The sequence below is a fragment of the Vicia villosa genome, linkage group LG3 (genome assembly GCF_029867415.1).
Source record: "Vicia villosa cultivar HV-30 ecotype Madison, WI linkage group LG3, Vvil1.0, whole genome shotgun sequence".
NCBI lineage: Eukaryota > Viridiplantae > Streptophyta > Magnoliopsida > Fabales > Fabaceae > Vicia > Vicia villosa.
In genome coordinates, this window is record NC_081182.1 from 46,372,328 (window position 1) to 46,444,416 (window position 72,089).

Here is a 72,089-nt window from a genome sequence, read left to right on the forward strand (position 1 = left end):
TTTACTTATTCATTTTGACATTTCCTTTTTAATTTTTGTGATATTCATGATTTTACTTTATTTAATATTTTTAAATTCATACAACAATGTAGGAGCAATGTATTTGGGATGTTAGAGATGAGGCCGCGATTAAAGAAAACTTTCACTCAAAATGTGCTGCTCGGTTTTCTGATACCATGAGGAATGTTAGACTCAAATGGGAAGCAAAAGGGACACGTCCACGTTGGATAGGAGAAGATATATTCCCAAAGCTTATTGATCATTGGAATTCTGATAAGTTTAAGGAAATATCTGAGCAGACAAAGAAAAATAGAGCATCTGAAGTTGGTGGCTGCAACTACGCAGCAGGAAGTATTAGTGTGGCTGAAGTTGCGCGAAGGATGGTACATAAATTTATTAATTTTTTATTAAATCTATTATTTAAATGTTGCATTATGTATAATTAATTTTTTTTTTACTTATTTAGCGTGAAGAATTAGGCAGAACTCCACTTCTTAATGAGCTCCACATGGAGACTCATCTCAAGAGAAATGGAGAGTTTATTGACGAGCGCGCAAAAATCACACAAGTAAGTTATTTATATCAGAGATATTTTATTTATTTCTTTTATATGTACATAGTTTATTTGAATCATGATAACATTTAATTTTTTTTATAGGAGAATTTTGATAGAGAACTTGCCCTAAAGTTGTCAGAGCATCCTGAAATACCGGAACCACCACCGGGGTATCCTGTTGACCCTAGTATTGGTTTTCAGACTTGGTATAAGGTTTCAGGTGGAAAGAAGAAAAATGGGAGAATGTATTGTACTGGAGGGTATTCCAAAAATATCAAGCGGCGTAGTAGAGATTTCAAAATGAGATATGCTGATAGAGAAGGATCATCCACTCCACCTATATTAACCGCCGAAATGCTTGAAACTGTGAGAAACTTGGCAAATACTGAGGCAGCACAACAAGTAGCAGCAAGAAATTTGGAAATTGAAGAGATGAAGAGAAAACAATTAGAGATGCAGAAGGAAATGCAAAGAAGAGAAAGAGAATTACGGGAAGAAATGAGGAGAGAATTTCAGGAAGAAATGAGGAGGCAGACACAAGAGTATCAAGAAGCAATGCGAATTGCAAATGAGCGGTCTCAAAGGTTTGATCAATTTTTTGCTTCACAAAATATGGGCGATGGATTTGGAGGAACTAGTGAAAATATGGTTGGTGGATTTGGAGGAACTAGTGGATATGGAGGAGTTGATGAAGAAGAGGAGGAACAAGATGGAGGGAATAATTAAATTTACATATTTAAGTTTATTTTAATTTGTATGGAACAATTTGTGTTAATTATTTTGAACTCATTATTAAATATTATTGTAATTTTGTATGGTGTTTCATTTTTATTATATTTGCTTAAATATTAATTATTATATGTATTATAATATTTTTGTTTTAATTTGAATTATTATATATATATATATATATATATATATATATATATATATTAATTTAAATTATATTATAATTATATATATATATTTTAATTGTTATAAATGATTTTGAAAATTATATATTTTTTCAATTACATGCTGCTTTTTGCGAGGGGCTTATCCCCAAGAAAAAAATTAAATGCTGCATTTTGCGAGGGGTTTATCCCCAAGCAAAATATCTGACGCAGTCTGCTCGTTGCAGACTGCTAGCTGCTGCCTACGACTATAACGTGCAGAGGAGATTATTGACTTTGCATTTAGCGAGGGGGAAGCCCCTGGCAATTTGGCGAAGTTGTAAGCCCCTCGCCCCTCGGTAATGGATTTGCGACCCCCTGTTTTGCTAGGGGAGTAGTCCCCTCGCAATTTGTGCATTTGTGAGGGGTTTTTGCCTTTAGTGAGGGGTTTAGCCCCTGGCAAATTGCAGTATTTCTTGTAGTGCTATCTCTTAAACCTCATAAATATTTGAAACTTACACAAATATTTTTCAGTCTTTAAAATTCAATAATCTTCAAATTTTAAAATCCAAATATGACGAAATCCACCCTACTACATATCAAACACCAATAATAAATTGCAAGTAATTAAATATCAATTAAATGCAAATAAAATTATAGATCCGACAAACTTGTTATTTTTTTCACTTGCTCAAACATGCATGTTACGATCCGATCTCACGAAATGACAGGATAAATTTGGATTGAGCAGATATCATCAACATATGTAATTAGGGTATTGCCTAGCTCGATAGTCCCCATGAAACAATAGTGTTTGTTCCGTTATGGAACCACAATTAGAATTATGTTGATGGTGAAGAATCTTGAATCGATAATGCTGATCTCGGATACACCGACACAGATATGGACCTGTAAGGTTAGCTCTCCAACGCATAAGTAAGTTCAAAATTCAAGATGAATGTAGTGAAAAGTGGATATCAAAAGTGTATCAGGGAAAATCTTTATTGGTCATGGTTGGCCTCTAAAGATGTTGTTCGCTTTTAATAGGAAAAACGAACTATATGTCTTCTCATCCTCGAAACAATTTGTTGATTCTTTATGACATGTAACTTAGGATGACTAGTTAGGGATGAAACTGCTTATAGTGCACTCGAATTTGTTTAGGTTTCCAAGGCAAAATCTATCTTTCATTTTATAACTTCTCACTTTCATTGCATATATGACACATCTGATAATTTTTTTATTATATACAGAGGAAGGATATATTTACTCCAAGAGTAAGTGTTGAAGACTTACTCTAAATCTTAACCATTGATTATCATTAATCTAACGGTTTTAATTGATGATTTAATCTAGTTATTTTTGACAATATTTTTTAATATAAAAAATTAATTAAAGTCGTTAGATTAATGATAATCAATGGTTAAGATTTGGGGTAAGTCTTCAACACTTACTTTTGGACTAAATACATCCATCTTCATATCATATTAAGTGAGAGTATTTTATAATGAGAAATGAAAGGAATAAATATCATCCATTGGATTTATCAAGAGAGAGAAATTAATAGTCACATTAATGTATTAACATTCTCTCTCTGAATGAATCCAATAGTTAATATTTGTTTCTCTCATCTCTCATTATAAAATATTCTCACTTGATATGCTCTCTCTCTCTCTCTCTCTCTCTCTCTCTCTCTCTCTCTCTCTCTCTCTCTCTCTCTCTCTCTCTCTCTCTCTCTCTCTCTCTATATATATATATATATATATATATATATATATATATATATATATATATATATATATATATATATATATATATATATATATATATATATATATATATATATATATATATATATATATATATATATATATATGGGATGACTCAAGTGAGAACAGTTGGTTATTATGAGAAATGAGAACAATGAATCACGACCATTAAATTTTGATTTGTTGATTTTAATGGACTGGATTGGTTTCTCTTTCTATGATCCTTAATATTTATTTTAAATCAACGTAGAAAGAGAAATCAATCAAGTTCATTAAAATAAACAAATCAAAATTTAATGGTCATGATTCATTGTTCTCATTTCTCATAATAACCAACTGTTCTCACTTGAGTCGTCTCATATATATATATATATATATATATATATATATATATATATATATATATATATATATATATATATATATAAGGAGAGTTATATTTACTCGAGGAGTAAGTTATTATAACTTACTCCAAATCTAGATCATTGATTCTTTTCAATCTAGTGGTTAAAAATAATAAGTAATTAAATGTGGAGAGAGAAAATTATTACTTATTATTTTTAATCATTAGATAGAGAAGAATCAATGGTTCCGATTTGGAGTAAATTATAATAACTTACTCCTCGAGTAAATATAACCCTCCTCATATATATATATATATATATATATATATATATATATATATATATATATATATATATATATATATATATATATATATATATATATATATATATATATATAATTCACTGTTAAATTGAAAACTATTATCATATAAATTATGTCTATAAAATTTAAATTCATAATTCATTTAAACTTTTTTTTAACTCATAATTATAACGTAGATAAGCTAATGTTGAATTAAAAAATATGTTTGCATAAACTTCAATTATAGCAACAAAAAAAGTTTGGCATAATTTCATTAACTTGCTCCGGATTATATTATTTGTAATCTTCTGAGAAATTAAAATTAAGTGGCCAATTAACGTACTTTGGAGTCTGGTTTTATATATTTTATTCTTATTCAGTGTGTTGGACTTTAAACTCCAAGATAATGCGAAACTCCGAGTTGGTCTTCGTCTCTCTACAGTCTACATACCATAACTATCTACTTAATTTTCATTTTGACCTTAAGATTCCAATAAGTATGACTAAAAACCTATAGTTGAATTTGAATTATGATTTACTTAAGTGATGATTATTTATAAGGATTTCGTTTGTTTGGTTGAAAGACACTACATTCAAAACAAAGCACTTCTACCAAGTTTAGTTACTTGACCACTAAAGCTCGTTTGACCCGACTTTTTTAAGTCTTAAAAGTTACTTTAAAGTTAAAGTTAAAAATAAAAACTTTTAAAATTAAGTTAAAGTTGTTTGGTTATGATTATTTTTTAAACTTTAAAGTTATTTTTAATTTTATTTTTTCATTAAAGTTATATATTAATATTATTATTATTGAAAATTATTATACAATAAAAAAAGATATAATATGCAAAACGAATAAAAAGTTGGACAAAACTAGTATCTACAAAAATGATAATGTAAACAGAAGGAGAAAAAAATAAAATAAAACATAACTCTAGATGTTATGAGCTGTAGAAAAAAATTGAAAAACTGTCGTTCTGCACTAGCACAATTTTTTTAAAGAAAATGCTTTCGTTGGGATTCGAACCGCGACCACATATTTTAAGCTCTGAAAAAGTTGGTTTCAACGTCTTTTTTACTAGCTCCTTTTATTTAATTTTTTGTCTTGAAAAAAAAAAACAACTTTTTTTTCATAAGAGCTTTATAAAAAATGTGTTTGGCCCTCCATCTCCTTATAAGGAGAAGAAAAGTAGATAAAAAGTTGGGCCAAACACTACCAAGTACAAAACAAGATTCTCTTGTAAAAAAGATTTGGGGTGAATTATTTTATTGATACACAAAGTCAGTGCATAGTTGAATTTAGATCAAGCACATCATATTATATAGATTTCAAAAAAATAAAAAATAAATAATCAAACTTAAATTGTATCAATCCAATGAGGAGCATGATAACAAGGAGAAACTGTGAGAATGGTGAGAAGCAAGCAAACAATTTACTCTTGCCATTGGTTGCATGGAAGAAGTATCAATTACTAACTTCTTTTTATTGCGATCTTAGTAAGTGGACTGCATTGTTGTTTAAAAAACAATTTATGTTATCGAAATTTAATTTCATGATACACTTAAATAAAATGGTCTAATTTAATTGATTGAATATCTATGCTAGAAATTAAGATTGATTGATTTAAATTTAATACAATAATGAGATGAGATTGATCTTGATTTTCCTTAGTATTTCAAATCAATTTTGCTACTTAAATTTATAATTTGGTATGACTACTGATCTCCGTATTATTTATCCATAATTCATTCATTAATAGATATTTAGTTTTAAATTAACCCAAGGCCATTAGTAAATTATAGATAAAATTAAGTTTTTTTTTATTAACATGAATAATACAGTTTTATGGTTTCATCTCAAGGCCGAGGTGATAAATAATAAAAATATTTTTATCAAAATATTATAAGTTAAAATTTCTTTTATATTTCGTTCTAGAATCAAGATGGTTTGTTCAGGTTTTAGATGTGGCGGTTGTTGGGTGAGAAAATGGAGTAATGAAACGGTTTAGAGATCGGTGAATAGACCCTTTAAAAAAATACAAAACTCTAATGATTCTCCAAATTGAATTATCATAAGTTTTTCAAAAGTGCGCGCGGAAGGTTTAAAGCGGAAATATGAAGACTAAACTTTTATTGGAACTGGATCACGTTAACACTTAATTAATTCACAGATACCAACGACGGTTTTATGGTGATTCGCAAAAGGTAATCAATTGATTCAGTTGTATATTTCACGAGGTGTGTTTATACAATGATTATGTATCAACGAATTCTAACCTCTACAGTTTCTCATAATTTAATTACCACTAAAGTTCGATTGAGAACCAATTCTAACAAAATTTAACCTTACGTAATAAATCGCTACCAATTGAATAAACGATAAACTACATTAAGAATTGAGAACCTAAGCATACAATATCCTACGAAAGATTAAATGCAAAAGTGAGAGAGAGAGAGAGAGAGAGAGAGAGAGAGAGAGAGAGAGAGAGAGAGAGAGAGAGAGAGAGGCCCTACGTTCGTCCTCACTTTTCATACTCCACTCTTCAATGGTTTTCTATTGGAACCCGTTTTGTCTCTTTTCATTTTGAAGAATATTGCAAGAGTTCATACAATCACTAATCCACAATAATGCTAAGAAAAATAAATCTCTTATCTGGATCTTGACTTGTACACAATGTAATGCCAAACTCTTTTGCGTAATATTTACTCGATTCACACTTCTTGAATCTTACAGGGTCACCAATCTGCTCACAGTCTTCGTATGTGGCAATCACCCCTTAATCCCACCGATTTCTTACGCGATAAATTGTCTGAAGATTTGAGAAGAACTCCGCCTTGTCCATAGTCTTCCACGCAATCACTACCAAGGACACCTGGAGAGAAGAACCTCCTTTTTTTCACCAGAATTTGTCAGCACCAATGAGAATAACCTCAATCTCGCAAACTTTTTGAAAACCTCAACCAAATCTTCAAGAACGATTAGTTTCAAGATGACGTCTCCCCCAATCAATTACAAATCTCTCATGATCAATATCTAAAATAAAAACTAGAAGTTGAAGAAGAAATAATTTCTTTGGCAAGGTTTTTTACGACCTTCTCCATCACAAGACCCGTCGGCAGATTATGTACTTGGACCCAAAAATCAACATGAAATAATGGAATGTTTTCTGTAACACCCTTCTAAAACCCCGCGGCAATTAATAAAATAATCAGAGTAACAGGAAACAAGGGTGTCACAATTGAAAACAATTTAAAACAATTATAAGTCATCGGTCATGCTTTATTAGGAACGATTTACCAATTAACAACTCATGTTCAACACAACGGAATTTATTCAAAACGGAGTAGCATAAACATCACCAATGCATAAACCAATGAAACATAATCTAAAAAACCAACAAAACAAAGTATAATAATTAAACTCTAAGCCTATCGTTCCCTAATGTTACAATCAGAGCATGACACCGACACGGCCCAAAATAAATGGATTAACTCTACGAGCTATCCTCACCAAAGCAATAAAGTCACCACTCCTCAATCTGAAAAATGGCAACATGTAAGGGTGAGTCTCATTCACAACTAACAAATATTATGCGTTCGTAAGCAATAAACCGTCATAAGTATATCATTCACCCAATCACAAAATGTTCATATTTTCAAACATTCATTCAACAACACAACAACAAGTAAATCACCAAGATATAACACTGGAAATCATCCAATCATGTTATAACAATAAATGCATATGAGATATACTGACTCTATGCATGTGGTACCAAATATGGGATCAATCCATCCAACCGATCTAAACATCACAGAGATACGACCCTACCAGCACAAATTCCACACAATGAGAATTATGCCCTCACTGATCCAAAACCTTACCGGGATTCAACCACCAAAATGTTTATGAATGCATGCAACATATAACATACTTACCATCACCAATCACGATGAACAATTTATCTCAACACCACATCATCGAATAAAGTATGTACATGTCATCAGCATCATTCAAATAATTCACTCATTCATCACACAATCATAATAATAATCACACTCAAGCCATCACCACATCAAATATATTATTACACCTAACATCATATGCACACAATTCTTAATTTCACCAAACTAATTAAATCGGGATTTTAAAATAAAGTCGGGTTAATGCTCCTCTCACCATTTCATCATATAAAAAATATTTAATTAGCTTCGCAACGTCCAAAACGGCATTCAAAACGGATACACGGTTCAAAAGATACGGATTTTAGAAAATAATTTATTTTTCAAAAACACACAGCGGTAACCGGTTACTGCATCTGGCAGAAACTATTTTTTCAAAAAGGTTCAGTGCTAACCGGTTACCTCAAATGGAGTAAGCAGTTGCTGCTTGACGGAGTGACCAAAAATCCTATTCGTAACAGCGGTAACCGGTTACCTCAATCCCAGTAACCGGTTACTGCCTCCCAGACAGCAACAACAACGCAAAACACAAACGAGGTAACCAGTTACCTCACCTCAAGTAACCGGTTACTGCGTATCAGTAACCCCAAAAAACACTTTTGACAACATCTATCCATTTTCCAATTCAATTGATTTCGTACCAAAACGATTACCACATAGAAACAACATCAATTCACACATAATAACACAGTTCTAACATGTTTTAGGATTTAATTAACATCACACATAATCATCAACATCCAATTCATCAATTCACCCTAAAACTATGAAAAATACTCAAAACCTAACATCTCCCAATTGAATCAATAACACCCTAATCAATTCTATTACCCATGAATACATAAGAGATGATAATTGGAAGAGTCCCCCTTACCTTAGAGTTTGAAATCCTTGCAAGCTTTCTTCCTCTTCTTCTCCTCTTTCACGTATTCAGCTATTCCTCTTCTCTGACTCTTTTTGGCTTTCTAATCCTCTTTTCACCAAATCCTTCTATTTTATGACAAATAGATTGATAGTTAGTAAGGCCTACTCAAATAGCACCCCTCTTTTACTAACCACAACGCCAAGCCCAATTATATTGTGTCTCAATTTTCGTCCATTAATTCATCAATAATTAATTAATTCCAAATAATTAATTTATACCTCAATTAAATTAAAATGGAAAAATATGGAGTGTTACATTTTCTATATTTGCACTCTAAGCTTCACCCTCTGCACTATCAGAAGATTACCGAAGTTCCACGGACCATTTTTCAATGCCGCTTCTAGATTTAACACGTGAGCAAAATGGAAGAGGAACAAACCTTTTTTTTGCTTGTTTAATGGTGACACCCTTCAACGACCTCCACAAGTCCGCTATTCGCACCTTCATAGACTTGACAAAGATAGGACGATCACAGAGAAATCTCCCCACCAAACACCATCACAGATCTCCTCCTTCATCTCATTTTTCATCAATGTTAAAACAAGCCTTCCTCCTATCTTTCCTCTTATAGTGACAAACCTTCCAGATTCACCGTTGTCGTGGAGCTTGGATATTGAAGTGAGTCGAATCACTTAACCATCAGAGATTTGAAACAGGAAACCACTCTTTTCAGGAGACCTTCATTTAAATCATAATATTTGTTAAATTAGACTAATAACTCCCATGTAAATAAAGTTGATCAATTATTTTGTTTGTAAGAGCGTTCAAGTCGAATTATGTTACATTCACATAAATTTAGTCTCTTGAAACAAATTTTCTAAACAAAACCATATAAACAACCCTTAATATTGATGATTTGATTGATAGCTCGTAAGTAAATATAACTAGCCAACATTTACTTTGCACTTGAATGTATTTATGTTATATTCACCTTAATTCTCAAAGACAATTTGTAAGAATCAACCGGCTTAAACTACTGGTTGTCGTTTTGGTTGAAGCAGATTTATGATGTTTATCATCTCATTCTCATGCAACGTATGCTATGTGAGTTCCACCTTTTAATTTCTATTTCAGTTCAATTTTGTCCCTATTTTTTTAAGAGATTTGGACTCTAACTTTTATTTGGAGAGCTTGCCATATTTGTAGCATGTGACAGAGTTACCTCCTTTATTGCCCGGCCTTTAACTTTTTTCTCTTCTACAATGCATAACAACGATAAACTACTTATTCTAAATTTTAAAATAATGTAATAATTCTAAATAAATCACAATTAAGCTATTTTTAATCTTCTTTTTTTCTTTTACAATGTATTCTAAACTTAAGTTCTATTGAGCCTTCCGTACTAATTTAGACAATTTCTCAACATATCTCATGCATCTCTCACGCACCACCGAATTGATAAAATTGTCCTTGCACTTCCATAGATACATCTCCGAAAGAACTTTTTTTTTGAAAAAAAAATTAGTTTTTTCCGTAGATGCATCTACGAACCTCCTTAAAACATAGTGAAACGTGAGATTTTTTCAATTAATTGGGAAAATCAGAATATTTTGTATATATATCTATGGAAGATTTCATGAACTTAATTAATTTGATATTTTCCCAATTAATTGAAAAATTAACTTGTGATTTTCCCAATTAATTTGTAGCTTAATTTGTGATTTTTTCAATTAATTGAGAAAATCTTAATTTTTACTATGTTTTAACCATTACGTAGATGTCATAAAACTTAATTAATTTACGATTTTTCCAATTAATTAAGAAAATCTCCAAATAAATCACAAATTAATTGAGAAAATCCCAAATTCTCAATTAATTGGGAAAAATCTTCCGTAGTTACATCTACGAAAAGGTTTCTCAATTAATTGGGAAAAATCTTTCGTAGTTAACATCTACGGAAAGGTTTGATGGGGTTTGATTAATTGGGAAAATCTCAAATTCTCAATTAATTGGGAAAAATCTTCTGTAGTTACATCTACGGAAAGGTTTTATGGGTTTTGCCAATAAAGTGTTCCATAGATGCATTTACGGAACTTTGAATTTTTTCAATTAATTCGGAAAATCTCAAATTCTCAATTAATTGCGAAAAATCTTCTGTAGTTACATCTACGGAAATGATTGATGGGTTTTGACAATAGAGTGTTCCGTAGATGCATTTACGGAACTTTGGATTTTTCCAATTAATTAGGAAAATCTCAAGTCTCACTATATTTTATACGCTTCCGTAGATGCATCTACGGAATGAAGCAAATTTTTTCAAAATATGGAGTGCTTTCGGATGTACATCTACGGAAGCAGAGGGCAAAATTGAAATATTGCGTGGTGTATGAGAGACATATGGGGTTGGATGAGAAACTTTCTTAATTTAAAAGTAAAAATCGAAATGTTCATACTTATTAAGAAATTTTATATTTTTCTTAAAATATATTTTATAAAAAGATGTAAAAATAATTTTAATTGATTGTTGTTAGTGAAAATAAATAAAAGAGAAAAGAAGTTAAATGCAATTTGCATATTTAGTTTTACTTTGAAAAATATGCACTATTAAAATAAATTCAGAAATGAGATAAAGTTAAAACAAGATTTGCATTTAAGCTTTGAGTTTTGATGATAACAATACATATATTTTTATGTAATAATTTTTTACTCTAATAGTTTTCTGAGTGTGTAAATTCACTATTTTGATTGATTAAGGACTGTTGTTCAGAAGATTATCAGAATCAAGCTTTAACACACGTCAGAAGAACTATTCATCTCTTTCTGAAGTGACATCAGCAGTTCTGAAGAATGTTGAATGACTCATCAAATAAAGGATTTACAAATGTTTCTTAAGTTAAGCTACTTCATCAGATCAGAAATCAAGATTTCAAGGCTATGATAAGTGTTTGCTTCAAAGCTCAGAAATCAAGATGCGTCATTCAAATAAATTGTTGCTACAACTTTGAAGACTTCATTCTAACTTTAGAGACTCAACTCTCTTGGAACGTCTAAGTTACCTGATTTCTTTTGTGCTTTCTCTACTTCAGAACAGAAGCACATCTCAAAAGAAGAATGATCAGAAACTTGCAATATAAGTAATATGGTACAACAGTACATCATCTTTTCCACTACTGCAAAACGTATTGTACGAATTCGACTTTGGTGTGCTCTTTGTCCCCCAAGACCTTTTGGAGTCGTTACATTAAGCTGCAAGGAAAATTTCAACTTGTCCTTCACAACGGTCATTTTTATGGGACTATATATATGCTGTCGAATTACAATGTTACTCAAGCTATATTTTCAAACTCAGCAAATAAACTTCAAAGAGAAAAAGAGAAAGAAATATCTTAGAGAAATTGTTCTAAACACTCCATAATTTCTAAGAATCTCTAGAACACAAAAGTTGTTGCTCATTAGATTGTGATATCATTTGTGCTTAAGGTTTTTGTTTAAACATGCTTATTTAGAAGCAATGTCTTGTAAACAAATTCATTTGTAAATTTGTTGAGATTTGTATTCCTCAAGTGACTAGGTTGTTAGTCGGTATACTTAAGAGGGCTAAGGTGTCTTTCTAGACTCTTAGAGGTTGTTTGTAATCTTTCAAGATTAGTGAATTAAGTCCTTTTCTAAGGCAAAATCACATTGGCGGTGGACAAAATTAACCTTTTCTATAGTGAACTTGTATAAATCGAACGTGTCAATCTCTCTTCATTTGTTATCTATCTCATTGATTATGGTGAATAATGTTTCCAAACGATTTTTTTTTATAAAACCCAATTCACCCCCCCCCCCCCCCCCCCCACCCCCCCCCCCCCCCCCCCCCCCTTTCTTGTGTTTTTCTCTACCTTCCAATGCAACATTGGCAATTTTTTCATAATATAGGGGGTTAAACTTATGAGTCATACCATGAATTTATTGAAAAGAGTAATTGAATAAAGACAACGAAAAGAGATCCAAATCATTATGAATCAATTTAATTTTATGCTTGGGAGATCGACCATGAAAGCGGTCTATATAATTTGATGTGTGGTTGAACAATATCGAAGGAACCCGTAAGACTTGCACTTAATTTTTATTGATTTAAAGAAGACATGTGATAGAGTGTTCAGACAGATTTTTATGGGAATCTCTAAAGAAGAAAGAGGTTAGGATGGCATATATTCAAGTTATCCAAGTTAAAAACGATTTCTCTATTACAATAAGCTTGCATCAAGGTTCAACCATAAATCATACTTTACTTTAATTTTGGATGTAATCACATAACACATCCAAGAGCTTGCACCAAGATGCATGTTTTTTACAGATGATATAGTCCTACTTAGATAGTTGGAAGAAGATTTAAATGATATGTTTAAGACTTGGAGACGAGCTTTATAAACACATGGTTTTTCGCATAACCTAAAGTAAGATAAAGTATAAGGAATGTAAGTTCAACAAAAGGATAAGTGTTTCTAATTTATAGGTGAAAATTAAAGATCATATCATCCCACAAGTCATGGGTTTGATGTGACACAAAGGTATCACACAAGTTGAAGCAAAAAATTTATCGAATTGTGGTCAAACCTATGATGTTGTATGAGACAGAATGTAGGATGACTAAGAATCAACACAAAAATAAAGTAAGTGTAGCTGAAACGAGGATGTTGTGTTGGTTGTGTGTAAGATCACACGTGATAAGATTAGAAATGACAAAATTGAAGAGAATGTTAGGGTGTCATCTATAGTAGAAAAGATCATGGAAAATATGTGATTTGAACTTATAGAGAGAAGACATGTAAATTATATAGTAAGGGCAATAAATTGAGAGATTTCAAACAACTAAAGGTGGTCAAAGACCTAGAAAAACTATCAAAAATATTATTAAAAAAATCTCAAAATTAATAATTTTGATATAAACATGGTGTTAGATAAAATATTATGACAAAAAATTATTTCATATGACTGCTTCACCTAATATAATAAGACTTGTTTGTTGTTAGTGTTGTATACTCTCTACTATTTATTAGTACTTTTTTTCTATTTTCAATTTTCCTTTCATATATTATTTAATGAATGATGGTATGTAAGATCATACATAATTTATGTGAAATGTAAATATTGACTTATAATTAAGATTAAAAAAGTTTTCTTTTAAAATTAAATAAATGTGTTATCCTATTAACACTTATAAATTGAATTATATTTTGATACATGTAAATATTGTAAGAAAATTTCTTTACCCATCTCCCTATGGGGGTCACCCCCAGCGAAATTCCCAAACTACCCCTGCTTCGGAAATGAACTTCCGAAGCGCTTTTTTTTTTAAAAAAATTTCCTTGATTCGGAAGTTCATCTCCGAAAACACCTCATGGGGGGTGCGTTCGGAGATGAACATCCGAAAACACCTCATGGGGGGTGCGTTCGGAGATGAACATCCGAAAACACCTGGGGGGTGAATTCGGAAGTTCATTTCTGAATTATGCAGAAACTGTGTTTTTTTTTTATGTTTTTTCTTAAACGCAACCGCATTTTAATTAAACGTTACCGGCAAATAAAATAAACAATAGATAGACTGAAAACACTAATATGATAAATAAAAAAAAAAAAAAATACTAATATGAAAATATTATATACAAACCGAAATAAATAAAAATAGTGTGCTAAATATACAATCCAAAATCAAAAAATGAATAAACCCCACCACTACTGGGTGTGCCTAACCCGCTCACCCTGGGCCCTCCTCTGCCGCCTGTACCCCGCCGCACGGCCCGCATCAGTGACGATCATCTCCATCACGGCGACTGCCTCTGGTCCGCCCTGATGAATGACACCTCGATGCAACGCGTCCCGCCCAAGCATCTCTATCCGCTGGCAGATCGGAAGGAGATCGATGGCGTGGTCATCCTCCGCCTGCCGGTTCTCCAGGATCTCCTCGTGTGCTGGCCTAGGAGCGCCGGGAACGTCGGGTCTCAAGAGAGGATGGGACACCCGGTAGAACCATGTGACGTACCCCTCCACACTGTGCCAGTCCTGGGTGACCCGCATGCGACGGTACTCCTCCGGTACCACATGATGCTGCCACTCCTCCCATATGGCAGTGAGCTGCACTCTGGTCACTGTGTCAGGAGCAGCCTCGAAGGGTGACCTGGGTATGATCTGCACGAACCCAAACTGCCGCATGCACCGCTCCGGGAGATACCGGACCATGATGCCGGTCCCGCATGCCAACCATCCTGAATATAGAGCAACCCCGTCGAAGGGGACAACCTGAGCATAGTCGGCGAACGGCCTCCAGGTGACGTCGTCGTGCATCGTGCGGTCCAGGTACAGGCGGTATGGTCCCACCGCATCGTTCCCCCTCTGGAGGTCGTATCTGGCGGCCCTGGGCATGGCGTCAACGTACGCAGGATCGATGTGGAAGCCGTGGATGCGGGAGAAGTAGGAGATGATCCAGCTCTGAAACACAAATACGATAATGTATTAAAAATAAATACGAAACGTAAATAAAAAAATAAATACGAGAATATGTTAAAATCAAACGTACCGTAAGCAGAGTGCAGGATCCGACCAGCTGCCTCGTCCTCCAGTTGGAGGCCTCATTCAGCTTCTGGTAGAGATATGCCAGAGTAGCTGCCCCCCAGTTCCACTGGTGAACGGTATCCAGGTCCATGAAATAGCGGAGGACGTGATCCTGGTAGTGAATCAGCAGGGAAGTGTCAAAAGGCCCTCCCGGAAAGCTATCCACCTCCTGCTCCTCCTGCTCCTCCTCCTCCCCGACTGGAGGGTCAACATCCGGTATGACCTCCTCCTCCTCCTCATCCTCATCCTCCTCCTCTCGCTGGTGGGAAGAAGATACCCGAGCCAGCCTACTCCTAGAGCCTGAAGCAGATGAACTCTCCACCAAGTCCTGTGGAACGCGGACACGGCGTCCCCGTCCCTGCCCCCGTCCCTGGGTCGACGCCAGCTGCGCCGCCGCCCGCTCGCGTCTAGCCGACGCAGTCTGGGACTCTCTCCCCTGTCTGATGCGTGTTGGCTGGTCTGACATGATCCTGTAAACAATCGAAATCGATTAATATGCGAGACAAATGAAAAAACAAAAAAAAAATTAACTTCTGGTACAGTTCGGAAGTTCATTTCCGAAAACTGGGATGGAGGTGTTTTCGGAAATGAACTTCCGAAACACCCCCACGTAGAGCTTCTCTGCAACCTCCAATGGCAGACCCAAAAACCTAAACCAAATCCATTTTTTTGCCTACTAAACATCCTAATATCAGTACTAAGCTATCTTAATGTCATTTTTTCAGATTCTAAACACCCTAATATAGTTTAATCAAATAGATCTAAAACTTGAAAAAACAATGATAAACTTACCAATTAGTGTTTAATGATGAGTTTGGTTGAGTTTGGAAGAAGAGTTTGGCTACTTCACACTTGCTTCTGCAGAAATTTTGCCTATGGAAGTGTTTGATGATGATTAGGGTAAATGATTTGGGGGAGGGGGAGAGTTCTGCTTAATCTGCAGAACGCGTTTTATTTCGGAAGTTCATTTCCGAAATTGTAGTTTCGGAAATGAACTTCCGAAATAAGACATTTTTTTCAAAAAAAAAGGCGCTTTCGGAGATGAACTTCCGAAAACACCTTTTTCATGCATTTCGGAAGTTCATTTCCGAAGTCAGGGGTATAATGGGGTTTTCACTGGAGGTGGACTAGAAGATAGGGAGGTGGCCAAAGAATTTCTCATATTGTAATTGAAATATATTTTATAAGAATGAGAAAGGGGTAGTAAAAAAGATACAAGGAAAAAGATATATTTTTCTTTAAAAAAAAAAAACATGTTAATATATCTTCAAACAAAGTTTTGGAAAAAAATAAAAAGTTGATAAAGATTATAGAGATTACAGAGTTATTATCCAAAATAAAAGAAATAAAATGTTTGAGGTAAGTTATTAAAGAAACTCTAAATGCACATTCAAGTGTCGTGAAAGTCAAAATAGATGCAATTTTGGGAAAGGGAAGGTAGGTGGGGTCCACTGCACAATACTTTATCATCCATTTATGCTTTTGCAGAATACTAGATCCGAGACCACGCCGCATGGTGTGTTTCTCTGCCGCGTCACAGCCAATAACCACCGACACTATCAACCTCTTCAATTAAATATTTATCGGACGCTTCACATAACGCCAAGTGTCATTTAATCTCAGTTAACGGATGTTATTAATATGGCAACAGTAAACCGCGTCGTTGTACACCTTATTAACAGTCACGCGTCTTAGCATTTTATTTGCACATTCGTCCAAAACAACAAAATGGATAGAAAAGTACAGTGTTTTTATAATTTATTTATGTATGAAGGTCATTTTAGTGTCTCACATAAACTGTAGAGGTTAGATTAGTCCTTGAGAAAAACAAAATTTTAATTAAATTTTTTATAAAATTTAATCGAGTCATGTTAGTCCCTCTACTAATATTTTTTCAAACCAGTTTTTTTCTTACTTTTGAACCGTGATTGGACTTCCAGTGAAGACCCATTTTAGTCCCTCACAAAAAAGGGAGAGTCCAAATTAGTTCCTGAGAAAAAAATCTGTATTTAATCTCTTACAAAATTTAACTAAGTCATGTTAATCCCTCTTTTAATATTTTTTCAAACGATTTTTTCCTATTTTTAAACCGTGACTAGACTCATATTTTACGACTGTTGATTTGAAATTATTTTTGAAGGGGTTGTAGATAAATCATTGTGATACCACGATGTTCTTTTTTTGTTGTGTTTATTATCAGGCTTATGGGTGGGTGACTACGGTTTTTCTTGTTATGTATTCTTGTGTATTAGGTGTTGTTATTGTTTCAATTGTTAATGATCTTTTAGGAAGGTTTAATTCTGCTGCTGGGGTGATTTAGGCTAATTTCTTACTTATGTAAATAATATTTGTGGCGAAAGTAATACACATGATATATGTTGGAAGAAATTTGGTTTATACCATATTCCTTAAGTTTTGATAATAACAAAGTATTTAATGAAGGTATACTAGGTAACCTAACTTCTGGTATAAACTCAGACTCTGAAGACCATGTGCAAACGAATTTAACCTCTTACCCGTACTCAATTTCTAAAAGCAGATCTATCTTGTCAAGTCCAGTCACGGTTTAAAAATAGGAAAAAAATCGTTTGAACAAAATATTAAAAGAGGGATGGACATGGCTCAGTTAAATTTTGTAAGAGATTAAATAAAGACTTTTTTTATTAGGGACTAATTTGGACTCTCTTTTTTGTGAGGGACTAAAATGAGACTTTATTGACAGTCCAGTCACGGTTCAAAAATAAGAGAAAAAAACAGTTTGAGAAAAAATTAGTAGAGAGACAAATATGGCTCGGTTAAAATTTGTAAGCGATTTAATAGAGACTTTTTCTCAGGGACTAATCTGACCTCTGCAATTTTTGTGAGGGACTAAAATGGACCTTCACTCTTTATTTATTTTTTGAAAATTATCTCCAAAAAGCACATTTTAATATTACACAAATAATATTCATGTTTTAAAAAAACCACCTTTAACCGTAAAGAAAATGTACAATTTTTAATATATTTTTAAATGTTATAAAGATAACATATTTTTTTTCTCAATAACAAGGTCGATTTCAAAAAAGCTTATGATAAGATTAGTTGAAAACTTCTTAGATTTATGATGAATAAGATGGGTTTCGACGAAGTGTGGATGAAATGGATGAGGTTGTTGTTTACTCAAGCCACATGCCGATCTTGGTTAATGGTAGCCCAACTAAAAAATCCAACTTGGAAATAGTTTTGAGACAAGGCGACCCACTATTGCCTTTTCTCTTCGTTTTGGTAGTTGAAGGTTTGTCCGGCTTGGTCAGGAGATCGGTGGAGTTAGGAGACTTTTTTGGTTTCAACATTAACGGGAAGTGCTTGGTTGATATTCTTCGATTCGCAGACGACAAATTATTGATTGGAGAAGGGAGTTGGAATCATGTTTGGGCTCTTAAAACAGTCCTAAGAGGGTTTGAAGTGGTCTCTAGGTTGAGGGTTAATTACCATAAGAGCAAGCTGGTTGGAATTAACCTTAGTCCTCACTTTCTTAATGACGCGGCTAATTTTCTTTCTTGCAAGATTGAAGACAAAGTTTTCTCCTTTTTAGGAATTACTATTGGTTCGAATCCTAAGAGAATTTCTTCTTGGCAGCCTCTTATCCACAAGCTGAAGACCCGGTTATCGAGTTGGCAAGGAAGAATGCTCAATTTTGGCGGAAGAATCACACTTCTAAAATATGTCTTGAGTAGCCTGTCCATTTTCACTCTCTCTTTTTACAGTGCTCCAATAAAAATATGCAAAGAAATAATTAAACTACAGAGTAACTTTCTATAGGGAGGGACAACTGACAAGAGAAGAATTCATTGGGTTAGTTGGGAGCAAGTCTCTAAACCGTTCGATAAAGGCAGATTAGGGATGAACGACATCGAAGTCTTTAATAATGCTTTGTTATCGAAATTGGAATGGAAAATCTTAGAAGGGAAGGATTGTTTGTGGATGGAAATTCTTAGGGCGCGTTACAAAAATCTACAGTATCGTATGTTGGCTGAGGAAGGTATGTCGCATAAAGGGTCTAAATCTTCTTGGTGAAAGGACATCACGTCCATGGGGTAGAAAAAGGAACGGTGTTTTGTTCAATAGAAATTGCAAGTTCAATGTGGACAATGGCAGCACCATACTGTTGTGGCATGCTATTTGGAACAGAAATGTAGCATTAAAATGTTGTTTCCTGGTCTTTACCATTGGAATATTAAAGCTATTCTTTTTGTCTCTCTCCTCCATCTTTTATATATATATATATATATATATATATATATATATATATATATATATATATATATATATATATATATATATATATATAGAGAGAGAGAGAGAGAGAGAGAGAGAGAGAAAGGGGAGAGATACATTTACTCCAAGAGTAAGTGTTGAAGACTTACTCCAAATCTCAACCATTGATTATATATATATATATATATATATATATATATATATATATATATATATATATATATATATATATATATATATATATATATATATATATATATATATATATATATATATATATATATATATATATTGAAAATGCATTTAATATGTAAGAATGGTAAGAATACTTATCAACCTTTTGATCAAGAATAGATGATTGTGATTAAAAAGGCTCATATGTGATTTAATCTACTCAATCATTTCTCATAAATGTGATTCAATCTACTCAATCATTTCTCATTAAATGAGAAATAATTGAGTAGATTGAATCACATATGCGCCTTTTTAATCATAAGCATTTATTCTTGATCAAAAGATTGATAAGTATTCTTATCATTCTCACATATAAAATGAATTCTCATAGGATAAGTATTTTTATTACACACACGCGTGCGCGCACACACATATAAAAGTAAGGTTCAACTTATTCCAAGAGTAAATTTTTTTAACTTACTCCAAATCATAACTTTTAAATTGAATCTAATCTAATGATTAAATTAGCATTTTACTTACTTAATCATTCAGTTAAATCTAATTTAATAACTATAATTTGGAGTAAGCTAAAAAAACTTATATATATATATATATATATATATATATATATATATATATATATATATATATATATATATATATATATATATATATATATATATATATATATATATATATATATAGGGGACGACTCAAGTGAGAACACTTGGTTATTATGAGAAATGAGAACAATGAATCATGACCATTAAATTTTGATTTTGTTGATTTTAATGGACTGGATTGGTTTCTCTTTCTATGTTGATTTAAAGTAAATACTAAGGATCATAGAAAGAGAAACCAATCCAGTCCATTAAAATCAACAAAATCAAAATGTAATGGTCGTGATTCATTGTTCTCATTTCTCATAATAACCAAGTGTTCTCACTTGAGTCGTCCCCATATATATATATATATATATATATATATATATATATATATGATCTCAACAACTAACGATCTAATAACATAAATCTAACAGAAAAGCTAATTCTTAGACTTTTAATACTCCTCCATAAATTTGAATGTATATGGTATGTACTCTAAAGCTAATAGTTATTAGCATGGCGGCAAGCTTGCATCCAAGCATACTTGTGTTGGAAAGAAGATCCAAGACATATTTGCTTTGATATATGTGGATTCCCTTGCTTGATTTGTATACCTAAATACCTAGAAAGTATTGGAAAGTACCTGGGTCTTTAATGTTACAATAATGGTGTATAGTATTCATTATGCTTTGTATGGTGTCCATGCTATTTCCAGTAGTTATGAAATCATAAATATAAATTAGTAAGGAGTTATAAAATTAATCAATGAAAAAGAAATGGTTTGCATAGTATTGTTTAAAGTTATTGAACAATAACACATTAAATAATTTTGCAAACCATTGCCTACTTGGCTCATTAAGACCATATAATGATTTTAACATCTTGCAAACTTGATTTGGATGAGAGAGACTAATGCATTGGGATATCATCTATACCTTATGTTCTATGTTGGCCAAAGGCCCAATAAAATAAGACTCATTTATTCTACCCGCTCCATTAAACCTAAGGTATAAATATGTTTACAAAAGGTTTTACGGTAAATAATATCTAATATCCACTTTCACTATGATTATCTTGAACCCTAAACTAACTTGAGCGTTGGAGTGATAACCATGCAGATACCCCCCCTTAATTTGTTGCATCAGAGATTAGCAATGTTAGTTCAAGATCAATACGAATTGAACACGTCGATTCAAGATCAACGTATCTGATTCAAGAGGTGCCGCAATCACAACTTCTTATCAACAGTGTTGCATCACTAAATTATTTATGAAGCTTCGGTCCACTGCAGTATCCACAATCCCCTTTGTTCTTGGTTCCGCAATGGAACACCTTCTTATCCAAATTACCATTGAGAAATGCATCATACATATTTAGTTGGTGTAAATGCATATTTATTGGAAAAGGAAGGACAAGAAGTAGTCTTACAATGATATGTTTAAAAACAAGAGAAAAAGTGTCAAAAAAATAAATACCTTCTATTTGAACGAACCACTTAGCTGTTAACCTTGCATTGTGTCTTTCAATGGTGTCATCAAACTTAAACTTGTTTTTGTCGATCTACTTACGACCAATAACCTTTTTACTTGAGGGAATAATGGTAAAAGTGTACATTCTGTGATGGATTACTTTTATGAAGTATGTTCACAGTTTGAAGTATTAGCAAATATAAAACCATAAAATTTTGAAATATCATATAAAGCGGATGAATGAGATGCACTCCAAATGAATTCGTTGAAGTATGCAGGTTTGTTTTTATGTCTTGTGGATTTTCTAAGGGGAAAATTAAGATGAGGACTATCAGAAATATTAGTCGGAGGTGGTCAAGGTGAAGTGGATTTAGTGGTTTAAGTTGTGGAAGTAACAATTTCAGGTTTTGTAAGAAAGTTAAAGAGAAAATTATTATTGTGACTCTCATTATCTAAGGAGGTACGATTGTTGTTTGATGGGGGGTTGTTTGTAAGAGATTGTTAAGGGGGATTATGTACACAGAAGGTGAAATTTTTAGATATGAAAGTGGATATGGTGTGGATGTTATAGAGGAGGGAGCCTTTAGTTCCATTAGGATATCCTAGAAAAATGCATTTGTAGACTCTTGGGTCAAGTTTGTTTCTATGTCTAGTTAAAGTGGAAGTATCAGTGAGACATCCAAAGGATTTGATCATGTGATGGAAGTTGGGTGCTTTTTTAGAAAGAAGCTCAGAGGTTGTTTTGTGATGGATGGTAGGACTATAAAGTTTATTGATTAGGTAAGTAGCATGGAAAATGTCAAATTAACAAAAATATTTAGACAAGTTGGCATGAAAAATGAGAGACCTGGTAACATTCAAAAGGTACATGTGTTTCCTCTATACTATAGAGTTATGTTTTGGTATTTTAACATGAGTCCTGTGATGAATAATGCCTAAATATGCATCATAGGATGGAATGACAAATTTAGTTTCATTGTCACTACAAATTGTTTTGATTTTAAAAGTAAATTGAGTGAGAGAGTTGTTAAAGAAAATTTTAATATGAGATCTAGTTTGAGATTTATCATGTATAAAAATGTCCAAGTATAACGAGTGAAATTATCCACAATAGTTAAAAAAATATTCAAATTCATCTAAAGAGTGGGCTCCTATTGGTCCCCAGATATCCATACACACAAATTCAAAAGAATGAGATGCAATATAAGAGTTGTTAGAAAAAGACATTATGCATTGTTTATAAAGGTGACATGTGTAACACCCTGAAACCCAAAAATATTTTTATAAAAGATAAGCAATTATTTATCCAAAATAGGTGTTCCACATACTCAACAAACACACTCTTTCAAAATAAAACATAAAACACCAACAACACTCAATTTCAAACATACTTTAAAATTGTCTCGATGAAATAAAATATTTGATTAAATAAATAATCCAAAACAACGACACCATAACAACAAATAAAACGTCATAATCTCAATGTTATATATTAGAGCACCATCAACAACTAAATAACACAGAAAAACAGTAAATAAATGAAGAGGCCCCAACGTCCTCCTCCAGCTGAACAACATATATTTCTCTACCTGATTATTTGTACTTCAGGAGAGTAGAGATGACAACGGGGCGGGTCGGGTGAGGGTTTCACACTACCCAAATCCGCACCCGAAATCGGAACCCAAACCGAAACCCAAAAGTTGTTCGGGTGACAAAATGACACTCACGCCCACACCCGTTGGGTTCGAGTTTTTTCACCCAAACCCGAACCCGCAACAAAATACAAAAAATATATTTTTCCTACAACTTTCCACAATATATATATATATATATATATATATATATATATATATATATATATATATATAAGCGGGTGTGATTTTGGGTTTAAAGTGCGGGTTTGACACTACCCAAACCCGCATCCAAAATATCGGGTGGCACCCGAACCCAAACCCAGTCAACTCGGGTTTTCACCCGTGGACTCGGAATCGGGTGCGGACGGGCCCCGCGGGTTTGGGTCTGCTTGCCATCCCTATAGGAGAGTACAAAACATCATATACAAACAAAACAGGAGGTGAGAATAACTTCACAGATGTTATCAGTGTATAAAACAACAAGGATATTTTTCAAATAACAATAACATCAATTATCATTCTCACACAGTAATTTACAATCATAACAACAATCACAATGCAAATGAATAATGCAATGTACTCCTTCTCCAAGATTCATGTGGTACCAAGTTTTTGGATGTAAGAGTTGTGTTACTGAATTATCCATGTCTTTGATTCCTCTCTGAACCGCGTTCCTCTCTAAACATGAGACCGTCATTGGTTTCTCTCTAAACCGTGATCTCTTTTACCTATCTTCGATATACATGAATGCATGTATCATAATAATAACATTCATAACTCATATTCAAACAACAATTAACATCTCATTTTAACATAAATTCACAGCTCATATTCAACAACAAATAATACTTGTTTCTCATGCTTAACAACATATAATACTTGTATCTCATATTCAGCAAGGTTCCTTTGTGAACCCAATATAAGGTCATCTTTGTAATTCCTCTCCAAATTACTCAATTCAACATATTATATAGTTACAAATCAAACTATCATAAAACTATTCACAAATATTCATCAACATCGTAAAATTGTATTATTACTCATGTGAGCCCATCAATATGGGAATAAAACAATTACTAACAAACATACAAACACAACTCTAAACATGTCAGAGTTACTCAATTTTAACTCTGGTAACTCATAAATTCTTACTATACAAATTCTCAACAACTCAAAATTAACTCTTTTGACTGGCGACCTTATTCAATTAATAATATAATTCAAAACAACTCTAAAGAGTTAAAACCTTCAACTCTAACTCTAAAGCTCATTATATTTAACTCAAAAAACTCTGACAACTTTAAACATGTCAGAGTTACTCAAAATAAACAAAAACATGACTCTAAACAACTTAAAACACAATTCTGACAATTGTATAATAATTCTAACAATTCTATAGACAACCAGGGCCGGTCCTTTGAATTTGAGTGCCTTGGGCGAATGAAAAGAGTGGTGCCCCGTAATTTTTTAACAATAAATATATAAGGATAAGAGAAATAATTGGATAAAAAACACATTTTCATTTGACACTTTGCAAAAAGAATAGAAATATAAATCTTTGAATCAATGTTTATACTACATCAAAACATGAACCACTATAAAGAGACTTAATATTCTTCTTCTTGATCTGGTCTTTTTTCCAATAAAAAAAATTGACTAAACCTTTAACATTATTTAGATATCATCCTCTTAGCATTTTTTGTTGCAAAACCGTTAATAATTTGTTCATAATCAAGGTTCTTCAGAAAATTACTTTCAATTGAAATCAACGCAAGACTATTTAATCTATCTTGTGACATTGTAGATCTCAAATCAGATTTTAATAATTTTAATTTAGAAAAACTTCTTTCAACAGATGCAACACTATTAGAAATAGTCAATATTACTCTATAATCTATGCATGCATTAGGAAAACAATTAAAAGTCTTTGAAGAACTCAATATCATATAGCTTGATTTTGATTCAACTATTAAAACTTCTCTAATAACTTTCAATTCTTCAAACAAAATTTTACCATCAAGATCAAGAGAATCGTCATATTTTAAACAAGTTTCAAGATATTTACAACATGATTTCAAGTTCCTAAATAATGATCTAAGCCTTTCAATACTAAACAAGAATCCAAAAATATTTTCATATGTGCTATAATGCTCAAATATTCTATCAAGTTAGCTAATTGATTGATCTACAATACATAAGAAATAATGATTTCGAAAAGACTCTTTAGCAGACTCGAGATTCAGTTGTGTGGGTTGAGATGAATTTTCATCATAGTGTTGTTTTCTACTAAGTTGACGTTTTTGAATAAACACACATTCAATCTCTATTTCATTCTCAATCTTTTCAGCACTATCCTTAGCATTTACAAATCCAGATTCTCTTTAGCAAGTATTTTTGTAATAGAAAATTCTCTTTTAATATATATATATATATATTGGATAAAATAAAATTTTGGTGCCCCTAAAATTATGGGGCCCTGGGCTCCCGCCCCGCGAGTCCGTGCTCAGGGCCACCCCTGTAGACAACTTTGACATGATAAGATAATAATTTAAATTAGACAAACAATTAAAATTATTTAATATTTTTAAATCTAACTCAAAACTCATTAAACAACGGTGAAAAGTCACCGCGATAAAAATTACTCGAAAATTTGTCGAGTCGGACCGTGAATCGTCGCCGCCCATGATCGATGTCATCATGGTGCTCGAACTATGGCATCCTCCGCCTCCACCGATCCCCGGAACGGCCCGATGTCTGTAAGTCTCCGCCGTCGATCGCCGGCGCGACCCCCGATTTTTCAGGCGGCGGCGATTTCCTGATTTTTTTCGCACTTTTTTTAGTTTTTTTGGCTTTCTTAATATTTTTTATTTTTCTGGAAAAAATATCAATTGGAATATTTTGTGGATTTTTTAGAGTTTTTACGATGTATCAAAATTCCTGCCCAATCGATCTCAATAGCCCCAAAAACACAATTATACAACCATAAACAATCATACCATAATCCAATTATTAAGAATTTGTCCAAAGGGGCACAACCATAAATTATCAATCAACAACAACAATTCATCAACAATGATTCAAATAATAATAATTATAAAATTTCATAACATTCATGAGAATAAGGGAAATTTATCAATAGATGCCTCAAAGAGTTTTTCCCAAACCCTTTTTGGCCACAACATAATAATCACAAATACAGAAGGAGAAGGAGAAGAAGAAGATAGAAGGGTAAGGATCCCTCACTATCCGACTGCCTACCCATATGTAGAGAGTCCCCCTTACCTTGAAATTTGTCGATTGATAAAAACTTTTGGCCTTTGGGATCTTCCGTTCTCCTTCTTCCCAAGCTCTGTCTCTTTTCCTCTCTTCCCAACTTTTCTCAATTTTACTATCTGATAACATTTTCCTTCATATTATCTATTTATTCTAACATAATATCTCAATTACTCTTCTGAGCCCTCAACTTTTCTCACACCCTCACTAAAGCTCTATTTCTATTATTTTATTTTAATTCAAATAATACTCTAAATTAATTAAAATAATAATTATATTATTCTCACTAAAACTCACCATACCCTTAACTCTTTACTCAAAACACATCTTTCTCTCTAATTTTAAATAAAATTATATTTTCTCTCGTCTCAAAAATATCTCTAATTTTCTTAATATTTCTAATATCTAATTAAATAAAAAAAATAAACTAATATAAATTAAATTAAAATCAGACAACTATAGTTGGGGTGTTACAACAAGCATACCAAAATGAGACATATGTTGTAAAACATCAATAGATGGACGACCTAGTTTATGATGTCATACATCTAAAGTGCTATGTAAGGTATGATCAACATCAATATCAGAGATGCAAGCATTATAGTTACAACTTATAGTCATATTACATATAGAGTGAGTGAATATGGGTATCTTGTGAAGGAAGTAGAGGTTGTTATACTAGGCCACTTGGCTAATTATCCTTTGTATAGACACATCATGAATTTGACAAGAATTAGTGAGAAATGTATTTGATATTGTAAATCCTGACATAATTTTGATATGGAAATGATACTAAATTAAAATTCAAGTATATAAAGAAGAATGTCTAAGTGTAGATAATTATCAAAGTGGGTAGTGCCAAAAAAATTGACTGTGATGGTGTTCCTATTAGGATAGTGAATATGAACATGGTTAATAAGTTTAATTTTGGAAAACATTTGATGTGAGGGAAAACGTGGTATAATTCCACTAATTCAAGAATCTATATAGATAATTGATTTCAGTCAATACATGTATTGGTGATACTTGAGACTACATGTGAATCATCAAGATAGTTGTGCTTATTTGTGTTTTAATTTTAAGCATATTTCTTTGATTTTTGAAGAAGAAGAAAAAGAAGTAAGTATTGGTAGTCTTTTTTGGAGATGATTCCCTATTTGTTTGAAGGTCGAGCATGATTAGTTGTTTCATTATTTTCTGAATGATAATTAGGGTGTGTGTCTGGGGTTCTTGTTCAATATACTGAAGGGAACCCATGTTTAAAATAGAAATCATAAATAATATGGTTAGTTTTGTTACAAGTAGTACATATCATTTGAGTACTTGAATAGCTTATTCCTCTGTCGTGTCCCAAGGAATTTGAATTTTTGGTCAAGAAGATTGTTGATTCAATGATGGAAGGTAGAGGGACAAATACATCTTGTTAAATAATGAGCAAGTAAATGCGTTTGATGATTGGAATATGGCCCATGATCAAGATTTGTGTGCAAATGTTACTGTAAGAGTCATTCAATCCTTTGAGAAAGCAAGAAACATACTCCATATGTTTGTATCTGCAAACAACTTTGGCAAGGCCGTAGGTGCAAGAAATTTGGCAAGAGCAAGATGGAGTTGGGCAAATACCTCAAGCTCGTCCCGTATAATATTTAGTTCAGCAAAATATTGAGAAAGCGATTTATTACCTTGTTTGGTTGAGTGGAGACCTGAAGAAGATCAAAGAACTAAAAAATGATTACCCTTTGACGAATTTTTTGCGAAGGTCATCCCAGAGCTTAAAGGTCGAATCAAAGCAAATCGTGCTTTGAGTAATATCAGGTGAAGTGGTTATGTTGATTTAAGAAAGAACCACGTTGTTCATTCGATCCCATAACTCGAAATTAGGGTCAGATGAAGCCCATTTTATTACAGTTCCATTGATGAAATTTAATATGTTCTTAGACGCCAGAGCACACACATTAATCAACTTCAATTGTGGTCGTTAAGGGATGGTGCGACAAGGATTGTACCTGGGTTTTCACGAGGATCTAAGTAGTAAGGGCTTCGAGGGTTTGTCGTCGGATCTTTGGGGGCGATGATGGTGGTTTACGAATCATCATTATCAATAAGAGGTAATTGACAGAAGAAGAATAAAAATGGTTGATAAAGAATCCTAAAAATTATATGCAAAAGTAATAGAAGAATGAGAAATGAAAACATCGTTAATTTAAGTGCAAAAGTATAAAAAAGACTAAAACAATTTAAATTCAAAATAGAGAGACCAATTTTGTGAATCAGGTAAAATAAGAGGAGCAAAATTATAATCAAACCAATTATTTATCTAATTGTCTAGAAAAAATAATAAATTTTTTTAATGATTATTATTCTAAAATATGACAAACTATCTTATATAAATTTATCATATAATTATATAAAAAAATATAAAGAATAAACATCTCACGGATTTTTGATAAAAAAACATAAGACAGAAACTCAGATTATTTAAATTTAAAATAAATATTTCATAGCACACATTGGGTAGGATATTGCCCCTAGGAAAAAAGCCTATACATTTAGAATCCTTAATTAATGTGACATTTATCAACAATTCCAAGTTTCTTTAATTAAAATATTTACTTTAAGTGGAATTTTTACTTTAAATTCGTCAATCATTATCTTAACAGCACCTGATAATATGACGGTGATAGTGATGTACATGTATAATATTTGTCTTAACATAGATGACCTTTGTAATTAATTTTTTTAAGCAAAACAAATAAATTTAAATAATAATTCAGTTTCAATTTAAATTAGAATTCTCTTAAATAATGGAAGCAGATTTAATCGGAGTCAGAGCAAAATAAAAAATAAAAAAAAAAGTGAGAAACGGACAACCGTTAATAACCAGTTCCATGACTTCCATGTAACACTTGTCACAGGTGATCACAGCACCGTTCAAAAACCACTATATAACCTTCACCCTCTCTCTTCTCTCTCCCCATCTATCTTTCACACCACTAATCGTTCTCACACACTCTGCAAAAAAAGAGAGTGGGATCCAAATTTTTCTTGGTACTTGCATTTCTCTGCGAACACTGAGATCGCGATAATGGAGTTGTTCTTCTACGCCGTGTTCGGTGGATTGGCCGCTGTTGTTGCAGTTCTTGAGCTTAGCAAAAACAATAAGGATCGAATCAATACTTCCTCCGTTTTCAATTCCTTCAAAAATAACTATCTTCTCATTTATTCTCTCATGATGGGTAGATCTGGATTTTCTCTCTTAGATCTCTTGAATTTTACTCTCGATCTGTTTTTTTACTCTTTGATCTGTGCTTCATTATTTGTTAGTTTGAGTGGATTCAATGTGCTTGTGAATCGTGAATCGTGATCGTGTTTTTCTGCTTATTGTTTGTTTCATTTGGTTTATTTTTATTGTTGCGTGATTAGTAGAATTATAATAATGATTATAATTACTAATTTATCCTTCAAATCTTAATAATGTTGGGTGACACTGAGATCGGATTTAAATTAGAAGTTTTGATTTGGCCTTGTTGATTTGATTAGATTTTAGATTAGTTAAAGTTATTATCTGATTTTAGTAACATTTTGCATTACTTAGTTAGTTATGGTTTAGATGATATTTGTTTTTTATGAATATATTGGGGAATTGAAATGTAATTGTTAGAAGAGATGTTAGTTTTTGGTGATCTAATGGGTTTCTGTTTCTATGGGTTATAGCTGGTGATTGGTTGCAAGGTCCATATGTATACTATCTTTATAGTACTTATGGATATGGAAAGGGGGATATTGGACAACTCTTCATTGCTGGCTTTGGGTCTTCAATGTTGTTTGGAACAATTGTGGGATCTCTGGCTGATAAACAGTGAGATTCATTTTTGTTTTCTATTTGTTTTGTTTCCATATATACATGTCATAGCTATTTTCAGTATCTCATGTTACTTGCTTTGAAATCAGGGGTCGGAAGAGGGCTTGTGTGACTTACTGCATAACCTACATTGCAAGCTGCATCACCAAACATTCTCCTCAGTACAGAGTTTTGATGTTGGGACGTATTTTGGGAGGCATTGCTACTTCCCTTCTATTTTCAGCATTTGAATCGTGGCTTGTTGCTGAGCATTTCAAGGTGAGGAATAATTTTTTTTTAAAGTTGTCAGCTGTTAATTGTCAAATTTTACCATGATATTTTCCTCTGATTATGTTGACTTTATAATATTCTTCTCTCCACATGGAGAAGAGTAGGTTGTATAGCCTCTAAATAATAATATTAGGTTGATTGTTTTTAAATAAAAATCCAAACCGGGCTAATCTCGTATGTAATAATTAAGAGCATTGCTAAATATTACGAGAGACTTGTATACGAAAGGGGAAGAATATTACTGTGAACTGTTTTTAAAATAACACTAGTAAATTGTTTGGTTTGGCTTTGACAGAAATCACGGGCGGGTGGTGGGTGGTTGTGTAAATCTATGGCTGACATTTATTCTTGCGTTTCCTCAACTGAGTATCTTCGTACACATGATCAATTTCCAATACTTAATATATAATTATATTACATGAACTTCTTAATATGTTATTCTAAACAGAACTAGCTAGTTGATAGATCTAACAACTATGAAGTAGGTTGATTCCAAGGATGTTCATTTCAGGGGTTTATAAATTTATTATGTCCCTCTAAAAAAGATAAGCATGCATTTTACAGTATCCTCCAAGTGGATAATGAAGTGATTTTTGGTCATCAAAATACATGTTTTTACCCTTAAAACCTGTGATAAAGGGTTTTGCCACGTTTTTTTATACCTCTGTCTTGATTCCTTCATTTTGCATATTGTATATATTAATCTCAATTTTTTTCACATGAATTTATCAGAGGGGCTTTGATCAGCAATGGCTGTCATTAACATTCTCGAAGGCCATATTTCTTGGAAATGGTCTTGTGGCCATTTTTTCTGGGCTGTTTGGAAATGTCCTTGTTGATACATTGGCTCTTGGACCAGTAGCCCCCTTTGATGCCGCTGCAGGTTTTCTTACAATTGGTATGATCGTCATATTATCTACATGGACAGAAAATTACGGGGATGCTTCTGAAAACAAGAGCTTGCTCGCCCAATTCAAGGGCGCTGCTGTGGCCATTGCTTCTGGTACACTTCTTACCTTGGATAGTATTTTTCTCAGTTGTTTTTAAAGTGGTTCTGTGCTAAGAATTTTAACTTTTTAACTCTTAACGTGTACCATTAGTGTATAAGGAATGGGTTGGTCACTGTTTGATTCCATCCTGAAAGTGATTTATGTTGAAATGAACTTGTTCATTTTGCCCTTCCTTCTTTTGTTATCATTTATTTTATTCACCTTGTCTTGTATTTTTGGTCATTTCCAAGTTTCAACGCAAAGTAATTGTTACACTCCTTGTGTTTCAGATGAAAAAATAGCCTTGCTTGGTGCGATACAGTCTCTCTTTGAAGGTTCAATGTATACCTTTGTGTTCCTATGGACTCCTGCATTGAGTCCAAATGATGAAGAAATTCCCCATGGTTTTATTTTTGCAACATTCATGTTATCGTCAATGTTGGGAAGCTCACTTGCATCTAAGTTGATGGCTCGTTCATCATTCCGTGTAGAGAGCTACATGCAGATTGTTTTTGTAGTTTCTTCTGCTTCTCTAATGCTTCCCATTATTACCACCGTATGCTATTCTTCCAATACACTCTCCCTCCGTCGCTTAGTACTGTGATATACATCTCACACTATTCTGCAATATTTTGACTTTATTATTGTGGAACAGTTTTTCGCAGTTCCTTCCAAAGCAGCAGGTGGCGGTCTGTCATTCGCCGGGTGCATTCAGCTTCTCGGCTTCTGTACTTTTGAAAGTTGTGTTGGCATATTCTGGCCATCCATTATGAAGATGAGATCCCAATACATTCCTGAAGAAGCCAGGAGCACCATCATGAACTTTTTCCGCATTCCTCTGAACATTTTTGTCTGTGTTGTGCTGTACAATGTAAGTTACACAATCTAAGGCTTAGATATAATGCTTGATCTTAATGTAGCATTTCTGTTGATTTAGTTTTCGTAGCTTGCTGAACTCCAACAATCTAATCCAATTTTTTACTGCACTAATTTGAATCTGGAATTATAAACCCTTTCCTAAGTACATTGTCTAGTTGGACAAATTATTCATTCGAATTCTACTCTGATAACCTCTTTCTTGGAAGTATATGCGAATCCTTTCCCTTTCCACACGACCCCAAAAGAAAAAAGCAAAAGATAGATCTCTCTTTCTTTATAACTCTTTAGACTAATTATTTGTTTTCTATGTGCAGGTTGATGCATTCCCTATCACTGTTATGTTTGGCATGTGCTCCATTTTCCTCTTCATGGCTAGTATCTTACAAAGGCGACTGCTGGTGATTGCAGATAAGCCAAGTAAGACCCTCTCACTATGATCTGTTGCTTATGTTGAAATTGGACTGCAATACGAGTGATATGATCACCATCTACACTAACCAAATAAATTTTCTTTACAAACAATATTTCCCATTTTCATATAAAACAAATGATGTTCTTAATTGGTGCTGAGATTTGTTCCTTTTGTAAAAACAGAAACAGAAGATTGGCAATTGAAGGAAAGGGACACCGAGTCAGAGCCATTGAACCTGTAATTGGTCAATTAAGTTTTGGGGAGGCACTGAACGTTGCTGCTTCAGCCTTACATAATGCAGTTTCTGTCTAAAACTGTGTTCTACAAAATATGAGTGAAGGTAAATCTGATGCCCACCAACCAAGGAAAGGGGTTCAAGCTAAAAGGATGATTTAGCAATTTCTTTTTAGTGTTTTTGATTATCAATACTGTAGTACGTAGATTTCTATTGGCTATTATTACTTGAGGAGAAATCTCCATTTTGGTAGTTCTTATGTCGTCATTCTTTTGGGGGCGGGCGGTATCTAAGTTTGTCCTGTAGGGAATAGTATATTTACCCTACTTTCATTGTCTTAATTTGTAATGAAACCACTCTACATTTAATTAATGCACTCTCTACTAAGTGTTCATTTATTTACCCTCATCAAACATTATAGACTCATAGTACCTTTGATGTTCTACAACTGCGACCATTGTGCTCACAAATGTATAAGATGCTCTCTATCTGTTTACTAACTGTAGTTGTTATTAAAGTGAAAGAGGGTTATTCCTCCTTAGCACAAAGAAACAAGTTTGAATCTATTTCAAATAATTTAAGAGACTCATTAATTACTTAAGCTTTACTACAAGAGTTTTCAATCAAAATAAATGTTTATATTCTAGTTATAAAAATATTTTTATAAGTTTATAAGAATACTTTTTTAAAAATATTTTTATAAGTTTATAAGAATACTTTTTGTGTGGAGAAATTTAGGTATAATTAAGTTAGATAACGTGATAAAAAAATCCAGAGTAATTGAAATATATTGATATTCCAAATTATTCAGAATACATCTTTTGTGAAATTAAAATTGAAAATCAAACTTTTGTGCCATTAATCTTATTCACGATCTCTTTCCTCACATTCTCTTCACCTTCTCTTCTCATCTCTCTTCCTACGTTGCTTTGTTTTGGCACAGCTCAAGCAACATTACCACCATTTTAAACGAGTTTATTTGACGCTGCTTTGGTGTGAGTTTGTTGGTTTGTACTATCATATATATTTATAGTGTCGATGGTTGGTTGGCCGGAGGATGATTCTGATTTAGAGGATATGGTGGAACAACACTCCCAATTATAAGTGCAGAAGACATGTCCTTTTTGATCTTGAAGATTATGATTATGGCATTAACCATAGTAGTACCGATTTAGATTCAAAGGAACTTTCAAATGACACATACTGAGGTGATTTTTGGGGCACTGGAACCTCACTTGGAACAAAGAATCATATATAGAAGTGCGTCAGTGAATTTATTTCACGTAGGTTTCAAATTTCAAGAACAAAAGTGTTACTTAAAACACATAACTTCATCATAGTAAGATATATAATCAGACTTTTTATATTACATATCCAGTGAATAGAAATTATAACAATAATGTGCCCACCCCAATACCATTATTTTTTCATACATACACATAACTTCATTATAATAAGATATCAATACATATTTATTGAATTAGCATATACATAAAAATAATGCTTACATACAATTGCAAAGAAGTTCAACAATGAACTTCAGTATTGGATTGGATGTTAGAGATCATTATATCACACGGCTGCGTTTGGCATCAACAGAAGCAGCTTCCAAATCCCCAATGAAAAAAAGGATTTTGTCCAAAATTCCTCGACACGATCTTTCTTCAGCTTGAGAACTTCCTTCAGTTAAGTCCGTTTCTGAACTAAAGGAATGATCCGTTACTTGCCGCGGAATTTTTCTTGATCCCAGATATCGTTGAACTTCCCCTTGGTGAACAAGATAGTAATCACTTCCTTCTCTAATAATCTTCAAACCCCTATTTTGTAAAGAGTTGTATAAAAGTCATTTCCTTTGCATCAGAGTTCAATAACTCAACTGTTGCTAAAAATTAGATTTTTTACTGTGTATAACTGCAAATTGAACTCTTAACTTTATTTACTAATGGCAACACAAATTTGTTACAGTAATTAGTCCTCTTGTATAACTATGGTTCATGCTAGAGCTAATGCCAGATCAAGGTAAGAGGAAGCCAACATCAATGCTGTAGCTATACAACAATTGGCAACTATGTTCATGTCAACCAGGGCCCCGGCCGGCCGTCTTAATATTTTAAAGGATCTATATTGGTTAGTTATGGTTCAACTATAACCAAACTTATAACATAAACATACATAATTAAAGACTAAAACTTTGTCAAAATCATAATTTTTTCAAAAAGTCGTATTTCAAAAATGATTTTTATAAAAATCTATTTGAAATGGCTTCAAAATTAAGTGATTTTTTGAAATTTTGATATCCAAATTGTTTTCCTATAAATAGATGAAATACCTAAAATCACATTTTAAGAATAACTATTCAAACGAAATTTTCATTTGAAGCTTTTATAAAAAATTTCTTTGTAAAAATTTTTTTCACAAAATTTAATAACACTATAAAAATCATTTTTAAAAAAAGCCAAAACAAACAGGTCCTTAGTCATTGTTTACTGATGAAAGATCTATTATGAGACCTATTTAATTACATTTTTATCCTCAAAAACTTGAGGCCCAGTGTTACAGCTCATTTTTTAGCTCATTCTGTACATACTCAATGACGATCCTAATGTCAACTCAAGGGATTAGAAAAATTCTGACTCAAATTTCCTATATTAAGAATTTCCCACGGTTACACGCAGTAATCAATCCCGGGCATTAATTTGAGAACAAATAAATTAGCTTGCTAAGTTAGAAAATTAACATAAATGATCTCACATTGATTTGAGATGGGACGGTCAAAATCCGTAAGTGTGTGCCGCAGAGTAAAATAAAAACTTACAGTCCAACTCGATCACAGCGATCTTGCACCTCATATACTTCTTTCCATGATTTTGAACCATTAGGAGCGTAGAAGGCAGCACGGTCTTCTCCCCATCTCTCCTTAAAGAGGTTTGCCCATAGAGCATTGTCTGAGGCCATGAGCTTCCACTTCCTATTAACTGCAAAAAAAAATTGTCAAATTCATAGCTTTGATATAATCAATCATTGACAATTGGGATCAAATTCATAGCTTTGATATAATGAATCATTGACAATTTGGACCTGAATCAAGTCCGGTTTAAGTTTTTGAAGACTCGATGTAGATTAGTCATGATTTAACTTAGACAAAACAAATAGGGGCCCAATTTTGTCACGATTTAACATTCACAAATATTTTATGAGAGACTATTTAGCTCCAACTTAATCGTGCTAAATTTTAAGTTATATGCGGTAATCCGCCTTGCACTCCTGATCTGATTCTATATGTTTTCAACTTGGAACAAATAGGTACCTTGTTTATCACTGTGATTAACATTGAACAATTATGTAAAGTCAATTGAATTGAATTGAAGAAACATAATTCAGATCAGATCTATTAACAATGTTTCAACAGATTTCTAATTGATCATATTTTGAAACACAAAATAATACAAGAATGATGAAGAGGGATCATCATGATCACTGACCTTGTTGAGAAACAGCAAGATGGTGGTGATCTAAGAAACAGAATATCTTCATACAGATTTCCAAAGGTAAAGTCTCCATTTCGAAGAATAGATAATAGAATTCAATTCATTCATGCAAGAAAAACAAAAACAGTAACTGGTTTTGTTTCAAGAAAGGTTGTAGTGGTTTCTTAGGATTCTGTTCTGGAAATAATAAAATTGTCTTTCGGTTGATTCAGCAAACAATTGCTTCCTCCTTCTCATGAGTCCGATTGTCCGAATCCTCTTGTCAATATCCATTTCCATTCATAACAACTTGACACGTGGCATGATAGATGTCTTTAAGTTATTTAATCTGTGAATTATTTATAAAAATATTATTCATGTTATTCTAAGGTCACAACTATTTTCAACCAATCACCCAATATTTATGGATATACATAAATATACAATAGCCATAGACAACACTCTCAAACATTTTAAAACAAGGAAAATACTAATGGTTAAGACTTTAAAAATAGTAAATTTATTTTGATAACTAGTAAGAAACCCGTGCTATCGCACGGGTGGATATTCACATCACATGTCAACCAAATCATCATTTGTAAAGTTTAAATTCATTATTCAATTGGTTAACATTGACATAGTTACAAATATATGCTAATAATATGCACCAACTTTCAAGCATTGATTCATATTTACAATAAATCGTACAACCGATTATATAACTTCAATTATATAAAACAGCAACAACTGAAATATTTAAAAGATTGACATTAAAATGAACAATTTACCGCTGATATCTATTAGATACGTTTACATCTACCCGTGAATCCATATGAGTTAACAAAACTCAGTTGAATCCATATGAATTAATTTAAAAACTACAAATTTGAATAAAATTATTTTTCCAATTCAAATAACATTAATTTTAAGATATTAGTCCATTTTTTCAAACCTAAAATTTATAACAGCTTCCCGTCAAATATCAATTTTAAGATATTTACAATTTTTACAAAGTTACAATATATGACAACTCCCCGTCAAATTTCAGTTCTAAAAGAATATCTACATTTCATGGTATCTTGAAATTTATATTCTAAATGAATATTTTCTTTTTTTTTTCTAGGAGAATTTCATAATAGACGTTTAACGTTACAAAATTTTAAAATTTTTGTAAAATTTGAAATAATTTGATATTTAATTGAATAATTTTAAATAAAAATATAATAAATTTTAAAAAAAATGTAACTAATAATAATAATTTTAAATTTATATAAAATTTAATATGCGCGCTTGATAATAATATATAATGATGATAATTAAAAATTAAATTAATTGTTTATAATAACTTAGTGATATTTTTGAAAATAAACATATTCTCACTCTTAAAATTATGCTTAAATATGTGTTTTTCATTAGAAAGTTGTGTTCTTTATATATTATAATTGTCTCATATTTTTTATTAAAACAAATATTTACAGCAATTTTTAGTATAAATATTGTGCTTTTATCTTTAAGAAATTATAATTTAGATAGGTATATAATTGATTCTTATAAAAGATAAAATATCTACTATTTTCTCTTATGATAATCACCCGCAATATTTTTCTCATATTTAAAAAAGTAATTAATAAATTTAATAGATTTATTTTATTTAGTAATTTTTCAAAAATATTACTTATATATTAATAATTATAATTTTGATTTGCATATTTGTAAGACCGAAATAAAGTATGACATGAAATATTAAAATTTGATTTGTAACTTTGATTTACATATTTATATATTAATAAGTGCAGCTTTGATTTTAATTCTTTTAAATTTTAAATTAGGATAACTAAATTAGGGTGATTTATAAATAGAAAGTACTTGTAATCTATATTCCTGTCATATTATAAGCACTCGTAATCTTTTTCATAAAAAATTAAAAAGTTTAATAGATATGTAGGTATAATTTGCATATTCTTAATATCAAATTAAAATATAACATGAAATATTAGGATTTTTTACTGACATAACTTAAAACCCGTTTATACTTTATATAGAGTAAATTGATTAATCTATTAATTGTTCTCATAAATATTTAATTTATCATAAAATATATTAAATAAAATTTATGTAATGCAAATAAATAATATAAATTAAAAACCATTACTAAATAAATTATGAATTTTTTAAATCTATTATAAAATTAGAAAATACTCGTAATCTCTAACCCTCTCTTATTATATTAATTGTAAGTACTCGTAATCTTTTTTTACATATTAAAAAAAATCAAAAAATTTAATAGATATGAAGGAGAAAGAATTTGAAATTTGTGTGTAATATCATTATGCTTTATTGTTTAGATAATAGAAAAAAAATGTAATTCGGTATGAAGTGTATAATTGGTAATAATTAATATAAATTTATTATTAGTAGTAAATCAAAATGTTTTTTATATGAGTAAATGAATTAGAATTGATATTAATTTTCATTATTAACTGAAAATCAAATTTATATATAGGATAAAAAATGATATTAACCGTATACTAATTACATATATGATTAATGTCAATTATATAAATTTAATGTAATAAGTAGCACTTAATTAAATTGGTATCAAATTAGTAGTACTAATATGTAATACAATTATATAAATTTAATGTAGTTACTTATTCTAGCTTTTTAATTAATGTAATTTTAAATGATATTAGTAGTAATATTTTCTAAAATTTGTAGAAATATATGTAAAAATAATGTTTTAATAAATTATAAAGGATAAAAAAAGTAATAGTAATACATAAATTTAATTACTTAAAAAAATATGAAAGACAAAAAATATTATTAAATTATGAAATGTGGTGAGTGGTTTATGTATAATTTATTAATGAAATATGATGAGTGATTTATGTATAATTTATCAATAAAATGTGGTAAATTATAACTTTTGTCTTTTTATATGTACTAACAATAAAATTTATATTTCACATTTTCTTTTAAAAAGCAAGAATTAAAATGCAAAAACATCACATCACATAATGAAATATTTATACTATTTTGATTAATGTACTTCAAAAATAAAAGAAGTTTAGAATGAAAAAAAATTCCTTTAATTTTAAAGGAAACACAACAAAAATACACTAAACACAAATTATTGCATAGGGGTCTAATCCATCAAAACAGCGCAAAATCCAAAAAAAAAAAAAAAATACTTTTGCATATTCTTCTTATTCCAAAAGGATCATGAAATACAACAAACAACAAAAGATGATTAGAAATGGAAAACTTACAAACATAAATAATTTGGGACTCTTAATCCAATATAATATTTTTTATTAGATTGATTAATGTTAATTATTATAATTGTTATTAATAATTTATTAATATTGATTATTTTTCAAATACAAAATTATAATAACAAATGTATTAAAAATGAAGAATAGATTAATAAAGAAACAATTGCAATAACAAATCGATTCACTTAATAATAAAACAAAATCTTACCTTTTCAAAAAACCCAAACGATTTCATAAAGGTAATGAAACAAAATGAATTTGGAATCAGTAACAACTATGTTTTAGAAATAGGATAGTATATGTTATGTATTTAAAACTCATAGTTCAAGAAAAGATAACAAAAATATGCAACAAATTAAGAAAAATACACTAACATATCAGCAACATAATCACATATTCATCAAGAAAAAATACCAAAAATCATGTAAAAAAATTGCAAGGAAAAAATCAAGGATTCAAATGCTAAAAAAATCAACAAAAAAGAATGAACAAAGGGATAAGAGTGAGAGGTGTATGATATGAAAGGGAGTGGGAATGATGAGCCCATGCGCCTAAGCCCAATGCAATCAACCATCGGTCCATATTTTATTATTCACTATATGTGATTATTTATTCAATTAAAAAACAAAATAAAAACGAAAAGTAAAGCATGAAAACAGTGGTGTTGGCTTGTTATTAGGTTATCACTTATGACTTCTCAGTTTCTCAAAACAGACTTTCTTCCTCTCGCTTGCAAATGTGTCGCTCACCAATTTTCTTCAACTTCTTCTTGGGTACATGATCGCAGCCGATCGTCCGCCATAACTACACGGCCGCATCTCATCTCTTCATCTCAGTTTGTTTTGTTTTCAACTCCGCCTCTTTTTCTCAACCTCTTGTTCTTCATTCTCCGAACTCGCCAAGCGCTGATGTGGTCATGGTTTAACTGCCATCGTGATGCTTCATTGTGATTTTGTTGTTGGTGTACGATGAATGTGTGCGTAGAAGTTATTGCAGAAGATCATGTTGAAGGTTGCGTGTTGATGAGGATGATGCAGGTGCGGTGATAATGATTGATGCATAGGGTTCGTTGAATTTGTGAAGCAGAGTTGAGGAGAGAGTCGTGTGCAGAGAGTTTATGAGTTTTAAAGGTTGAATTTGTGAAGCAGAGTTGGGGAGAGAGTATCATGTGCAGAGAGTTCTCTGAATTTTAAAGGTGAAGCTTGATGAATATGTAGGGTTTGATTTATATTAAAATAGGTTAGAATCCAAAGGGTCATTAAATATAATTATATTTGGAGGAAAACCAAAAAACAAAGGAATATAGGAAGAATTGATTTCATACGTTGGATGAAGTGTGCCATTGCATAATTATTTGAAAAAAATCAAATAGAAATTAATGTTATTGTTGAACCCGAAAAAATAGATTTAATTGGCCAATGTAAATATTGCATTATCCCATAACAACTTATGAGTGTTCAATGCAAAGTCATAAAAATCCTTCTAACAATGAATATAGACCTTAAAAATTGCAAAGCCGTAAAAATTATTCAAACAATGAATATGGACCTTAAAAATTGCTTAAGACTCCTTATTAATTAATGTGATAATTAGTGAATGAAAAAGACTATTTAAAAAAATATAAAATGCAACAAAAAATTTGGGTATGACACATCAGCGGTATTAAATACCAAATCAATATAAATCAAGTAATATGTCATTAGTCTGTTTTACCCTTGTAATTAGATTAAATTAAACTTTTAATCAGAGGGATTAACTTGTAATTATCAGGTACTTTAATTTTTATATATTTATAATAGATTGGTGTATTTAATAGTTCGAAAATTGAAGTATTAAATTTTCTATAAAATAATTTTTTTTTGGAATGCTTAACCATTATCCTGAGGGCACTAGTTAACAAGACCTTAAAATAACAAATTTTTTTCTTTTAAGCTTGGGCGAGATTTTAGTAATTTAAAAAATATATTGTACTGGAGGTATGCTATATAACTTAGAAGAAGAAGAAAATGAAAATAATAAACTGACAGTGGTACAAAATAAATTTCTTTCCTTAAAATTTTAAGTTTAATTTGCATCCATTATATTCTCTTGAGGTTTCATTCTCAAAATATTGCTCGTGAGTTAATGTGCCAATCCTTTTCATATTTATTTTATTAGTTTTTTCATGGGTAATATAAAGGATGTCCCACGTTTCTTTTGTAGTTTCGTAGTGAAACTTATAAAAATTATCAAGATCAAGAGTGATAGTGATGATAGATTTTACCTTCAAATTGCGATGCACATTTTCTTTATCATCTTTGGTCCATCCTTTTTAGGTTTGTTTATTGCAACACCATTTACTTAGTGTAGGAACAAATGGACCTTCATTCATAACCTTTCAAATATCAGGATCCATCACTTCTATGAAAAACTTCATTTTATCATTCCACAAAATGTACCCTTCTCCATTATAGGATAGGAGTTTGTTTAAAGAATAGCTTGAAGTCATTTTCCTCCTAGGATGGTTAGTCTTTAACAGGAGTTAGGTTTTGATGTCACTTGTTGAACAAGTAACTCCAAACACAAGAGAGGGAGTGAATTGTGGTATTCAAAATTTACGATTAATCTAAAGGTTTTATTACTTGAAAAGAAAATTGTGTTAGTATCTTCAAGATCAGAGAGAGAAGCAGCAGAAAATAAAAAAGTAAAGTAAATAACATAAGTTAAAAGTATAAGGGTTAGAGAGATAACACAGGAGAATTATTTAAGTTTGGCCGAATGTTGACCTAGTCATGTCCCCAAGAAATCTTCTTGAGAATTCACTATAATACTGATCTTTTAAAGGTTATGCCCACAAACCTTTGATACAAGTGAATTAAGAGAATTTACACTAGATTATCCCCCAACCAAAAGAGCTACGGGATGAACTCACAAACCAAGTAGAAAATTTTACATACTGATCTAAATAATCAAATAGAATTTTTCTAGGATGAGTTCTATAACCAAGCAGAGATTTTACAAGTGATTTATCTCAAGAACCAAATTTAATTCTTTAAGAGGGTTGCACTTTTGAAACTAACTACAGTGACACGACACCAATACAACTCTTTTTTCACAAGTAGTTTTCACTCACAAGGCAAAAATGCAACTTTGATGAAAGAAAATATTTAAAGAGAGAGAGAGAGAGAGAGAGAGAGAGAGAGAGAGAGAGAGAGAGAGAGAGAGAGAGAGAGAGAGAGAGAGAGAGAGAGAGAGAGAGAGAGAGAGAGAGAGAGAAGAGAGAGAGAGAGAGAGAGAGAGAGAGAGAGAGATATTGTAAAGAATTATGAAAAATCAAAATTCTTGTGTGAAATGATGTGAGGAGAATCCTCCTTCATATATGAGAAAAATTGGCTCAAAATAGAAACAAATCATGTGCGAAATTAATGGAGACTAATCAATTATTATGGCCCATGCCTTTATTACAACTTCCTACCTTATTAACCATCTTTCCGCCCCGTTTTGAACAATTTATCACGTTTATATGTCGTACTCAACAAAAACCCTAATTATATAGCATTGTGTTTCCATTTTCCTACGATCCTACCATGCCCCCTAAATTAGCCTATAGGTTCCCATGTATCTTTCTTGACTATTCTGACTCCTATAAATGTCTTGTTCAATAAGTATAGATTTCCTTGTACTGATCTATCCCAAACTAGTGCTCATGCATCAGAGCCTAATGGCTCTTCCACATCTAACCCTCAAGTACCATTACATCTTTCTCATCAACCCTTCACACCTACTCTTATCACTACTATTCATCTCTCTCCTTCATCCAATCTTAACTCCCCTTTTATACCTTATCCTCTACCTTCTCAAAATAGTCCTAGCATTCTTATACAAACCTTTAATATCTTTCAACACATGTTTTCTCATTCTCCTCAAAATTCACCTAACTCTAATCAAAATATTCCAGATTCACCTAGTTTTGTTCTTGTCCCTATGCGTATCCCATGTGCACCTCCGCCCATTACAACCTCAAAAAATAAATTCTCTTAGGGTAGGACCTACCTAAGTCTGGCATTGTATTACCCTGCATGCAACCTAGTCTTATCAAGCAAGTCATCAAGTGTCCCCAACGGATAGCTTCTATGAAATAACACTTGGACACTAGTTGCACCTCTTCTTAATCTTGACCCAATTGGATGTAAGTGGATGTTTTGGGTCAAAGAAAACCCTGATGGGTTTGTTAACAAGTACAAAACATGTTGTGTTAAGGGTTTTCATCAAAAGGTAGGTGTTGACTTTATTGAGACCTTTTTACCAGTAATTAAAAATGTTATTGTGTGTATTATACTAACTGTTGTAGTAACAAAAAATTGGCTCATTCAACAGATAGATGTTAGTAATGTGTTTTTAAATGACATTTTAGAGGAAAAAGTTATATGCAACAACCTACTAATTTTTTTAATCCAGTGACACAACTTTAGTTTGCAAACTTAACAAGGCCTTGTATGGCCTTAAACAAGCACCTAATGATTGGTTTGAGAAACTCGAATTTGCACTAATACAACATGGTTATACAACCAGCAAATGTAATCCTAGCTTGTTTATGCTTAAACCATGTTCCTCTCATGTCATGATTTTAGTGTATGTTGATGATATAATTTTCACATGAAACTCTCTATCACATATTCAATAACTTATCTCTAAACTCAACATTGAATTTGCCTTGAGACAGCTTGGAACATTTGTGTTATGGGTCGGCCAAAGACCCAAATGGCTAAGGCTCAATTCATATCAAATCCATTAAACTCAAGGTATAAAATTCATTTCACATTGAAAACAAGCTACATTATATGATCTCCACTTTTTACTACACTTTTCTTGAATCTTGAGTTGACTTGGGCGTTGTAGTGGTAACCATGCTGGTCCACCCTGCACCGCCGCAACAAAGATCGGCATCGCTGATTCAATATACTCAGCTCATCAATTGCGTTCATATTTTTGGTTATTTAAAGGAACAACTTGATTATTTTCTAAAAATTGAGGTCTCACATCACATATGTCAGATGGGTCTCTATTGCTCTCTCAATCCAAGTATATCAGAGATCTCATTTCAAAAGTCAATATGGACTCTACTAAAGAAATGCCTACTCATATGGTATCTAGCTTAAAGTTATCTAGAGGGAGAGTCGTTCCTATTGAGGACCACTCCATGTCAAGGTCCATTTTTGGAGCATTGGAGTATGCACTTTTAACAAGGCCAAAAATATCATTCTCTGTAAACAAAGTATGGTAGTTTTTATCCGATCTCTCGGAGGAACATTGAAAACTTGTCAAAAGAATACTTAGATACTTGGGAGGCACCCTTCATCATGGCTTACTATTGCAAGTTGCTCATATTCACCAACCTTTGTGCTTAATTGGGTTTTGTGATGGTGACTATGCATCGGATCTAAATCACAGAAGATCTACATCAAATACATACATTTATTTAGGCCTTAATATTGTTTCATGGTAGTCCAAAAAACAAACACTAATATCTAATATAACTCATTGTTATATTGTTTCATGGTAAGAGTTAGTTAGCCTTTGTATTCAACTAACTCTAATATAACTCATTGTTCACATTATGACTCATTCAAAACATTAACACATTGAACAATGTTCCATCAACATAAATACTTTTCTAACATAAACAAATTATTAACCTTATCTTATTCTCCCGCCATTTTCCTTTTTTAAACTTTAAAAAAAGATCAATGTACAAAAATTGAAGGTTGCTTGATAGTGTTGTAACCAATTTTTATTATGAGTTATGTGATTTCGAGGCTTATAGTGATTGATGTTGTGAATTACAGAAGGAAGAAACATGCACAATACGATGCTGTTATGAAATTATGAGACAATTGAACTCGTTTTATTTTCCCTAGAGTTGGGGAGAAATTTAGAGAAAAAATTGTGATTGCTTGCAGAATTATTTTGCATAATCTGACAGTCTTACATGTTCCTGCTCAAGACTAGTGGACAGATGCACTAACTAAATCACTCTCTACTGCTAGATTTTGCACTCTTTGCGGCAAGTTTCATGTGTTTGACAAACTCAATTTGGCCAAGACATCCTCCACTTGTAAGGAAAGATGTTAGAGTTGTATCAGTCAAGCTACAACTTGTCTATTAAGAGTTCATTAGCTTAGTTGTTGTCAACTGTAGAATTAGTTATCTTGTTGTCAGCGGTAGGATGGTAAGAGTTAGTTAGCCTTTGTATTTAACTAACTCTAATATAAGTCATTGTTCACATTGTGAATTTGTGACTCATTAAAGACATTAATACATTGAACAATTTTCCATCAACAAATTATTAACCTTATTTCCTCCCGTCATTTTCCTTTTTTTGAACGTTAAAAGAAGATCAATGTACACAAATTCAAGGTTGTTTGATAGTGTTGTATCCAATTTTTGTTAAGAAATGTGATTTAGAAGGTTATAGAGATTGATGTTGTGAAAGGAAGAAACGTGCACAATGCGATGTTGTTGAAATTATGAGACAATTGAACGCATTTTATTTTTCCTAGAGTTGGGGGAAATTTTAGAAAAAAAATTTGATTGCTTGCAGAACTATTTTGCAGAAAGTTTTGGAGATAATTGCAGAATCAAAACGAGACAAACTTAAAGAGTAATAATACATAGCCCTTTTTTATTTATTCATTGAAAGAAAGAAGAAAACAAAAACAAAGATATAGTGACAGCGGAGTTAAGGAGAACCAAGGTAGGTAGGGATGGCAATTTGGCCCATCCCCAGTGGGTACCCACAAAAAACCCCATATCGGGTAGGGTAAATACCCATAAAAATGGGTATGGGCACGGGAACGGGTAATTACCCATTAAAATATGCGGGTATGGGTGCGGGCACGGGTACCTTACTACCCAACCCGCCCCATACCCATATTACATATTTCTATAATGTCATTTATATTATTATATAAAAATGCATGATTCTAAATTTTTTTTAAATATATCGCTATTAAATCATTACACATTTTAATAAAAGAGTTTATTTGTTTCTTAACTCAACAATAACATACATAATTTTTTTAATATTGCTAAAAAGACTTAAATTATATGATATTTTGTAATTAAACGATTTAATTTTACTATAAATGCGGGTAAGCGGGTACGGGTGTGGGCATTGAGGTACCCACAGGGTACACGTACGGGCATGAATATTGATACCCACGCGGGTTTGAGCTCGGGTACGGGGATTTTTTTTAACTGCGGGTATGGGGACGGGTACTATAGTACCCTGCCCAAACCCTGCCCATTGCCATCCCTAAAGGTAGGGATGGCAATGGGGTACTATAGTACCCGTCCCCATACCCGCAGTTTAAAAAAAATCCTCGTACCCGAGTCCAAATCCGCGTGGGTATTAATATTCATGCCCGTACTCGTATCCTGTGGGTACCTCAATGTCCATACCAGTACCCGTTTACCCGCATTTATAGTAAAATTAAATTATTTAATTACAAAATATCATATAATTTAAGTCTTTTTAACAATATTAAAAAAATTATGTATGCTATTATTGAGTTAAGAAACAAATAAACATTTTTATTAAAATGTGTAATGATTTAATAGCGATATATTTTTTTAAAATTTAAAAACATGTATTTTTTATATAATAATATAAATGACATTATAGAAATATGTAGTGCGGGTATGGGGCGGAGTGGGTAGTAAGGTACCCGTGCCCGCACCCATACCCACATATTTTAATGGATAATTACCTATGCCCGTGCCCATACCCATTTTTGCGGGTTTTTACCCTATCCGATGTGGGTATTTTTGTGGGTACTCACTGGGGATGGGCCAAATTGCCATCCCTAAACCAAGGGGTTGTCAATGCGTGTGGTTGAGAAGCTGTAAAGATAGCTACTCTTTAAACCTAAACCTATTACTCTTTGTTTTTTATGGAACAAATGTTGATTTTTGGATTTAAATCCTAATCACTAGCTTCCAGATTAGTTTCAAGAATATAAAGATAAATTTAATTTTCTACAGTTCTTCATTTTTACACAAGTCCAAAGCTAACTTGGAAGAATCCTTTGATTGCACAAAGCAAACGTGAAAAAGAAAGAAAGGGCAGAAGTACATGGAACAACTACATTTTAAAACCTATACATGTATGAATGAAAACCTGAACATTATAGCTTTTCTTCTGAACCCCCAAACCCCAACCTTTCAAACTAGAGTCTCTGCAAATAGTAATTGACAAAACTCTTACATGCAACCCTTAAACAATATGCTTAAAGGGGTCACAAAAAGGGGCAACTAGTCTAATTGAAATTTCTATTAACTTGCATTGGCCGAAAGCAATGGCAATGTGGACTTAATCAAACTACTCAGTCTGCCTCTCAACCTGCTAACAGTATTCCTCAGTGTTTTACATTCCATCTCATCGTGAAGCTCATTGGTCTGCAGCATGTGGAGCTGCCTTTCCAGATACCTATTAAGACTAGCATTAGCAATATTAATGAGACTGAGCGACTCGCTGGTGTGCATAAATTTTGTGACAATAAATCCAGCTAGAACATGTTGATCAGCCTTCACAAGTTCAGAAATGAAATTAGGGAAAAGGATTCTTCGGAAAAACTGATTCTCATGATCTTCATTATTGGTAAACCCTCTACTTGATATCAGAGCCTGTTGAACTTGATTGCATAAGTTTCCAACCATATAGCAGAGATAAGAAAAAGTAGCACCATATGTAGAACCAGTTGCCATAGAAGTGAGAATCCCAGAAGATAAAATTAGAATTAATAACTCACAATCATTGCTCCTCGTATGAGGGATACCCTGTTTTATACTATCCTCAACGGCGCTCAGGCACTGCAACTGTAATGTTTTGAAGGGTAGCATGAGTGCCATCTTCAAAGCCAGAAAGCAATCTGTGCTTAATGCTATCTCATTTAAGCTCCTGGCATCATCTTCATCAAGTAACATACCATTAGTTTTTGATGATGCTTGATCAATCATTCTGAGCACATCACTAGACCTTGATAGGCCTATGAATTTTTTCAAAATCTCTGCCCAACATACATGTAAAGGGTGAACAGAAACAGAGTCCTCAATCTTTTCTTTCTCAGGCTTGTCTACTTCTTCCAGACTTTCCCACCCTTCGTCCCAATCATCATTGTTCCAGTCATTTCCTCCATCAGATGCTTCAGTGGTGATTTGTCCGTCTTTCCCCGTGGTGAAAAGTCCCTCCCACTCTTCCAAAATAGAAACCAACGTATCAAAGTGGAGATTTTCAACAGCTTCTCCACACAACCTCAAAAAGCAAGAAACAGCTGTGTCTACATTCAAAAGATCATCAGGGGTAATTTCTATGCTAGGAGAGATTGATGTTACAAGTTGAGATGATTTAAGGGCAACCAGAGTATTTGTAAACCTACTAGAGGTTTCTTTATGATCTGGTGACTGCTTGTCAACACCAGCCTCACTCTTTCTACTAGCATAAAGCAGTTCATCCCATTCTTCCCAGGGTTGGACATTGGCTAGTATTTCTGTAGAGAAACCCTTAATATTCTTTCCTGAGATAAATTGCATAAGCTCTAGCACATAAACTCTAATGGAACTTGGCAACTGTAAATTGTCAGAGAACTGGACCATTTCCCCCCAAATTACATGTCTAACACATTGCAAGACTTTTAAGTCACCTTCTAGCTTGCTTAAAGATGACAATATGTGATACAGGTTCTGGCTCTCATGGGATCCATTGACCAATTCTTGCAGAACAGCTTCAAGAATATCTAAATAGAAATGAGCAAGATCCTGGGAGCCTGTGCCACAATCAGAAGATGAACCAGTTTCCAATGAAGCAACAGAAAATACCTCTGAGATGGCACCAAACCCACAACCAGAAAAAACCATAGCTTTGGAGAAATTATAAATTTCTACAGAGCAATCACCATTTAAGCCACAGTTGACGTAGCTATATATGCTGCCCCAGCCCTGACTAGGGGAGATGATATCCTCCATCACCAATTTCATAAATACTTTTAGACAACTCGTTAAACATTGCGGGTTGAAGCTATTAGTCTCTCCTGAACTTTCCTCCAATGAAAATTCCTTCATATCATCTGTCAACCCCATCCAAAAGTTCAAAAGAACAATGAGGCACTCTTGCCAAGTTGAATTGTCAGGTATGAATCCATATGAACTATGGAGAGGCACAATTACAGTGAGGTACTGCTTCATGATCGTCAAAGCATCAGACTGGCTCAAAAGTCTAATATACTTTCGGCAAGAATCATAGCTCTGCTCAAGCTTACTTAAAAAGCTTTGAAGGGTTTCAGGAGTTCTACTACTAAAGTCGGTTGTTGCTTTAGCCTCCAAAGCACTCAGCGAACTCAGGATGTAATACTTGTAGACATCCTGCCATGACATAAAACCCTCGGGCAATGAATGACCATAAATATCGACAAAAGCTTGTATCATTTTTGACAATGCAGACAAGCTACTTTCCTCAATGCATGCATAAACTTCATCACTAAAGCACTCAAAGTTCAAACCACGCAACCCGGCTATATTTTTGAAGTTTAGGTTATTGATAAAGGAAACATTTTTACATTCTTGCTCAACGACCTTGTAATAATGAGCAAACCTTATATTGCCATTTGTGTGATCAGGTTGAGCTATTGGTGATAAATCTTTGGTATTTTCCAGCTGCAAGTAGCACTCTGACAACAGACCAAACACATAGGCAAGGCGAAGTTTGCTGCACCCATTGATTGCAGGATAAACCTTTGTTGAGATGGTTTCAATGGTTTTCACACCATTACCAATTATTTCTCCTTTATAACCTGCAACTTCGGCTGTAATTTCATCATTTGTCCAAACATCAGAAACAAGGAAAGCACTTAGGAAATGCAATAGCACCTGCACAAAAATAATGAAACAATGAGGTCCCGTCAATATGTATGCCTTTTGTCCAAAGAACTTGTTGACTTAATGGTATAAGCACTTAAACATGGACCTGAAATTCACCTGTCCAACTCTATACCCCCTTCATGTGAAAGTTCATTGCTTATGAAACATTGACGACAAAATAGATATTTATAACTACTTGATACTTAAAAATAATGCTTTTTGATACTGAAAATTTAAGTGAGACTACGAAGGTCAAAGTACAGAACTTTGACAACATTGTCAATGAGCCAAGGAATTAAAAGACAAGTGGTTTCATTTAAATCAATGCATTTTCCTTTAAGATTTATGTTTCAAACATATTCGTGCAAATGCTCATATCATACCTCAGTACTGTTCAAGTCATATGTATCAGCCAATCTTAAAACGTCCTTCAAAATGTGCCGTTTTTCTAACTTTACAGACTCAATGAGAGAGACAACAACATTCTTAATGTAGATGAAATCCCTGGACAAAAAGCGTTCTGTTTCAACCCCAGGAATTATTTTCTGAAGAGCTCTGGAATGCTCAGCAAATCTCTTTTGCTCTTCTAACTTCAGTTTCCACTCTCTCCAGAAAGAAGACTGTACCTTGCCAAGTTTATCTATATCATCTGGAAAAAAATCAAACAAGGTCTTTGTCAGTATGATCAAATCCACAATCAATACAAGCATGATAAACAACAACATTTCAAATAGACACAGCATAATAAGGCAAAAATAATGTAACCGGGGAATCAACTGCATAATAAATATATAAGGAGAAGAAAATAACAGAAAAGCCAAGTACCAGAACTGGGTGTTGTGTGTTTTTCCTTGAACCTCCTCTTCAATAGCTGCTTTCGCTGAATATGGTCACTACCTACTCCTGAGTTGTGTAGCAAGCTATATGTCATCCCAACATTCATAATGCTACAAATTTCTTGGTAGTCTTTTCTTATTTTGAGCTGTTCTTCTATAACTTCTACCCCGTTAAAAGCATCCGCAAGATTGAGAAGATAGGAGCACCCAATTATATCTTCCTCTTCAGTGACTGGAGGTTCCATTACAGATCTTGCTAAAGAGGCGATCAGGTCGTCTCTGGGAGCAAAACCATTTCTAGCCAACCAGGACAGAATAGTCACCACAGCCTGTGCTTTGATGTTTAAATACTGCTTTCTAGTACTCAATTTTTCACTAGGATATCCATTCTTACTCAATTCAATCAACCAAGGGAGCTGTAAGGCAGCAAAAGACAGAACTTTCCCATTTTCAGTCAAGCCGGACGCCCAATCAGTTTGATTGCCCACAGCCAAGGTTTTAGCAACAATGGAAAGCTTTTCTCTAATTTTCTCAAGATGAACATCCTGATTGTCAGTGCTATAACCATCAAACTCTTGAAAATGCACATTTCTATCTAGTATATTTTGAAAACTTTGTTTTTGAATTGACTCAACAGTTGAGCCTTGCACTGAAAAATTTGAAGGATTTGTCCCAGTTGACATGATTAATGTTTCACACTGGCCTTGCATATCCAGGTCTTTCCATGCATGGAGAAGCTCACCGATGGATTCCTCATCACAGTGGCTCAACGCAAACCCTAATAGCTGCTTTCGAGAATCTACTTCCATATTTTCAAGGGCAGGACCTCTTGCAATTGCAGCACATAAATCCCATATGTTGCCATGTCCTTTTCTGGCCAAAACAAGACAAAGATCAGATGCCAATTGTAAATCACCAGAAACTGCAGCTTCTCTAGCAATAGCTTCTTCAACAGCTGATACATCATCAGCAGACCTCAAGCCAAGAAGTCTGGCAACCTCAACAAGCTCCTCAACATGAAAATATGCTCCCGTTTGATTTGTGATTGCCATTTTTACAATTTCCATAGGATCTTTTATTTGCCTGAATTGCATAGGCAGAATATTCACCCCAAGGTTTGGAAGCTTAACTGTAAGTGCATCAATAATATCCGCCTCTGCCTTCACATTTCCACTACTTGGATATAGATTAAGACATTCTTTAGCTTTCCATACCTAGAGGAAAATAGGTTACGTTAGCATAAACAGTTCAATATGATTAGAAAATGGCACTATGAAGTAAATTATGAATTAGTGCTTGTTAATATGATGAAGGATGCGTTTTCCATGAACAAATTCAAATATTAGATGTTGCATTTAGTAAGTTGATACACCCAAATCTTACTTCGGAACAAGAAATACTTGAAGCTGAGAAAAAGTACTCCCTAGCTGCTTGAATGACAAGGTTTTCTGCCTTCTCTGATGCCAAAGAAACAGAACTTGTACCCTTCAAGTAATTACGTGCAAGAGAAAACTTCCCAGCTTTAAGCAGTCCTCTGCAAAACTCAATCAAAATATATTCTAGGTCCAGAAAAGGAAATGCCTTTTCCCTTAAGTACTGCATATCACGCCACATGCTGGCCCATTCACTATCTGATCGGCCAGGCTGACGGCGAATAAATTTAGAAAGAATAAGGCGAATAATCTGTTTCACACCCTTTTCATCTGATTGAGCCCCTAGGAAAAAGTTTAATGGCTTCGGAACCTGCATAGAACATAGAGATAACATAGTAAATACAACATGGCTAAAAAGCAGTTACAGGAATCTTAGAATCATATCGCTAAATAGAGGAGAAAAACAATGCAAAATAAAAGTAGTGCAAACCAAACTATGGTGACACACAAATTGCAAGTACAGTCACTTTCACTATCATTTCCACTATTAAATTGAAAGATTTAAAGATCCCCTTCATGAACAACATAAGGCATACAAGTTTGATTGTCACAGGAGAAAGTACCGACCTGGTAAAATGCCAAAAGTCTCCCTGCTTCAATATGACTTTCAGCAACTCTAAGTCTTTTCTCAAGACTCTCAACTTGAATTGCACCATCTGCACAATAATAGAGTACTCAAAATTGATTGATAGAAAATGCAACTGAACCAACAATATCCTCAAGAATTTACTCAACAACGCATGCAAATTACACATAACACAAGCAGCATATCTTGGTAAGCTTTGAAGATTGGGATTCAAATTATACACACTCCAGCTCAACAACACAGTTAAACATATGACTGTTCAAAATAACTATTGAACTGCTGAACCGACCCGAACTGCACTGAAACTAACCGAACTATATTTGAGAGTGTACAAACTGAGCCTATATTTCACACACAGTTTACAAACCAGAACCTAACTGAATCTGTTAGGAACCCAAGAATTGGATTCCAAAGAAAGAACCGTCTTTATTAGAAAATGGGAAATAACATGAGAGCAAGCTCTCCTCAAGGGTTTCCCCTTCACAATAGAGTTGCTACTCTATTCACAAATGATTTACAATATTGAATAATATCAACTCTACATTGTATTCTCCTACTTATACAAGTAGCCGTATAATCACCTCAACTACTAACAAACTAACTAACTTCTATAACAACCCTGCTTTACTACTCTAACTAACCACTCTTCTACATCCTAACAATACACACCCTCCTCAAAAAAAAAACTTGTCCTCAAGGTTGAGATCTACTATATTCCTTTTGTAAGTGTAATACTTTAGTAATATGCATTGATTTCCCCTTTAATATTACTTTCCTACTATTGTAGTGAAGCTCTGGAATGTTAACAAGTTCAATAGACCACCCCCAAGTACTTACTAAAATTACATCATTATATTTATGTTAAGATATTAAAATAAACATGAAGCTAAACTCACCATGCATTTGAGGAAGCTTAGATAGTATGGCTGCCATGATGCTCCACCTATCTGTAACTGTGCACAAATATATGCATTGCAAAGCACAATCAATAGCTTCAACTTCAGTTTCAAAATAGACATTGCTTTGGAAGTTTCTGCACCCTTCCTCAATTACCACCAAGCACATGTCCAATTTATTCTGCAAAGCAATTTCCTTCAACCATCTTACTAGAAATGATTCCTCTATACTTTGATTTGTACAGCGGGTGCCATCTCCAAATAAGGACACCCGGTGAAACTTTTCACGCATAAATGGAATAGCTCTGTTGTGTAATCTTTCAGTTACACTTTCCTCTTTGACTCCCTTAAGCATAAATTTAAATCTTTCATAGTCTGGCAACTCTCCCCACTTGACAAGACTCATATGTAAGCCCGTTTCGCTATCATTGTCATCAGAGTAAACAACTTGATGCAAATATAAGACATCCTGATGGAACTGATGCAACTCAGATATGCCTTTACGAAGAGCAAACTCAAGTAAGCTCAGGCAATTATCGAGCTGCCCACTAAAATCATCCATAGCTCTAGCTCTATCCATATACCATTTTGTGAGCTCATCAATTGATGGCCAAAGAAGTCCAACAAAATGCTTAACAAGTGGCTCAGTTTTGACTTGGAGTTGAATGTCATGGATTTTAACTGGTGTATTAATGAAGTCCACCATCTTCTTGCATTCAACCCAGTCATCTTGCCTCACAGCAACACCAGAAGGAAAAGACCTCCCAGGAAGAAGCTGCCCATAAATTTGGACAGGAACTGTTTCTGGGATGGCGGCTAAAACATCCAAAACAAAGGGAGACAAAGAATAAGGATGACGCTTGAAAAGCAAGTTCAATGCACCAATTTTTCCACTCTCTGCAAGTGCTACAGCAGCTTCATTAATAGGCATAATACGGAATTTGCTGTATTCCTGCACAGAAAATCTGCAGAAAACTGTGTCAATGAACTTTGAGTCAGTGGAAACTATCAGAATTGAACAATTGTGAATTTTCAAAATTCTATCATTTGTAGTCATTTAAGTGAATAAGTATATGCCTGTAGGTCTTGCTCAAAAGCTATGGTTCACCCAAAAGAAATTGACAGAGAATTGTTAGTTTCAATTATTACTATCACAACCATGAAGTTTCAAGAATATTCCATCGTTAAGATTTTAAAATACATAATATATTATATGTCAATATTTTGTACAGTTAAAGGACTGATAGTTTCCTTGTATATGTGTCTACATGTAGTAAAAACAGAATGAGTAAATAAAAGATGGTGTATTTAACCAGCTTGGCCATTTGTTCAATCACCCCCTTGGAATGAACGAATTGTATAAATGCTAGTACTTATCTTGCTGATAACAATATGACATATTTAAAAAATCTATAATGCATATTATAATGAAATTATCACTAAAATGATGCATATGAATCCTAAGGCTTAATAAAATTGACATGATACTAAAACCAAGAGTCAAGAAAGTGAGCAACCAAAAGGATCAAGTCAAAATAAAGTGATCCAAAACCTACTTGAAGTGCCACGACAGCTTTACCCTTAACTGTGATTTATGTGGTGCTAGTTTTAAATTGGTTCCTCATGTCATCTTACAATGAAGCTTTTGTGTCTCACTTGAACTCTGTTTTGAAATTTTTGGTCAAAGCTAAATGTGATGCATGTTCTTGAACCAATTGCGATTACTATATTTGATGATTATGTTAGAAGTAAGGCGGGAACAATCTAGAGGCGATTTGCAATCATGCACAACAATATGATACATATGGTAGGATGATATCTCATATCTTTAAGGATGTTTTTACTGCCAAGGAACTGGGACAAGATTGAGTTCATGGCTTACATCTATGTAGCAGAGATTTTAAAAGGGTCTCCCAAGTCCCAACAAATATATTGGGGTGGCGGGCAACTTTGCTTGAATAGTGTTATCCTTTTTTTTCCTTGTAGCTTTGTATTTTTATTGTCTAAAAGGATTTCTTATTCTCTAACTAATTGTAAATTCTTCTCTGACTTAACTGGTCCTTTTCAATTTTTTAAGTATGACTTGCAAAAGTAAATATATTAGAACAACTATAAATATCACAGCAAAAGCGTAGAGAATGTGTAGTTTATGTTATCAAAATATATATCTAGAACTCTCAGGGTACCTGCCCATGTTTATTCCAAGAAATGTTTCCAGCCTGTCCCTAAATTGCAAAATTTGAAGTCTAGCCAAGCGAACATCCCATACATGACTAGAATCATCTTCATCTACTTCTGAGAATATATGATGGTCAGTGATGCGTAGACCATAAGCCAACAAAGCCTTCACAGCATCTTCTGTTGGTCCAACTCTATGAACACATTCAGAAAGTACAAATTTTTTATCCTTTATATTTGCCAAATATATACTAATTTCATTTACTCCTTGACTAGAATTCAACCACTGTGACTTCAGAACCTCATCCTTATCCAATCCATGACTGTCGGCAAAGTCCAGAGCTGCTTGAAAACTTTTCTTCCCAATCAGTAAATCATACATTTCAGGGATAGATTTCTCAGAAAATGAAACAAGGAACCAGAGCAACCTAGAAAGGTGAAACTGTTTAAGCCTATCTTCAACAATCCACTCTGTCTGGCACAACTCCTCTGGAAATCCAAAATCAGGACTGGATCTTTCTTTGGATGATAAACTTGCTAAAAGAAAAAGATAGCCCCTACATTTCTGTGCTCTTCCCAGAGCGGGGAAAAAATGTGCAGGATCCTCTTCCTGGACCTTTGAACCATTTAGAATGTCTATCAACATAACCACACCATTTCTATCTACAGTGGCAATGACATGGTCGCACCACCAAGTAAAATCCATAAAACCCAAAAAAGATCTATTACCCCCATTCGGTAAATTATCAGACATTAATGAATCATCCTTCTCTCCCAAGACAAACCGGGAGAGTGCCAAGCCTTCTTTGTCCAGCTTAAAAATATGCAAGCATCCTGTCAAATCCAGAGTAGCAATGAATGTAGCTTGTGGCGAGATTAGCAATTTTGGATATATTAGCTGACCTCTATAACCTTTTGGTTTTGAATATAACCCCTCGAACTGCAAAGAAAATACCTGTTCCGGTTCTGTGCTTGAATTTTTATGCCAAAGAGAAAGATGGCAAGATCCTAGAAGATATATAAAACTAGTTAGCAAAAAACTGGACAAACAATATTTAGCAGACAAATGACTTGTGAGATCTACGGTCTATTCTTCATGTTCTTATAATAAGTTATTGATAAAAGAAGCAAAACGATTAGAGAATATAATTGAAGAGGTACAAAAGAAAAGGGTAAGGTGATTATGATAGTGGAAGTCCCAGACCCAGTAGTCAAAAGGAAACGAGAGCTTATATTTTACATGATATTACATGATGCACGTCTTAAATTCAGAGTCAACCCTTGTATAAATTTGCAAATAATTGAGAAAATAACCCAAATAACATGCATACCAGACAGCGTGTGAACGGCCACAAAAAGGTTAAGCTCGTGATGGTGGTCAAAGCAAAACACGTTGTTACGGAGATGACTCCTGTGATTAAAGACGTACTTAGGAAAGGTAGAAATGCCTTGTCCATAACTGATCTCAATTTGTTGAAGTGAACCATCTGATGTAATGGCAGTGAACCTACACCCCAAATAATGCCAAAACTTTAGACTTATACTAAATTATTGTTAACTGTGTAAATTTACCAAATTATGACAGCAAGGACATATTTTCAAGATCACTAGCATAGCAGAAACAAAGGAGGCACTAAAAAGAAAATTACTTACAAGTAAGACTCGTGCATATCTGAGTCATTGTCAGAAAATAAACCAACAATTGGTGAAGAGATTTTCGAATGCTTCTTTGTAATTTCTGCCACAACTTCACCATTGAATTTGATAAAATACAGAGTATCATAGTCATCAGCAACACCGAGAATTTCATCATCTTCAGACCAAGCTCCCACACTAAATGTACCAAAATCAGAACCTAACGAACACCACAATTCAACATCAGAATCAAATTGTTTTCAATTTCAAAATCAAAGCAATTATAATCACATCTAGCATTCCAAACAAGATCTTACCGGTGAAAATTGCATATGATTGCTGATAATCATCCTCTTTACTCAAAATCGTAATTCGATTTCCAGCAGCAACAGCAACATATTTGGCCGTAGGGGAAACAAACAGCGACACTAATTTTCTAAGTCTCTTTGGCTCATTATATTCAGTCCATTTCTCTTTGAGTTGAGTCACACCTTCGCCGCATAAAACAATAGATGAATTAGATTCGAATAAACGTTAATCTAGATCAGCGAAATTCCATAACCTAACTTGCTCGGTAAAGTCGAAAAGTACGTACCTCGAACTGAGAGCATAGAAAGCAAGGTTCCCTTGGAATCTTCATTTGCCTGAAATCGAACAATGATCAATGGAATTGAGTGAATGGGAATGAGAATTGAAGGAGAAAATTGAAGAAACCCTGACCTGGTGTTGTTGATTTTGTTGAAGATGGAGTTGAGGAGGGTAATTGGAAGCGTGGCGTCGCGTCTCGTAAAGCGGAACCTCCATGTGGGAACCGTTACTGTATCTTCTCCAAAACCCCACACTTCAAGAACTGCGCCACATTCGAGTTCTAAGCACAGATATGCAGGTGAATTGTGATTCGGTTCATTCTCACTTCTCGATGATCTGATTTTTTTTTCTTTTTTTTTTTCCTCGCTGGTTCGGTTTTCGCAGCGATGGGTTTTAGTTTGTCACTGTGAATTTTTTTACATCCCTTAATTTTATTTTTTTTATCTATAGGGAAATTCTAGTTTTATTCAATACATCTCTAACGTATCATATTTTATTTTTTAAGAGGTATTTTTGAAGACGTGTTTTCGAATTTATTGATTGGTGGGTTTCGGACGTACTTATCTAAAATAAATTTTGAATCAGAATTTAACATAACCTAAAAATCAAAGAAGCTTAACATAAATTTAATATAGATAGTCGAAATTATATGTTCAAAATATATCATAGATATTGAAACAGAAATTTAACATTAAATGTCGTTATAAACAGGTAACTAGGGATGTTGCAAAATTTTGATAACATCTTCTCCCGACCGCTGAATCTTCGCATCCACTTCAACCGACTCTTAGTAGAATATTGGCAAAAAATACTTTACATAACCTTTAACTCATTATCCATTTTCAGTGCAAACTGGGTGAACTATATCTTTTCTTCAGCGTCGAGTGATGGTAAACAATACTCGAGCTTGACTACCTTCTGATTTTCTGGATATTGAGGGAGAGAATGAGTATGATAATCAGTTCGGTGAGAGGCGTGTCCTCAGAGAACCTATATTGAAGTGTCGGCTTCGCATCATTGAAGTACAATGACATTAAGCATATTTTGTGGATCCTTCAACAAACTCTTGCATATATCCAACGCCCGTGTAACATTGTCCTCTTTCTCACATTCGAGAAATGCAAATTCAACCAAAAATGGCTTAGTCGTAGAAGTGACACCAACAATTTCTAAAAGCGGAAGCTTATACCTGTTGGCATGTACCTTGAATCAACTATAAGGACGGTTGGAAATGTATTGAACAATTTGATACTTTCTGTATGAGTTCAAAAAATGTCACAAACACTGACTTTATCATTACACACTCTATACCTTGAAACATAGTGGTTATCGTCCAAAAGTTTCAAAAGTTGTTGCATTTTGGATCTCGGATTTCTGCTCGCAATGTTCCGTTTATAACATTCATTGTATACCTGTTTGATATTTGAAACGCTTTGTGGTCTTTTCTGTTTCAAATTTGCAAGTATGTTTCTCTGCGCAACTTTGATTATCGACATTTTTGAAATAATCTCTTTCTCCTCCGGCTTAAGTCGACCTACAATTGGATGACTTTGTAGCTTGGTGTCCAATGTATGATTATGTTTACCATAAATGACACTAAATTGTCATGTATCATCCACCCTACATGATCTGCGCAATTTAAACGGACACTCACATTTTTTCGATCCGGTGTCATCATGTTTTTAACTACTGAATTTTTGAAACATATTTTCCACATTTTTCGCATCTCATTGTTACAAATGCTTGCCTTCTACTAGTGTCGTTGTCGGACCTTCCAATCATAACGCCGAACTCAGTTTGCTGGCTTCCATTCAAACTCATTCAAGCATATGTTGACGAGCATTGAAAAATTGATCATTTGTAAATTGTTATCGTAAATTTTTTACCGGCAATTTAAAATGAAGTACCGATTTGGTAAAGTGTTAAATTTTTTTGAAAAAAATTATACCGGTAATTTAAAAATGAACTATTGATTTGGTATGTTATCGTAAATTTTGAATAATCTATTGAAAAATTTATTCTTGCCACCCCCCAAATTTGTCTATGGGCAATTTGGGAATTAAGAAAAAATGAGGGTGTCATGTTCAATTTTGGAAATGGCAAGTTAAAACCTCATCCGATGTGTAAGCTTTAGCCCAATATTGATTAAATCACGAGTATGAATATGCTCCATATAGTGTATCCTCCATTTAGTCCAGCTTATCGTATAGATAGATGGCACATGGTCAAAGTATAACTTAGCGGTTAGGATTTAAAACATAAACATCAATAATTTCCAATTAAAAAAAAAAAAAAAACTTGGTTCCTCTCTCTTGTTGTGTTGTTGTTAAAAAACCTTTTCTCCTGTCCTCCGTCTCAATACAGCTGCACTGAGCAAAACACATGCTCCTAACAACACCACCCCACCGCCCTTGTGCCTTGGCTCTACACCTCACTAACAACATATTTACCTTATTTTGATGATGTTTTCTGTCGTTGAAACGTAAAGTGATGTGTCTTATGAAACTAAGAATCAAAAGGTTATAGTAGAATAGAAGAAAGATGGACAGAAAAAAAAAAGGAAAAAAGATAAAAACATGCATTTTGTTTTATTTTTTATTTTTAAAAAATTTTGATTTTCCAACATCTAAGCCATTGAAAATTTTACTTTTGCAAAGGCAAAAGAAAATTTTATATGTATCCATATCAAAGCATAAAGCATAGGTTAGATTATTTATAAAAAAAAAAAAGTTTAGCATAAAAAACATGTTCCACAATTAAGGGGAAATAGGTCAGACTAGGCCTGAGTCTGACCTACGATAAATTTAAAAGGCTTGAAACTGACCTATGGTTTATTATTGGCTTTTTTTCCTTAGCCTGACCTTTTTACAAGCTTGACATGATCTGAAAGTCTATTTAAAAGCCTATTTAACATTAAGGTTTTCACATAATCCATTTTACTTATGAAGTCTTATAGGTCGTCATATATATGCATATATAGACCTGCCTATTTAGTCTATTTTTATTATATAAGATTATTTTCTTTTATATCATATGAGAATGCCTTTTTTATATGAGAATGTGAGAATGAATCTGAACCATAAAATTTTAAAATAAATGGTGGAGATTATGGGTAAATCTTTTTTTTTCTCTCTCCTACATTTTAAAATAAATGATGTAGGAAAGAGAAAAAAAATTCACACATAATCTCCACCATTTATTTTAAATTCATTCTCACATTCTCATATAAAGATGACATTCTCATATGATATGCCCTATATATATATATATATATATATATATATATATATATATATATATATATATATATATATATATGCGGATAGAGGTCTGCCTATTTAGCCAATTTTTAATATGTAAGAATATATAGGTCGGCTTATAAGACTTCATAAACTTTTGTAATAGATTAAGTCTGGTCTATTTGATTGAATAGGCTTTTAAATAATCCTAAGTCTAACCTATATATTAAATAGGACTGGCCTAATCTGGTCTTAAATAGGCTAGGCTATAGACCCCTGTAGGCCGGTCTAACCTATTCTCATTGCTATCCATAACGTACACATGTGTCGCTACCTATCATTATTGTGATTAATGTATAGTAATATCATTGATTGATAAACGAGTTGTCTAAGAAGCAGGTAATCCTTTATAGAGTTTATATACATTACAGAACTAGTTGAAAAATCAGTTTGGGTCATATTAGCTTAGAATTTAGATGCTTTATTGGCATTGGTACTCATATATACCCAAATTGTTCTTGTGATGCGCTTTAATGCTGCCTTCCCCAAAATCATCTTCCAACAAAACATTACGTAGTTGGAAATTTATAAGTCATTGGAAATTTTTACTTGTTGTGTGTCAAGGATCCATAGAAGAAATTGGATAACTGAGCATAAAATAAATAAAGCAAATATGTACTCATTATTCAGACATCTTTTTACTCGTCCACCTCTCATGCTTTCCTCAAAATACTCATTTTAAAAATTAAATTTTATATGGTTAAAAGTTACATGGATATTTGATATATTAAGATATGTCTTCGAATTTGAAATTCTCTATTTTTTTAAGATACGGACTTTTTTTGTCATGTACGATGTTTGGTAGACATCAGATAACGTAGACAATGTTATATAAAATTTACAATGATTTTTTTGGGTCAAAAACCTCTATAAAATGTGTTATTCCACTTTCTTCCAAACCACGAAATTTGTTATTAGTCTTATGTTATAGGGTTCCCTCAACAAATTTCAAAATTATCCACTCTGTCTTCTCCATTTTCTTTTCAAGTTTACTTCTTTTTAAATTTCATTACAAGTTGTGATCTTTCCCATTTTGCTTCAAGCTTTGTTCTTACCCAAGTTCTATTTCGTCTTTTATTCTAAAAAATATTCAATAGTGGTTCAAAGTCTAACAATAAATTGTTTGGTTCTGATGGATCTATACTCAAAAGAGAAGAGATTTTTTTTGTCAATATGAGTGTGTTATTCGTATTGTGACGAATCTGGCCAATTTGAATTTTGAAAAAAAATTGGGGTTGTATAAATTATATAAATCACTTGGATAAGGGTTATGGTCTTTTCAATTGGTTAGATGATGAAATTGTTGAAGAAAGATAATTGAATATTAAAAGGCAAAAGAAAAAAATCAATGGTGTTTGAGTTTTTTAGTTTAGGGTGAACTCAGTATTATTAACAATGTATTTTAAATAGGTTTATTGTCGATAATTTTGTTATAAACATTATTTGAAGCTAATGACATTTATTTTGAAAAAATGTGTTAAAACAATTTTGTAACAAATCATTTACATTGTGTTGGAATAACTATGTAAAATTTAGATATATTTTGGTTGGAGTAATTATGGTGTTTATCAGTTACTATGATATATGTTTGTTTGGAGTTATGTTACATTGATACATTTGTTTAGAGTCTCTATAATTTAATCACAGTGTTGGCGCTACATCGAGAAGATATTGAATGACTGTAAAATATAGAGCAATGATATACTAAATATCATCTAAATCAAGTCTAATTTTAATATCATTAAACTCGATTTTAATGTTTTACAAATATTACATGAAACTTTGAAAAATTGCCATCAAATTTTTACAACAAGAATATATGTCTTGGTACATTAAAAGATTACAATATGACATCAAAAAATGATCACAAAAACATCAATTAAGATTGACTCAAAATAGGTTTTAGTACATTTTTGAAAATTTTCTTCTTCTCTGCAAGAGATTGAGTTGAGGAGGGAGGTGTTGGCTCAATTGATGTTATCTGACTTGGAAGATTTCTTAAATCTACTTGTAAAGCTCTTGTAATCCCCTTTTAATTCAAAAGTGATCAAACTTAAAGATGAACAATCAACATGGCTTTCCTTTTATTCTCTTTGACTGATTAAGCTAATAGAACAGTCAAATAAGAGGAAAATAGCTTGTCTTTGTAGATGGATGAAAGGCAACTCATATGTTTCTCCATCAGACAAACTCAATAAAAATGAAGATCCTTCAGGACACCTTGATCAGACATAAATTAAAGGTTGTATCAGAAGCTCTTGAAATAGTTATGAAGGATTTCAGGGTATTGGCTTAAAATGTTCACTTCATAAGAGCAATATAGTCCTAACCATTTTCCAAAAAATCATTCCGGTCAACCAAAATGCATAATAACTTGAAAAAAATTCCTAAAAGATTTAATTCCTAGATCAATAGCATCCAAATCACTAAGATGCAGTTTTTTCACCAACAAGCTTTTGTTCATGCTAGCAATGTTACAACTTGTCACACCCTAAAATTTTCCCTCTTGCCATCTCATTCATCAGGGCATTTACATCATTTTCATATCACGACATACAATTTCTTTAGGCATACTTCAAAAGTTCAACCAAAAGTCAACTTTTGACTATTGTGATGTAATTTTCGCTATTTTTCTGAAGTCATTTTGGTTCATATTTTATCATACACTATTTCATTTGCCAACATAAGCCATGATTATTTTGTTCTTTCAATACAAGCTTTGTTTGAAAAATTCAACCAAAAGAGAAAGTCGTTTTTTTAATCCATACTTACCATCACATCTGTCATTTAGTTTTAGGCTATTTTCATAAAATATGTTTGGTTTACATTACAAGTTTCTTTTGAAAAAACCAAGATAAGAGTCAATTTGCATCCAATGGACCATTTATGTGGTGAGTAAGAATAAATGGACTATTGATTATTGTTTCCCACAATTCAAAATCAAAACTTTGAATTAAGATTTTAAATCTAGCTTTCAATAGTTCAAACCTATAACCATTAAACGATGTTGCTGTGTTTAGGAAAGATCTCTTGTTAAAAATGGTGTCAAAAGTTATTCTCCTCCTGAGACGATTAGTCTTTGAACAGGAGTTAGACTCTGATGCCACTTATTTAACATGTGACTCCACACACAAGAGAGGGGAAAGTGAATTGTGGGAATTTGAAAACCGTTGATTTAAAACAAAATTGTTTTCTAAATTAGAGTTTAAAATTTTCAAGAAAACATTTGAATATTGCAGCAAAAAACTATATAAAGAAAATTTGTGAAAAGTAAATAAATGATACCAATGTTTCAGTATAACTGATGTGAGCTACTTCTTGTCCCAATAGTTGATCTTGAGAGTATCTAATAATGCTTATGAGCTTTTAGAAGGTTGAGCTCACAAACACCCTTATACAAGAAAAAATGAAGTTTCAGGTTAACTTTCAACCAAATAGCGAATAGTGGAATGAAGAAATTAGTTCTCCTTCCAAACATGAACAAAGCTTCGAGTGGATAGTCGCCAACATAAATTGAGATTGTATACTGACTTATCTCGAACAAAAGTGAAGTTTTACTGGCTATCCTATGAACCGAGGTTTTACACGAGCTGACCATGATCCGAACTAAGATTTTACATCAGGCTTATCTCAAACTAACTGAGCTTTTATACTAGGGTGAGCTCAAAATCGATAAGAAGATTTTTCATTGGTTATCTTCAAGAACCAAAAAATAGATTTTTTCCTTAAGTAACTCAACTCACAAACCAAACGGATACTTAATACTAAATCCCACAACCAAAGCTTTTAATGGGTTTAGGTTCGAACCAATTTCTAAGGAAGAAAGATTCAGTCAGGAGGAAAATTAACTATTGATGAATTTACAATATTACACTTTCTAGAACAATTTCCTCACTTAAACATAAGAACCTTTCTCAAAGTACTATGGCCAAATTTATGTGAGAGATAAATAAAATATTTTAGAGAGAGGGGGTGAGGAAGGCGAGAAATATCACGTTTCTAGATGTGAAAAAGTGAAGTGGAATTATATCTATTTAAATATATGCCAAAATTTGGTTCAAAAAAGGAAATGATCCATGTGCAAAATTAATTGTACAATCGACTAAATCCTTATTCTAATCGATTAGATGACCTAAATAATCGATTATTTGTGCCTATTTTAGAAAGATTTGGTGGAGAACTGTTACCTTTCATTAAGACATTATCACAGCCTATTATGGATTCAATTATCCCTTGTCCAATTGATTAGGTATATGATTCAATTAGTTAGGTCATTCAAAGATGTCTCCTAATTCATTTGGCTAGGCTCCAAAATAATTTTAGGTGATTTTCTTTGACAAGTAGAGGCTTTGAAATGGTTTTAATGAGTGTGTGATTTAGCCATATTACTTTATGAACACGACCTTGTGTTTCTACAAAACAATCATCACTCAGACACAATCAGGCAAGCGATCACACTTCCTCTCTTTCACACTCTAAAGCTTTAAATATTTTGTTGAATATACCAACAGTATAAGCACTTAAGTTGAGTCTTCTTAGAGATGAGTCTTGAGATATCTTCAAGTCAGTCGCCCTCGTCACGGTGAACGTGAAACCCTAACTCTTCGGCTTTATTAAGAGGAATAGCTTGATCAAACTATCATGTGCATCTTTGACCACTTGAAATAGTGTTAATACTTGCTTGTCTTTATGATTAAATTTAAGTTTCATCTCTATGGGTTATCATCAAAGTAAGGTTACATCTTCATAAGTTGTCATCATCAAAATAGTGATAGGTCTAGGCATGCATTGCATTAGCTTTTATCACTTCTTGATTAAACTTGCAAGCGCATTTTTCCATAACTTAAATGATAAAATAAAACATAATATAAATAAAATGACTAAAATTAATTAAAGTAAATGTCACGGGTTTTTTTGCGCTTTAATTTCCATGTTCTTCACTCCTAACATCACCTCTTCTTACTTGGAGAAAATGGTCCGCCCTCATGTCAGCAAATATGGAAAATAAATTATGTCTCAGTAAACACCATGTGGGTTTGATTGGTTAGATCATGAACCTACATCTGCAATCTGCTCATAAAATTACTAAAAGAAAACAAATTTTTGTGAAGGTTTTTCCAAACGAACTAAATATTTTGCTAGGAGAACTGGGTTAATTCAAAAAAAATTAACACTATTAAGATTCCGCTGGGAAAAGTTTATCTATTGAAAAATTTGCTTAGCAAGAGTGTGCATAGAGAGAGGATATTTGTTCGCTCGGCAAAATGTTTTTAGAATTCCAAAATTTGTTTTTCCCAGTTGTGCCAAAACTTAAATTTTGCATAAAAGGAAACTTAAAACTAGAAAATTGAGTTGCCTCCTAATAACCGCTTGTTTGGCGTCATTAGCCCGACGTATGATTTATGTTGCTTAAAACAAGTTCAAAATGACATTCTCATCTTGGACTCTGACCTTCATGTTTCCATCATCAATATTAATTTACATTTGTGTTGTCTTCATGAAATCCATGCGCAGAATTAGAGGAACTTCATCATCCGCTTAGATGTCCATCACAATAAAATATAATGGATATAGGAATTTATGAATTTTCACCAAAACATATTCGGCTATTCCAGATGGACGTTTGATTAATCTATTTGCTAGCTTCAACGTCATCTTTGTCTGCTTCATATCGAGACCACCTATTCTCTTGATAACTGATAAATGCATAATATTTATGCTTATTCCTAAATCAATGAGTGCTTTTCCAACACTTACAACACATATAGTGGCCAGTAAATTAATTCTCTCTAGATCATTTTCTTTTTGAGGTACAATTTCTTGAATGATGGCGTTATAATTTGCTTTAAACTGGATTGTTTCCTCATTAGTATATATTGTTTTTGCTGTTAGGATTTCTTTCATACACTTAGCATAGGTAGACATCTTCTCTAAGGCCTTAGAGAATGGTATGATAATCTAAAGTCTTTTGAAAATATCTAAAAACCTTGAATATTACACTTTTTATCTTTCTTGGTTGGAGCATGTGGATAAGGAGAATTTTGAACAGGTGAACTCTTCTGATTATTTTTCTCCTCCTTTGATTTTTGACTTTTTGAATTTTCCTCTTCACTTATTTTTCCTCTAACTCTTTTTCTTTTTATTACTTAAATTCTCTTCTCTGTTTCTTTCTCCCACCTTCTTCTTTCTTTTCCTTTTGTGTTTCTATCGACTCACCAACAACTTTTTAGGCTCCACATTTTACTGTTTCCATTACACAACTCACAGTAAGAAACTTTCATATGTTTAGGCATCTTTTGCATCTCTTTGAGTTATTGGGAAAACTTTGACAGTTTCTTTGTTAGTTCATCCATAATTTAAGGTAACAACTTATTGTGAGCTAGGATCGTATCATATGTATTTAGCTCAATAATCCATGTCTTTCTTTGTGAAGGATTTTTGTTGTACTAGCCTTGATGGTTATTGAGTGTCGTTCTTTCAATAATAGTTATTGCATCTTCAAAAATTTTAAACATTAAGGATCCATTTGCAGTTGTATCTAATAAGAGTTTTGGTCGTTTTTATAGTCTGTTGCAGAAGATGTGAATTTGTGTAAGATCATCGAAACCTTGATTAGGGCATCTTCTCAACATAGAGTTATATCTTCTCAACTGAAACACTCTGTAAGATATGTGTACGAGTCTCCGTGAACTAATCCTACAAAAGGATTAACATATAAAATTTGGAGAATTCTAGTCTTCATCTTTGTTTGTCTGGTATTTCTCGGAGGTATGACAATATGGGCTAGCTATCTTGGGTTGTTGTGACATGGCATGCTATCAACATTATTTTTGTTGGTCTCATTTACATTGAGGTTGTTGTTACCATGATCAGCCATGGTTTCTACATATATAGGAGATGTTGCAGAAATATAAGTTCATTCTTGTTTCTTTTCTTGCTTAGCTAATTGCTCTTTCTTTCTAGTTTTATTATTTTTTCTACGAGTTGTTCTTTCAATTTTTGAATCATATAATGATTGATCATTTTGATCCTCTTGTTTCTACGAGTTATCCATGTACCACAAAGATCAGGCTAAGCAAGGTTGAGAACATGAATAGTCGCTTCTATTTCAGTTAGACTTGGCCAATTTGCATTTAAAGGATCATGTTACATCCTAGAGTCAAGCATACTTGATTGCTGAGGCCTAGTAATTCCATTTGTTTTGACCTAATGTTTGAGGGATATGGACAAGGATGAGATGACCATGTAGCCCATTGTTGCCATGAATATTGTATTATTGTCATTGTTGTCTCGACCCCCACTAATCGGATGGTAGCACACATCGCTGCTTGAACTTCCGACGTCATTCTTGACGCATCTGACAAAAGGCCGACCACCATAATTTATTGGTTTTTGTTTCCTCCATTTTTGCGGTGGATGTTGTTGGTGGCCTAATTTTGTTGATTGAGATTGTCTGGAAAAGAAGTTTGAGGAATAAATCAGTGTGAGAGTTTAGAAATTTTGTGATGAGCGTTGGCGGAGATGAGATGTAACTGGATTCCCGAGCAACACATTGAAGCATGGTTGATTTTGAGTTATAATCTCAACTTTGTTGTTGCAAAAGTTGACAACATATCACGATGTTAATTGCGTGTCACAAAGCCGGTAAATGTATTAGTGAGCTAGAAAATCATTTTTAACACACATGTATTAATGATTAGGGAGTTGACATTCACTACTTGATTGCAATAAGCTTAGAGGGGGAAAGTCCTACAAGTAGGTGTTGTTGACTTAGTTCTCGAGTTGCAGAACTCTTGAGTGTTTGTTGTTGTGGAACATAGTCGCAATACGGTGTTCCAACATTGTTTGGCTGAGTCGTCAATCACACATATGAAGTTGAGGATACCTAGTGATACGGCATAAATTCACTACAACACGACCGCATCGAGATGATTTCAAAGTTTTATGTCGTTGTTTGGTAAAGGTTGCTGTTTGACGAGCTTGCTTATTGATATGCAGAATGATGTGATCAAACACATTATGAGTGCATGCTTGAATCTAAAATAGGGATGACCGTGAGATATAAATATCGGGATTGTTGTCTAATGTCTTTTGTATAATCGATTTGACATTGTTAATTGTGAAAACAAAATGAAATTTGAAAAATACCACAATTAGAGGTCGATTGGGGTCGATAAGTGTCATCGTCACTAAATATTGAGGAGGTGTCAACCATTGATATGAAAGAGAGAGGTGCTAAAGTAAGTTTCATAAAATTTAGGGTTAAATATGTTTTTGGTCCCTATAAATATCTCAATTTTGACTTTTAGTCCCTATAAAATTACTTTTGCACTCACTTTTGGTCCCTCTACAGAAATTGAAACTGAATGCAAAAGTAATTTTATAGACACTAAAAGTCAATATTTTTTATAGGGACTAAAAGTCATTTTAAGTAATTTTATAGGGACTAAAAAGATATTTAACCCTAAAATTTATTTAAAATTAGTTTTTTTATGGACTAAACTAAAATTATATTACACCTTTGCAACCTATGAAGTTTGGGTTGGACCAGTGTTTCTTTCAAATTGCAAACATTATGCTTTAAGTGGCCCCCCAATTTTGAGCATAGTATGTTAATTTTTCAACGATGGAACCTTAACATATAAAGTCAACTCTAAAGTGTTGAGATTCCAACATTCCAACATTTCCTTTTTCTTTCAATTTACTCCAATTTAAACATGAAAAATAATTTATATCAATTTACTCACTGAGTTCAAGTGACAAAATAAGTCTCATCTAACATTAATTCAATCAAGTGAAAGTTTGATTTTTAGGTAAAATAATTTTTGATTATATATCTTATACAAACTAGGACACATGCTTGAATAATAGTATATATTTTGAATTGTAGATGACATGTCATGCATAGTATTTTCACGTGGTATAAGTACATTAAGAATTAATCCTCCTCCTCCATTATGCAGAATAAATAATAAACATTAAGCAGATTGATAGTGGACTAATTAATTGGTGAATCTAAATTATCATGATAAATATTCTAAATGCTTATATCACAATCTTGGGTTTGGTATATATCTAGCTAAACTAGAAAAGTCATAGATTTGATATCTTGATATCTATAATAATATATAGATATATAGCACAGTGGTTTGGTCGACAGTCCTATTTATAGAAGGGATAACTTGCAATTCATTCCACAAAAACTAAACTAGAAGCTTTAGTGGCTTCAGCTGCAAAAGTGGACATGGCGTGATATTGATCCGGCTCATCAATCCGTCGTATATATCAATTTCAGACGAGCCGAATCAATATCACTCTTGTTTGCTTCATTGCATATTTGTATATGTATTATATCAGAAATATTGAAGTGAGGAAGTAGATGAATTCTGCAGAAGTTGACAGGAGTGTTATTGTTTTTGCTCATCTTATTTTTTATTTGTGAAGAATCACATTTGCTTCATTATAAGACGAGCCGAATCAATATCACTCTAGTACACTTCACTGCATGTGTTTATGTTCCAGCATCAATTGGTAATCTTTTTTTAATTCAGCTATATATATATATATATATATATATATATATATATATATATATATATATATATATATATATATATATATATATATATATATATATATATATATATATATATATATATATATATATATATATATAT

The 72,089-nt window shown here is 32.8% G+C and overlaps 6 protein-coding genes across 7 annotated transcripts in view; 3 read left to right on the forward strand and 3 right to left on the reverse strand.

Annotated features, from left to right (window-relative positions):
• Positions 1-1,282, forward strand: part of LOC131657987 (uncharacterized) — a 1,876-nt gene extending 594 nt beyond the window's left edge. Inside the window, exons 3-5 of the mRNA XM_058927328.1 lie at positions 93-383; positions 467-568; positions 659-1,282. Of these exons, the coding sequence (XP_058783311.1) occupies positions 93-383; positions 467-568; positions 659-1,282 (1,017 nt within the window). The remainder of the gene's footprint in view (positions 1-92; positions 384-466; positions 569-658) is intronic.
• Positions 1,283-14,332: 13,050 nt separating this feature from the next.
• Positions 14,333-15,353, reverse strand: LOC131655614 (uncharacterized). Its single transcript, XM_058925448.1, has 2 exons — positions 15,233-15,353; positions 14,333-15,144 (listed from the first exon to the last, which is right to left on the reverse strand). Exon 2 carries the CDS (start codon positions 15,076-15,078, stop codon positions 14,392-14,394), a length of 687 nt encoding a protein of 228 aa, XP_058781431.1. The 5' UTR covers positions 15,079-15,144; positions 15,233-15,353; the 3' UTR covers positions 14,333-14,391.
• A 3,052-nt stretch (positions 15,354-18,405) lies between these two features.
• Positions 18,406-19,323, forward strand: LOC131657988 (uncharacterized). The gene is made up of 2 exons (XM_058927329.1): positions 18,406-18,972; positions 19,069-19,323. The coding sequence occupies exons 1-2, from the start codon at positions 18,406-18,408 to the stop codon at positions 19,321-19,323; spliced, it is 822 nt and encodes a 273-aa protein (XP_058783312.1).
• A 10,318-nt stretch (positions 19,324-29,641) lies between these two features.
• On the forward strand, positions 29,642-33,724 carry LOC131661272 (uncharacterized). The gene is made up of 8 exons (XM_058930743.1): positions 29,642-29,915; positions 30,394-30,538; positions 30,631-30,799; positions 31,544-31,814; positions 32,091-32,356; positions 32,456-32,671; positions 32,994-33,096; positions 33,274-33,724. Exons 1-8 carry the CDS (start codon positions 29,765-29,767, stop codon positions 33,330-33,332), a joined length of 1,380 nt encoding a protein of 459 aa, XP_058786726.1. The 5' UTR covers positions 29,642-29,764; the 3' UTR covers positions 33,333-33,724.
• A 463-nt stretch (positions 33,725-34,187) lies between these two features.
• Positions 34,188-37,062, reverse strand: LOC131661273 (uncharacterized). Its single transcript, XM_058930744.1, has 3 exons — positions 36,809-37,062; positions 36,142-36,301; positions 34,188-35,143 (listed from the first exon to the last, which is right to left on the reverse strand). The coding sequence occupies exons 1-3, from the start codon at positions 36,885-36,887 to the stop codon at positions 34,894-34,896; spliced, it is 489 nt and encodes a 162-aa protein (XP_058786727.1). The 5' UTR covers positions 36,888-37,062; the 3' UTR covers positions 34,188-34,893.
• Positions 37,063-48,071: 11,009 nt separating this feature from the next.
• Positions 48,072-59,523, reverse strand: LOC131661274 (MAG2-interacting protein 2-like). 2 transcript variants are annotated; one of them, XM_058930745.1, is made up of 12 exons: positions 59,246-59,523; positions 59,121-59,169; positions 58,843-59,016; positions 58,544-58,745; positions 58,222-58,397; positions 56,899-57,898; positions 54,713-55,677; positions 53,798-53,886; positions 53,181-53,540; positions 51,787-53,011; positions 51,345-51,610; positions 48,072-50,970 (listed from the first exon to the last, which is right to left on the reverse strand). In XM_058930745.1, exons 1-12 carry the CDS (start codon positions 59,327-59,329, stop codon positions 48,382-48,384), a joined length of 7,179 nt encoding a protein of 2,392 aa, XP_058786728.1. In that variant the 5' UTR covers positions 59,330-59,523; the 3' UTR covers positions 48,072-48,381. The 2 variants fall into 2 exon arrangements, with proteins under 2 accessions (XP_058786728.1, XP_058786729.1); XM_058930746.1 differs by lacking the exons at positions 58,222-58,397; positions 58,544-58,745; positions 58,843-59,016; positions 59,121-59,169; positions 59,246-59,523 and having other exon boundaries at positions 56,899-57,724; positions 57,846-57,902.
• Positions 59,524-72,089: the final 12,566 nt, after the last annotated feature.

Coding starts and splice junctions, on each gene's coding strand:
- LOC131655614 (XM_058925448.1), bottom strand. CDS start 15,078: ATGCCCAGGGCCGCCAGATACGACCTCCAGAGGGGGAACGATGCGGTG.
- LOC131657988 (XM_058927329.1), top strand. CDS start 18,406: ATGGATGAGGTTGTTGTTTACTCAAGCCACATGCCGATCTTGGTTAAT. Junction 18,973..19,068: donor GAATCACACTTCTAAAATAT/GTCTTGAGTAGC, acceptor AACTTTCTATAG/GGAGGGACAACTGACAAGAG.
- LOC131661272 (XM_058930743.1), top strand. CDS start 29,765: ATGGAGTTGTTCTTCTACGCCGTGTTCGGTGGATTGGCCGCTGTTGTT. Junction 30,539..30,630: donor GGATCTCTGGCTGATAAACA/GTGAGATTCATT, acceptor CTTTGAAATCAG/GGGTCGGAAGAGGGCTTGTG. Junction 32,672..32,993: donor TCTGTGTTGTGCTGTACAAT/GTAAGTTACACA, acceptor TTCTATGTGCAG/GTTGATGCATTCCCTATCAC.
- LOC131661273 (XM_058930744.1), bottom strand. CDS start 36,887: ATGGAGACTTTACCTTTGGAAATCTGTATGAAGATATTCTGTTTCTTA. Junction 36,302..36,808: donor TCTTGCTGTTTCTCAACAAG/GTCAGTGATCAT, acceptor TTTTTTTTGCAG/TTAATAGGAAGTGGAAGCTC. Junction 35,144..36,141: donor CGCTGTGATCGAGTTGGACT/GTAAGTTTTTAT, acceptor TTTACAAAATAG/GGGTTTGAAGATTATTAGAG.
- LOC131661274 (XM_058930745.1), bottom strand. CDS start 59,329: ATGGAGGTTCCGCTTTACGAGACGCGACGCCACGCTTCCAATTACCCT. Junction 58,398..58,543: donor GATATGCACGAGTCTTACTT/GTAAGTAATTTT, acceptor TTTGGGGTGTAG/GTTCACTGCCATTACATCAG. Junction 53,541..53,797: donor GACTTTTGGCATTTTACCAG/GTCGGTACTTTC, acceptor TGTTCTATGCAG/GTTCCGAAGCCATTAAACTT.